The sequence below is a fragment of the Vicia villosa genome, unplaced genomic scaffold (genome assembly GCF_029867415.1).
Source record: "Vicia villosa cultivar HV-30 ecotype Madison, WI unplaced genomic scaffold, Vvil1.0 ctg.002646F_1_1, whole genome shotgun sequence".
In the NCBI taxonomy this organism is placed as follows: domain Eukaryota; kingdom Viridiplantae; phylum Streptophyta; class Magnoliopsida; order Fabales; family Fabaceae; genus Vicia; species Vicia villosa.
In genome coordinates, this window is record NW_026705993.1 from 136,299 (window position 1) to 208,387 (window position 72,089).

The following is a 72,089-nucleotide window of genomic DNA, read 5'->3' on the forward strand; positions in this document are numbered from 1 at the left end:
TTCTTAAACCCATGAAAACTCTTCATTATAATTATTCAATTTTTGAATGACGAAATAAACGTCATTATTAACTTATAGCTCAAATAAAGAGGGCAAATTTTGGGGTGCAACAGCTGCCCCTATTCAAACTTCTTGAACCTGACGAGTGAGAAACAGAGGTTTCGAACCGTTGAGGTGGAAGGAGATTGAATACTAGAATGAACTCGAAAATTTGCACTCTTGATCAATAGAAGATTCCAACTTGCCATAAGAAGGAATGTACCACCCCGCAAGCAGGGAGAAAAAACTTTGATTGATCTGGGCATCGAGAATAAGTAATCCCTTCATCTGATCTGACAACTTCAGGGAGAGGGAGACAAACTTCTTCTGATTTAAACATCAGGATGAGCGCCTGTAATGATTAGGCGAGTTGCTCTCTGGGAGGCATTTGTATCTTGATAACTTTCCTGCAGAAAGAAATAGATATGATATGATTTATGCATGATGCATGTATGAATGTTTATGGAATAACGTTCCTGAGAAGGAAGACGCTATAGGCTTTTGAGAATGCAATGCGAATGATGCATGATTCGGATGCTACTTAGGGAAACAGCGGAGGAGCACTGAATTGCTGAAGCAGTCCTGGAGAGAGTATAGAACTCTGCGGGGAGGATAAGATAAGTGACCGGAAGTCACAAACTGCGAGCTGGCAAAGATGGATCAGAAATCTGCTGGAAACGATCGAATCTGGATGCGAGCTCTGGCTGGGGAATAAACCCTGCTTGGGGATACCCTGGAAACTTCATAGGAGAAGCAAATTCTCGACACTCTGGGGATGTGGAGATGAGAGCAAGTCATGAAGACAACTCTGATGGGGTGTGACCAACTTGCTTGTGCAGGACGCATTCCGCTGGGGAAGTCCTAGATGAGAACAGATCCTGCTGAGGATGCAAATGAATCTTTGCTGAGGAAAGAAACCCAGTGGGGAAGATGAATACTTCTGCACAGCGATCTTCTAGGGATATGAGAGATCCGCTGGGGATAAGGAACTTAGCATAAGAACCTTGTTAAGACAACTCCACTGGGGAATAAGATGACTCTCCTGGGGAAACAGGCCAATCTGTTGGAGAGAAACACTCTACTGGGGAAAGAGAGGCATTCGGGCCAAGAATCTCATTAAGAGCTTGCTGGGGAATCATATATCATCCAATCATGACTCAACTGGGGAGAAGGCATTCTGTCGGGGAATAAGGCTTCTGGAGCACGGAGAATGCATCGAGATGTGCTTTGCTGAGGATATGAGAATCTTGGAACGAAGAAAATCTCATCTAGATATACTCAACTGGGGAATGAGAGTCTCCCATTAGGATGCACTCAGCTGGGGAATGAGAATATCTCGTTTGGATGCGCTCAGCTGGGGAGTGAGGATATCTCATTAGGCTAGATCCGCCACCGTGCTGATGTGATGCGCTCAAAATAATGTACCCACAACGGGAAAATGCAAGAGCAAACAGATTGTCAGACAACTGAGCTTTGAAACTTTCCAAACAAGCAATGGATTCAATGAGCTGATAGGCAAGCAATGATTAGAACACCAAACAAGTATCGGCCGGAGCATCAAACAAGCATTAGTTCTTCAAGGGAACACCACCAAGAAGTGGGATTAATGGGTCAAGCAAGTGTTGACTTCAAAGGGACCAAACAGGCATTGGCTTTCATAGTGTTCTGCATATTCGTATTGATTGTAAAGATGCCAATCAAGTAATGGGCTTATAGACACATTAGGGTGTATGCGACAACCATTCGCAACTGTTGGAAATCCAAGACACGAGGGTCGGAAACTCACGACTCGAGGGTCGGAAAGGAGATAAACTCACGACACGAGGGTCGGAAATGAGATAAACTCACGACACGAGGGTCGGAAAGGAGATAAACTCACGACTCGAGGGTCGGAAAGGAGATAAACTCACGACACGAGGGTCGGAAAGGAATCAAACTCACGACTCGAGGGTCGGAAAGGAGATAAACTCACGACTCGAGGGTCAGAAAGGAGATAAACTCACGACTCGAGGGTCGGAAAGGAGATAAACTCACGACACGAGGGTCGGAAAGGAGGTACACTCACGACGCGAGGGTCGGAAAGGAATCAAACTCACGACTCGAGGGTCGGAAAGGAGATAAAATCACGACATGAGGGTCGGAAAGGAATCAAACTCACGACTCGAGTGTCAGAAAGGAGACAAACTCACGACTCGAGGGTCGGAAAGGAGATAAACTCACGACTCGAGGGTCGAAAAGGAATCAAACTCACGATGCGAGGGTCGGAAAGGGATCAAACTCACGACTCGAGGGTCAGAAATGAGATAAACTCACGACGCGAGGGTCGGAAAGGAATCAAACTCACGACTCGAGGGTCGGAAATGAATCAAACTCACGAGTCGAGGGTCGGAAAGGAATCAAACTCACGACACGAGGGTCGGAAAGGAGATAAACTCACGACTCGAGGGTCGGAAAGGAATCAAACTCACGACTCGAGGGTCGGAAAGGAGGTAAACTCACGACTCAAGGGTCGGAAAGGAATCAAACTCACGACTCGAGGGTCGGAAAGGAGATAAACTTACGACTCGAGGGTCGGAAATGAATCAAACTCACGACTCGAGGGTCGGAAATGAATCAAACTCACGACTCGAGGGTCAGAAAGGAATCAAACTCACGACACGAGGGTCGGAAAGGAGATAAACTCACGACTCGAGGGTCGGAAAGGAATCAAACTCACGACTCGAGGGTCGGAAAGGAATCAAACTCACGACTCGAGGGTCGGAAAGGAGGTAAACTCACGACTCGAGGGTCAGAAAGGAATCAAACTCACGACACGAGGGTCGGAAAGGAATCAAACTCACGACACGAGGTTCAGAAAGGAATCAAACTCACGATTCGAGGGTCGGAAAGGAATCAAACTCACGACTCGAGGGTCGGAAAGCGAAGGGCTCACAACACGAGGGTTGGAAACTCACGACTCGAGGGTCGGAAAGCAAAGAACTCACAACACGAGGGTTGGAAACTCACGACTCGAGGGTCGGAAAGCAAAAGACTCACAACACGAGGGTTGGAAACTCACGACTCGAGGGTCGGAAAGGAATCAAACTCACGACACGAGGGTCGGAAAGGAATCAAACACAACACGAAGATTGGAAACTCACGACTCGAGGGTCGGAAAGCAATGGAATCACAACACGATGGTTGGAAACTCACGACTCGAGGGTCGGAAAAGCAAAGGACTCACAACACGAGGGTTGGAAACTCACGACTCGAGGGTCGGAAAGCAAAGGAATCGATGTCCACATAACAAGACTCTAGTTGAGGGATACCAATAAGAAACAATTGCAACCTATGGAAGGGTTTTGAAAATCGCACTGAAATGCAAAGAGATGCCACCAAAGACCGGACTTTCAGCTTCAAACCGTTGAGGATGACGACCCTGATGGTTCTCAAGTTCATAAGTTGTATATCTCACACCTGAACTTTAAACTGAACACCTCCTGATGAGGAAAGAATACCACTGCATATTGCTTTCCCCCAGCCTGTAAGGACTTTGAAGAGATTCGTCTCGTAAGGACTTCTTGATATTCATGCTATCATAGCCAACTTGCTCCAATATCATGAACTTTGAAATCATGCCCCTGCATGGCTTGTGTTGGAGGTAGCTTCAGCTACGCTGGGGTGAATGCCCATGATTGCTTAGTATTTTGAGAGTTTTGTTTTGAATTTTGACCTGATTGCCTCAGATTGTCTGGAAATTTTCTCGACAAAGTATTCAAACAATTTTGTGCCCCTGAGGGTGATCAGACTTTGAAATATTACTGCCTCTGCTCAACGGAGTTCGGAAGACAACTTGTCCTTCAGGAGGATAAAACTGTTCATCTGAAGTTCATGATGGAAGCTTTCTTGATGTTAAGCACTTGTTCATATGCAAAGAATGTTTATTATGAGAAATATAATTCTAATGCAAAGAGTATGTTTGTCTCTAAGTTTAAAGAAACTTTTTGAAAGGATGTCGTAACATCGATTTTTTATGAAAGAAAGATGGTGTGATACCAACCCAAGCATTTAGCGAATCTCCTAGGAGTCAGCTTACCGTATTCTCGTGTATAGTCTGCTTTCGAATTAACCCATGCTTCAATTAGGACTTTTAAGGGTTGTAACGTGGCCAGGTTCACGGTTTTTAAAAAAAAAAGATTTTTAGGCTCAAATTATTTGGTGTCCACCCCCTTCATGATGTTCTCCAGTCCTATGTTCAGTTAACTCGATGCGAGCATTCATCTTTCAAGAGGAGTCTGAGATGATTGAGGAATCAATGAGGTCTTCCGGACACGGCAATCACTTTACCTTTTGTTTTTGGTGTTTGATCAAACGGCTTTGTTCTTTGTTGAGGATTCTTATTTTGTAATCCTTGTTTTTCGCTTTTGCTTTTCTTTTTTTTTGTTTCCCTAACTTTTGCCTGGACAAATTCTTTTGAATTTTGATTTGGATGTCCAGCGGGATGCTCTAACTTTTGCCTAAGTCACTTGTTTTCAAGTTATTGACTTAGCGGGCTTTTCTTCTTTTTTTTCTTTTCTTTTTGATTCATTCTTTTATTTTGAACAAGTCGTGTGATCCTAAATCTCTGATTTGTTGGAAGTGCATAGTGACTGCCTGAGACATTGATTGATGAAGAATTACCATTGTGGTATCGTCATATTTTGACCTCCTGATGTGAGGGATAAACCACAGCGGCTTTGATGTTGGTCTCGACCTCCTGTTGTGAGGGATAAATCGTTGTCTCGACCTCCTGTGGTGAGGGATAATCGTTGTGGATTTGAATTTCCTCAATCTTTTGAAGGATAGCCATTATTGTATCCTTAGATGTGTGTTCCTGATGAATTTGAATGCTCGATCAGATTAACTGAACACTACCCGCCCCTGGGTTAAATGTGAGGGTTTTTTCCTGCATAGAAAAGAAACTCCTACTTCGAAGGCTCAGAGGGGTTAACGAAGGTTTCACTCCCTTATATCTCCAGTGTTTGGGAATTTGAAACAATGCCTGTACATCATCAACAGGGTTCTACTCAAAAGCATACCATTTGAGGTTCTTGGTATTATGTTCATCATTCTCCCTACGGAGTTATCATGCTTTGTTAACAAGAGTTGATTATCACAAAAAGCATATAAAAACATATAAGAACAAAAGCGAATGGATTTTTTCAAGACGAACATATCCAATGCATTATTATTATAGTTCAAAAACAAACAAGTTTTACATACGAACAGTATTGAACAAAGCAAGAAAGCTTAAACATGAACATGCATGATGATTTAAGAATTTCCAACGTTGAGGAGATCTTCTCCGTATGGACTTATTGCTTTAGAAGATCTATTGAGTCAAAGGAGAACTTCAATTATGGCCCTCAAGTGCGAATGTGATAGCCTTTGAATCAATCAGGTCTTGAACCTTGTCTTTTAATGGCTTACGATCTCCATTCAGATAACCAAATGCCCCCATAGTGGAAAACATCAAGCGTTACAGTAGAACACCTCAGATCACCTTCTGGAAGAAGATTTCGGTGAAGCCATACAGAAGTTGTAAGTGCTCAACTTTAGGGATTTGAGTTGTGCCAGTGCTGCACAAACTCAAGATACAAGGCGTCTTGCTTATCCCTCGGTCGGGAGCCCCAAACAACAGCAACGCGAGTTTGTGAATGCTTTAGGGATTTGAGTTGCCAATGATGCGAACTTAAGAACACAGAGTCTTGCTTATCCCTCGGTCGGGAGCCCTAAATATAACTGCTAGATAGAAAACACCATCATGAATGGAGGAAACTTGTATTACTATCAGCGAACAACAATAACCTTTGACGCTTGGCCATCAAAGTCATTACTTGGAACACACAATATTTGTTGAGAAGGAAGCCTCTAGCAGTACCAATTGCAAGTGATTCTCATGACTTACTTCCTCGAGGAAGAACAAACATTCTACTTGCAGTGGATGAAATGGGATTAACCAGTAGAAACCATTATGAATAAATTCAAACCCCTGCATCGAGCAAGTCCTAGACTCTTTGTATCTCAACCCTTTGCAAGGCTTGACATTAGGATCAGGTGCCCTCAGAATGGAAAACACCGAGTATTGTCATCGAAATCAAGAGAGCTATCTGTGGTAAGAAAGACCCAAAGCATGAATCTTAACCAACTGAAATTCCAACAAGCAGGGATGCAACTGATCATAAGGCATTAGGATTACATCAGCTTGCTTCTCATATTCTTTCCGTCTCTGTTGACAAGCAATGGTTGCTGAAAAGGAAACTCCATGAGAAGGAGGTGACTCTGGATATGAAACAGAACCTTGAGAATGAGAGGTGCCTTTGCAGATCACTCTTGATTACGGTCTGGCAGAAAATTCTGGTGAAGTCACACGGAATTTGTAAGTGCTTTAGGGATTCGAGCAATGCAAATGGTGCAATGCTCAAGATAGACAGTGTCTTGCTTATCCCTCGTGCGGGAGCCCCAAGCAACTTCAAAGACTTGAAGATCCAACATCACGACCAGGTGCCCCAGAATAGAACTCACACCTAGTGCCATCATCATCAAGCAGAGAACTTGCAAACATCAATACAGTACGGAGCTTAACCAGTTGCAAATAAAGCAAGCATAGAAGCTAGTGAGCATAAGACATGAAAATCATATAGAACTATCTTCCAAGCCTCTTTTGTTTTTGCTAAGAGCATACCCCTTGAATCCATGAGAGAAAAGAGATTAGCCACTGAAAAGGAGCTTTTGAAACCGTAAGGTTGTGGAAGAGATCCACAAAGTGCTCCTTGAGTTTTTCTTACTAAGAGTCCTTGAGCATGGGTAACAACTTGCATGTCCTCATAAACAACCCCAACTAAGTTTTCTTCTCGAAAACTCCCCACAAAGTTGTTTCATAACCCATCTTTGAGCACACAATAAGAACAAGTCAAGTCTCTGAGTCTGGTGAGAGTACAAAGTCTGAATAAGAGATCCTCAATCCTGAATACCTGTTATGTATGGAATGTATGAGATGTATGATATGCGTGCAATGCCATGTTCATTCAATTTCCAAGGAATCCTCGTGTTTTGGTTTTTTTAGCAAGCAAGAGATGGAAAAGCTCAACACAAGGCTTAAAGATATGATTCCTTGGAAATGGAAGGAACATGTATGCTAGATATTTTTTTATACATCATTTTTTAGAAAGTAAATATGCAATGATGCAAGGTGTTGGGAACCACAATACTGGATATATCTGGGATGCCGAGAAATCACACGGCACAAGTTCAAAGGTTCGGCACCAATTTGGAACTCCCCGTAGATCACGTGCCATAATCAATAAAATCAGAACCATAGTCACCATCATGGAAATGGAACCACTCAATCAAGAACCAAAGTCACCATCAATGTACCTGTTAAGCAATGATTGATTCCCGCCCCACTCACGGGTAAATCTAGGCCAGGGTAGGTCGAAAAGCCAACAGAGGATCGAATGTAGGCGTTATCATATGATATTGCCTCATTCCACCAAGCTCTACCCGTGGATACGTGATCAGATCAATCAGGCATACGCCTTCTGTCCGTCACGGCCACTCTAGTCCTAGTTCCTAAGGTATCACTCATGACCTGGGTATTGGGTCTTTTACCTCTTGAAACACCCACCCAACAGACAGAAATCCAGACAGTCCAGAATATGATGCAGAAAAGTAAAAGCGCACATAGAATGCAATGCAAACATGTAAATATGCAAAGCAGTAAAGCACCCAAAGATAAACGCACAAGCGCTAGGATCGACTCGCTAAGTCCGGACCCGCAATAGGTCGAGATTTCCCCAGCAGAGTCGCCAGCTGTCGCTACCGGGAAAATTAACAGAGTCGCCACTAACATATTTATCCTAAAAAGGAAGGGAATGCCAGCATACCACAAAACAAAACAACGGTCTCATGACCAGAGAAAAGGGTAAGGGAGTCGGTTACGCGAGGGGAAGGTATTAGCACCCCTCGCGCCCATCGTACTCGATGGTATCCACGCTTGTGTCTAAAAATATGGGTGTGTAACAAATTTACGCTAATCTGGCCTAAAATGAATGCAGAATGTAGGGAAAAGAAAGGATTGCGCTCGCACGGGCCCTACCCCGCTGCCTACGTATCTGTTTTGCAGAATCAGAGCTACCGTAGCTCGGCTAACTAATTTCTGTTTGTTTTGTGTTTTTTAGGTGAACGAGTTACATTCACACTCCGCTGCTCGACCTTTGGAGACTTATGCTGGGAATGGAGCGGAAATAACAAGTTCTTAAGAAAAGAAAATCAAAGAGTGTGGTTTGTGTTTTAAAAGATGCATGAGGAAGACCTAAGCTAAAGGGGGAAAGCTTGCTACCTAATGTTAGCATACAAAGGGTACCAGTCTAAACTAAACTATCAACCTACGAGGGGAAAGCGAAAGCAAACAAATAGCACACAAACGAGCTCCGCTCGTAAAGCAAACAAACCAACGGCACTGGCCGAATGGTAGAAAGGCGGTCCCGCCATAGCCAAGGGGAGCAGCTCAACCCAAGTCAACCAAGCATCAGACCTCGCGAAAATGATCGGGCCATAGACAAGAGGAGCGATTCCCTCTCAGCAACCAAGCCGTCACGGATCGTAAAGGAAAATGGTGCGTGCGTACACCGAGCATCAACGTCGAGCGACGCGAGCTATAGGAAAGGCGGGGGTCCGGCTGCATGAACCATTTTCCTGACATACTCGATAACAGGATCTTGTGCTGGTTCGGAAGCAAGCGACGCGTAGCGTGCGCATACCGAACGGACTCGATGAGACTAGGTGGGGGTTGATTGCTAACCCTTTCCGCATGCCTTCCATGAGGACTTAACGGAGTGCCATATAGGACTTATTACACCGTGACTCCCTGCCACAAAGCACAAATATAAACACACCAACAAAAACAGAGCCTCTTTCGAGGACTTGGCCAGATACATGTCTAAGTCCTACTTCTCATGTTAAAGGATGATGCGAGAAAGCGATAAAGTGCGAGAAAGAATAAAATGAAACGGAATCAATACCAAATGATGATGATCCGTAAACTAAAGCGAAGAGAGCAAGGAAACTAGGATCCCGCGAGCGAGCTAGCAAAGCAAAAGCAAATAGTCAGCACACCGATTAGCCATGAAAGCACACAAATGTCGACATGCGCGTCGAGCACAATCACAATACACTTGCAAGAGGAACAAGCAAACCAAACAAGCAGATATAAAGTAATAGGAACGTGTCTCCAAGACGAGAACACAACACGGGTTAATGGATCGTGTCCCGCAAATGAAGCGGAACACTCGAGTAATAAGCGTCGATCTGTGAGCATCCAACAAGCCTTGCACACTAGCACACAAGTTAGAGATAACAACATATCGCAATCGGAACTGCGTTATTTGAATGATAAACGAACAACAAGGGAAAAGCAAAGAAAACCGACAAAATATCAACCGAAACCAAATTTGAACATCACCAATGGCTCCAGAAACATCGTTACACTCGAAAAACACTATTCACATGCATAAAAACTCGAAATGATGCGAGGGATACAACAAAATGAAGTTGGAAAAAAAACTAAAAAAAAAGCATGTAACCGGTTACATGAATCAGGTAACCGGTTACATCACTGGCAGAAACTATCCTTTTTTCGGAAAACAGGGTCATGTAACCGGTTACATGAATCAGGTAACCGGTTACATCACTGGCAGTAGCTATTTTTTTGAGAAAAAGGGGGGCATGTAACCGGTTACATGAATGAGGCAACCGGTTACATCACTGGCAGTGACGTAACATGGTCAAAAACAAGTCATGTAACCGGTTACATGAATCAGGTAACCGGTTACATCAGCATCAGAAGTGAAAAATCAGCAAAATCAACATTCAAAAGCACTTCAATCATGCACCCAATAAGAGATGTAACCAAGCACGAATTTGCCTCAATTTGTACAGCATTATGAGCATCAAACAAACACAATTAGGCATCAATCCACATAGATTTCAAGTCATCATCAATGATCATCAAGCAACAAGTTCATGCAAGCATTATAACAAACACATAGTGCACCAAACTTGTATCAACATGCGATTGCAAGCAAAATTTCAATCTAACAACTTGAATCCAACACTTAATCATCATCAATCCTCAATTAAACATAAACAATACCTAGATCTAACATTCGAATCATGTTAACATCAACAATTAAGCATTCAATTCAAGGTTCAAAGGCTTACCGGATGAAGATCTAAACCGAAGTACGGACACGAACGCGAACACGACACGAACGACACGAATGCGAAAGCAAAATCCAAGAGGAGAGAGAGTGAGGCGCACGAGCTAGTGAGGAGAGGGAGAAGAGATTCAAACTTCGATCTTTGATTCTTCAATCCATGTTGTTCTTGACTCTTGAAGAAAATTGTGGTTTTGATTCAAGAGAATTGAGAGAGAATTGAGAGAAAGTGTTTTTGATCTTTTTTTGGTAAATTGAAATTATGAGAGTCCTCCTTTAATTTGTGAAGAGAAAAATGTTTATATATTATCAACGCGAAATGTCCAAATTGCCCTCGGTGCGTCTCATTTTGGCTCATTTTTAAGGAAACTCGATTCGGCTCTGAATTCCGAAATGAAACCAATGCCATTGTGAAGATGACCAAATTCTTGACTCGTCGCCGCGATAATCGTCTCAATCTGATAAGCGATGAAGAAATTACGCGCATTTGAATGACGAGAAGCGTCGATTCATCTGGCGCGACTGTGCAGAATTTTGTGAGTACCGCTCAAAGAACTCGATAAAACTCCACCTTTGGCTCAAAATCCGAACAAGCATGTGTGACGAAGAATCGAAGCTAACTAAATTTCCGAAAAAATTCCGCCAGATTGGACTTCATACGATAAAAATCGAAGGAGTTATGAATTTTCGAACTCGGCGCGACATACTCGAAAACACACTTTTTACCGAAAGAACGTGACGATCCTTAAAATTCTGGGAGTTTTCAGTGCATAATTGGCCTTCGGTCCGAACATATGAAATGTTGATAATGATGGTACGGAGCTCCGGTTAAATTTTCAAGCGAATCCGACAAGCGGATTGTGAGATATGAATTTTCCGAGGCCCGAAACCCTACATTCAACACCGTTTTTCACTGCGAAACCTCATGTAATTTGCAAATCTGGCAACCTTCCTCAAAGAATTGGCTTCCGAGCCAAACACGAAAGTTGTAGATGTCGTCGAAATAGTCGGGGCTACACGAGAATTCAGCTCATATCACCTTCCAGAAGGGACTTATGAATTTTCTCGTATTTCCACCGTATAAACCATTTTTCACCGTATTTTCTTAAACCCATGAAAACTCTTCATTATTTTTCTTCAATTTTTGAATGACGAAATAAACGTCATCATTAACTTATAGCTCAAATAAAGAGGGCGAATTTTGGGGTGCAACACATGTTCCAAACATTGTTGTGACATCATCCCAGGTGAAGACCCTGCCAACTAGGGCAAGTATAATTGCTAATCCTGATGCATTAGATATTGAATATGCTTGTGCTAATGCTAATGAAGAAGGAGAATGGTGTCAGATAATATGATCTGATCAGGATGTTTTGAGGAGGTGTTTTCCCTCTGCTGCAAGAAAAGATTAGATATGTCTGAGACTTATGAAGCAATCTATTTTTTTTTGTCAAAGCAAGTGGACATGGCAGCATCCAAAGTGTGTGGATTTGTAAGGCCATTTACCAGAAATGTCCTTGGTGTGTTGATGGGCTAAGGCATTTATCAGATATGTTTGATGAGTGGGTAGAGAAAGGTGCTTAGATTTGTTCTCAAGGAGTGAGAATATCTGTATCAATACTGATCTTATAATATGTGAAGATGTTTAGTAGGTATGTTCATCCAAGTGTGTGAAGTGGCTGCCCTTCAGTATGAAAGTATGGAGTCTCTCATGTGTGTTGTCATCTGGTGCTTAAGTGCTCATCTTCAGAAGGAGCATTGGTTATCCATGATAGGGGGAGTGATGTGCCTGTCTTTGGTTTGTTGCTGCAACGGTACAAATATTATAAAAGCTTGTGTGAGGTTCAGCCTGTGGAGATCGTGTACCTCTGATCAGTGCATTTTGATGCACATTCCTTTATGTTTGTACTTAGGCATTTCTATGGTTTAGTTTGTTTATTTTTCTATTTTATTATGTTTTTATATTTTAATTTATTTTTATTGTTATTTGATTTTCGTATTTATTTTTCAGCTTTAGCAGTCTGCACGGAAACGATCATAACTGGAGTTCTAGGAGTCCGATTGAGGCGTTCTAATAATCGACGGAAAGCTAAGAGAAAGAGCTACAATTCTTATGTTGGAGTCGAAGTCAGAATCGGACTGTAGAAGAGCCAGAAAATTCGTTGAAGTTGCAACACTAGTTATAGTTAAGTTTCGGGTCAATTAGTTTTGGGCCTGGGTCGTATGTTTGACCCAGTTGGATTGTAAAACGGGTTGTGCTATTGTCCCTTAGGTTAGCAGCCGCGGTACAGTAGCAACCATCTTCCATTCACGAAAAAATCAAGCTTGTACGAATTGATCCATGGCGAACTAATCCTTTTGAGTTAATCTACCGTGTTCAGGTTCTAATACTATGAGATTAATATAATTTTGCATTATAATTCTAATTCCTTCAATTCTACTTTGTGTTTATCATTTGCTTAATCTGATTATTCGTAGAGTAGATTGTTTGGTTCGATTGATTTATGGTTCCCAAATTTCTATGCGTTTTATCGTATGCTTAATCGTTAATTCGCCTTTTGCTTAACCGAATGCTTAATTCGGCAAACGGGAAATATAATTCTATAAAATTGTTGCGCTTGTCAATTGATTTTGTGATCGAACAGGAACGGAATCCGCTTAGGGTAGTGAAATTATAATAATCGATGATTAGTAGGAACCGAATCGGTAGATTGACTTATTTCATAATCACTTATTTCAAAACAGCTTATCTTCATAATCTCGTTTGATAATCATTTTTTCGACCAAACCAAACCCCCCCTAAATCGATTTAGCTTTTAGTTAATAAAAATTAAGAATCCTTGCGATACGACTCGAGCCATTGTCGCTGTACTACGTTTTACAAAATACTCGTTTTTGACCCGCGCGCGACAGCGGATCAAATTGGCGCCGTTGCCGGGGATTCTTGTTATTATTAACTGATTTTAGAGTCTTAGATTTAGTGCTCATGCGTTTAGGCAGTAGTTTCCTCACGGTTTTGGCCAATCCGCGTTTAGAGTCGAAAAATTCAGTTTTTGAAAAACTTGTGTTCGATTGTAAAAACATTTTGCCTACTGGAAGAAGAAAAATCGTGCGATCAATACTCCCTTACTCTAGAAGAGTAAGGGAATTCCACCCAAAATTGCCAAATTCATCGTTTTTCTATTTTTAATGAATTTTTTATTGTTTCCATAGAGTCGAAAAAATCCAAAAAAATTCTCAAAATTCGTATTTCATCTAATTAGATTAAATTTTGTGTTTTTATATTTTTCTGAACTTATTTTAATCGTGTTCCTTCATTCTATTTGTTTATGGCTGTTATAGTACATTGTTGGCATTTTCGCATTTGTTGCTTCATTGCTTAATTGATTTTGATTCTGAACTTGATTTTGATAATATGGTTGATCAAAGAACACTAAGGCAGCTAGCTGCGCTTGATGTTAATTATAATGGTTTATGTATTGAATATGCTGATGTTGTTGTTCCCTTTGAATCAAAATCTGGTTTAATACACTTGTTGCCAAGGTTTAGTGGTCTTACAGGTGAGGATCCACATAAGCATCTGAAAGAATTCCAGATTGTTTGTTCTACATTATTGAGACCTAAAGGAATAACAGAAGACCATATCAAGCTGAGAGTCTTCCCGTTCTCACTTCAAGGTGCTGCAAAAGATTGGTTATACTACCTTGAGCCGAATTCTGTTACAAGCTGGAATGATCTCAAAAAAGTGTTCTTAGAAAGATTCTTCCCTCCCCAAGTTACAACTTTTGCATCTTCCAGACCTTCACTAGAGAATATTGTCAAACAAATGGCTGCAAATAATCTTCAGTATCAACAACAAATAGATTCTACTCTTCAAACTTTGCAAACACAAATTGGACAGCTTGCCACTTTGATGAATGTCATGCAACAAGCTCAAGGATCAAACCAACTACTTTCCCAAAAAGTAGTGAATCCAAAAGGTCCTAATGTAAGTGCGATTTCCTTGAGTTTCGAAAAGAGTGTTGAATCGATTGAACCAGCACCAGAAAAAAATAAAGAGGTGGTTAAGTCCATTCCTAAACTTGATTCTGAAATTGTTGATGACACTTATAATGATTTGTTTGCAGCTGTCAATTTTCCATCTTTTTCTGGTTTTGATAATGTTTACTCGTGTTCTGATTGCACTGACACTAACGTGTGTGTTGTTTGTGCTGAGATTAATGATGCCTTGCAGGGTGACATTTTTCCTACAGGTGAAGTTGTCAATGAAGTTTTTTATGCCGTTGAACTTGAAATCTCGGCTGCCCAAAACACACCATCCGTTGAACAACCACCTTCTTTAGAGTCTGCACTACTTCCTGAAGATTTAAATTATTCATCAAAGATTGAATTTGAGAATGAAGAGAAATCATTGAAGAAACATAGAAATGGAATTGGATGGACTTTGATTGACATTCTTGATATTATTCCATCATGTAATGAGCATTAGATCTCACTTTCAGATGAAGAAAAATTAGTGAGGCAGCCCTTTCAACCATTGATCTTTGACGTTGTGATAAATGACATCACTTTCACGTGCGCATTCGACACTTTTACTTTTCGGAGATTGTTCTTTGATCCTGGAATAAAAGGCGAAGGCACTAAAATAAATTTCAAGGTCAATGTACACCGTATTAGGCTATTCCATGAGAGCCCTACTTTGGAAGGAGAGATTGTAAAAGAGGTTTCACTAGCAAAGGCTGTTTATGCGATCACATATCCTCCTTGAATACTCGGGTGTGTTCTTTCCTTTCTCTCACTCTTACTTTATATTTGAGTTCTTTTCATTGAGGACAATGCTTGTTTTAAGTGTGGGGGAGGGAATCATTTATTTTCTTTGCTTTTGTTCTTTGTTTTATTTTCTTTTGTTTTCTTGTTTTGTTTTCAGTTTAAAAAAATAAATAAATATGCATCGTTTTGAAAGTTTTAGGCTATAGACTGATTTGAGTCGAGTTTGCGGAGACTTGGAAAAATTCATAAGATCGGTATCGTTCTAACACCGTGAGTCTCCTGCATATGGAAATTGATTTAAATTTGTTATTATGTTTTAGCCTTAATTCTCATTCTCTGACAGCTCTTGAGTAGTTTATTTCAGCAGTCGGCACCATCTCTCACACACTTTACGCAGGGAAGCCGATGAATATAAGTGAATGTTCCGAAATAAAAAAAAAGGTAATACACCTTCTAAGTTTGATGACCCTCACCCGGTCACTTAACCCAACGGTTGTGTAATCTTCAAAAAAAAAAGATTTCAAAACTCTTTGTTAGTTGGTTCAGCGGTTTCTGGTGCTGAACTTGGTAGGGAGGATTACGATCCGATCCCCCGCAACTACATCTGAGTAAGCAAAAGGGTTATGCCACGTAAGTACCGGAACCCCATGCAAAAAAAGGGATCAGAGTCACTAACCGGTAGCCTTGCTATAAGTGTGTGGAGATAACGGGCTTAATGTGATTGCGCCTGAATGAAAAAGAGCAAAAAGGATGAGTAAGTTAGGTTATGGTATAATAATATGATTTGAATTGGTTTGTGTATTTAGGAGGCTTATGTCTGCATATATGTGGTTAGTGTTCTTACGATGCCCTTAGTGTGCAAGATTAGTACATGGCGATGCGAACTTACCCGAAGAAGATTTGTAGCCTAGGATGAGTAACTGTTGATGTATTTATGCTTTCGTTGTTTTGTTTTTCATTTTGCTCGGAGTGCAAAAGTTCAAGTGTGGGGGAATTTGATCAGTGCATTTTGATGCACATTCCTTTATGTTTGTACTTAGGCATTTCTATGGTTTAGTTTGTTTATTTTTCTATTTTATTATGTTTTTATATTTTAATTTATTTTTATTGTTATTTGATTTTCGTATTTATTTTTCAGCTTTAGCAGTCTGCACGGAAACGATCATAACTGGAGTTCTAGGAGTCCGATTGAGGCGTTCTAATAATCGACGGAAAGCTAAGAGAAAGAGCTACAATTCTTATGTTGGAGTCGAAGTCAGAATCGGACTGTAGAAGAGCCAGAAAATTCGTTGAAGTTGCAACACTAGTTATAGTTAAGTTTCGGGTCAATTAGTTTTGGGCCTGGGTCGTATGTTTGACCCAGTTGGATTGTAAAACGGGTTGTGCTATTGTCCCTTAGGTTAGCAGCCGCGGTACAGTAGCAACCATCTTCCATTCACGAAAAAATCAAGCTTGTACGAATTGATCCATGGCGAACTAATCCTTTTGAGTTAATCTACCGTGTTCAGGTTCTAATACTATGAGATTAATATAATTTTGCATTATAATTCTAATTCCTTCAATTCTACTTTGTGTTTATCATTTGCTTAATCTGATTATTCGTAGAGTAGATTGTTTGGTTCGATTGATTTATGGTTCCCAAATTTCTATGCGTTTTATCGTATGCTTAATCGTTAATTCGCCTTTTGCTTAACCGAATGCTTAATTCGGCAAACGGGAAATATAATTCTATAAAATTGTTGCGCTTGTCAATTGATTTTGTGATCGAACAGGAACGGAATCCGCTTAGGGTAGTGAAATTATAATAATCGATGATTAGTAGGAACCGAATCGGTAGATTGACTTATTTCATAATCACTTATTTCAAAACAGCTTATCTTCATAATCTCGTTTGATAATCATTTTTTCGACCAAACCAAACCCCCCCTAAATCGATTTAGCTTTTAGTTAATAAAAATTAAGAATCCTTGCGATACGACTCGAGCCATTGTCGCTGTACTACGTTTTACAAAATACTCGTTTTTGACCCGCGCGCGACAGCGGATCAACCTCTTTTGAGGTTGTAATGTCAGACAACATGTTGTGACATGTGACTACTTGATGTAGCTATCTGTGGTTGTGATCAGGTCATGCACGTCTCTAGCCATGGAAGGCTAATTAGTTGAATCTTATTTACACATGACCCTCTGAAGGACAGTGTTTGTGTCTGGGAGAATCTATTTTTCTATGCAGATTTTGGAGGGACTCTATGAGTTCTTTTATGGTGAAAGGAAGATGTCACCATCTAATATTATGATGTATTGGTATGTGTTACTCTTTCTGGCTGAAAGGAGTTTACCTTGACTATAGTGGAAAGAATTGCTATTATGCCTTGGAGCATGTGGTTATTCAAAACATCTCTGACTGGTTGCTAAAGATGTTTTCATCAAGGTTGAGAATGTATACAATGTCTAGTCGGATGTCAAGACATTGTTCAGGACATTGTACCGAGCTGGTTCAGTCTAGTATGTCAATAGTATCTCTTTGGACGGTGTGACTAAGTGGTTTAAAAGTATGCATGTTGGTACAGGAACTAGAATTTGCTAGGTTTCATAATTCTAAGACAAGTTGTCTCAGCGGTTATCAAGTTGATGGTGATGACGCTCCTGTTTAAATGTTGTTTTTGTTTTTGGTGGTGTAAGGGTTAAAATGCGCAGGAATTGTATAGAACTTGTATGAAATATAGACTCCTTTTACTTAGGTGCTAATGTGGTTTGTTTTCTTGGTTAGTTACTACCTTTGTCACATTTATGGCTAAAAAGGGGGAGTAATAGTATGTACTAACCACAGTAAGTGCTGATTTTGAGGGGGAGAATATTTTTTCTCTCTAATGTGTGCTAGCAGGTTTTGAGGGGGGGCTAATGCTATGTTGATCAAAAGAGATGTTAGACAGGATGTCTTAACGTCATGTTGAGAACTTAGGTTCTCTATTGAGTTGCAGGCTGATGTGTCGAAATGGTAATGTTTTGAAAATGTCAAAAAAGATGTTGTGACATATAAATCAGACTTGACTGTTCCTCCTGATGTTTCCTTTGCCATATTATGGCTAAAAGGGGGAGAGAACTTGTATGAAGACAATGAAGATTAAAGAAGAATCATCTGTCAAAGATTTGAAGACTGTCGAAGATGAAGACTAAAAACTATCGCTTCTTATATTTTTAGTTTATGTCTTGATGCTATTTAGGTTTGAATGTATTTATATGTGTATATATAGTTTTAGCCAAAATAAGCCAAAGGGGGAGATTGTTAATTCTCTGAATTATGTAATTGGCATTTATGTTTGGCTAAACTATAGTAGCAGCAATATGTATCATAGGATGTAAAACTTGCTAATAGAAGATGTCCTATGGAATGTTGGAACATGTTCTGGAACAACATGTCGAATAAGATGTCCTATGAGGGAGCATTCGTCATCGTACCTGCTGAGCTGGATTAATGAGATTCAGATCAAAATTAACATAAGTAGAATATTCAAAGAATATTATGTAATCCTATGTGGCACACATTTAAAGGTCAGAAGAATCAAGTCAGAATATTTGAAGATTATACAGTTTCTAAAATATGGAAATTATTTAGGAAACTAAAGATTGAAGACCTTGTTTGTAGCAGAAGTTACTGCTGATTTGTAACAGCGAATTAGCTGTGATTGAAGGCCCAAATCCAGTTAGGAATAGGTTATAAACAGAAGCTTTGTAACCTAGGTTTTGGGTCATCCAAATTCATTAAGATGTAATCATTAGGGCTAAGTCTTAGGGCCACTCTCTAGGAGAGTGGTAGAGGAACAATTCGAGTGAATGATTATTCTATGCTCACACTCAGAAACCTGTAGGTAATGAGTTGTGTTGTATGAACCACACGGGCTGTGGGATGGTCACAGTTCTTCTTGAAGCCTTTAGGTAAGAGAAGTATTGTTCTTGGAGGAAGCTAATGACACAACACCAAGTTGTGTTCCTTACTGAGTTACAAGCTAACAAACGGTTGAGTTTGGTTTGAAATTTAGCTAGGTATTGTTCTTATCATGTTGGGATAAGTATAGTCATGGAAGTGTGCCTTCTTGTTGGTGTTCTTTTTGTGTGATCAGAATTATTATGGAGTGGGATCTTCATGAGGTGAACAAGCTGTTGAAACACTGACTAAGTGTTAACTGCTAGACACTATTGCGATGGTTGGAAGTGGGATGGAGATATTCCATATCTAGATAAGATCTAGGTAGGAGGGTCATTGGGAAGTGATTAAGTGAGTAGATCGTCAACGAGTGTGTTGGTTGTAGGATCTATAAATTAATGCTGCTGATAGTGGACTTCATTCTTGGCTTGGTATGCCCCCAGAGTAGGTAGTTACATCGAACTGGGTAAACAATTCTGGTGTTATTTATTTTTTCAGTATGTTATACCTTTCCTGTATTATTAATGTCAGATCAGATGTCACGACATCCTTATAGGACATTTGAGTCGGACTGTACTAGAATTTTAATTGGTATCAGAGCAGACATCCTGTTCTATCTCTGGATGAGATCCTAGGAAGATACTTTGTGGTCATGTACAAGGAAGAAAATTTGTACTGAAAAGCTGTTTGAATGGTCCCTAGAAGTGAGGGGTGGACTGTTCATGATAGGTGTGATTTTCCCTGTCTGTGTTGCTCAAGTATGTAGCTTTAGAGATGGGCTGCCAAGGGTTTGATTTATTTTCAGACCTTTACAAATGCTTGAGGGTTGTCAAGGAGTTTTCTGGTTTTATTCCGCTGCATATCTAATGAAAAACTCCTGACGACTATGTGTTGAGGCTGCAACCCTCTATTCTCTTCTGAAGGTGTATCCCACGGTGTAGTGGTGGTGATACTTGAAGAGTTGTTCAACTAACTTGTCAGAGATGCCAACGATACATGAGGGTGATCTCAAGTCCACTCATAAAGGCGCTCATATATGAGTTTGCTGTAAAGAGATCTGGAAAAAGTTAGGAACAATTTATTTTTGCTTCCAACTCTGAAAAAGCCAATCTCCAGGCTTTGATAGTGGATCTCTTATTGCGTTCCTTGGACAAGGAACTAATGTTCTATCAGATGTTGGAACATCTGAGCAGTAGGTTATGCAAAATTGTGTTGGGTGAGAGTAGGGCATAGCAGAAACTTTGGGTGCTAAACAAATGTGTATTAATCATATATGTTTAGAACCTACTCCTGATCTGGAAGAAGAGGCGTCTAGTTTGTGTGTATAAGAAGTTTCTATCCAAGGAACATGTCTTAGATATGTGTGTTGGTCAATATGTGATCAATGTTTGTTTTTCCCCTTGAGTTAGTTTATTTCTGATCAAAGGGAGTAGGAGTGCAGAAGCTGAATTCTAGTTTCTAGTGGATAGTTGTTGAAGACATCTCAATCAGATTCTGCATGGATGGATGTCAAGCTCAAATGTCAAGGAATTCCTCTCTAACATCTAGAGGATTTCGCTGTTCGAAAGAATCCAAAGTTGAGTGTGCTTGCTTGTAACTATTCTAATGGAATAGGTTATGCCTAAGCTGGAGAAGGTAAATTGAAGCAGCATCAGATCATGATGGCTGGCTGGTGTTTTTTTTAGGATGGAGGTTGTTATCAGCCTCATATTCAATTCCTTCTGATCAAACAAATATTTCAAACTCTTATGGTGGCTGAATATTTCAAATCTATAACCATAAAGATAATGTCTCCAAATTTTCAACACGAATACCACTGCAGCTAGTTCCAAATCATGCATAGGATAATTCCTTTCATGAATCCTCAATTGTCTCTATGCGTAAGCTACCATGTTATCATTCTGCATAAGCACACCACCTAAGCCCAATTTAGAAGCATCACAATACACAACAAAATATTCTTCAGGGTTAGGTAATATCAAAATCTGAGCCATTTTCAATCTCTTCTTTAGCTCAGTAAAACTTTCTTCACATTAAATATCCCACACAAACGCTTTACCTTTACAATTCAGTCGCGTTAACGGAAGTACTAACTTAGAAAAGCCTTCGATAAACCTCCTATAATAACCAGCCAAGCCCAAAAAGCTTATAATCTCCGTGACCGATTTTGGAGCTTCCCATTGCAACATTACATCTACTTTGGATGGATCCACAATAATGCCACTACCTGAAATGACATGACCAAGAAAACTAACCTTTTCCAACCAAAATTCACATTTGGACAGCTTTGCACATAACTTCTTCTCTTTCAAAACCTACAATACCACTCTCAAATGTTCGACATGTTCTTCTTCCGACTTAGAGTAAATCAGAATATCGTCAATGAATACTACCACAAACCGATCTAAGTAAGTATGAAAGATGTTGTTCATATATTCCATAAATACTCCCGGCGCATTAGAAACACTAAACGACATCACCGAACACTCATAATGCCCGTATCGGGTTCTGAAAGCTGTTTTCTGAATATCTTCATCTTTACTCTAATCAAATGATAACCCGATCTCAAGTCAAACTTTCTAAACACACGAGAACCCACCAACTGATCCATCAAGTCATCTATTCTCGGAAGTGGATACTTATTCTTGATTGTTACTTTATTTAACTGCCTATAATCAACACACAGCCTCATACTTCCGTCTTTCTTCTTCATTAGCAACACTGGAGCTCCCTAAGGCGATACACTTGGTCTGACGAACTTCTCCTCAAGTAAATCCTCCAATTACTTCTTCAACTCTCCCAACTCAGATGCTAACATCCTGTATGGTGCCATGGAAATAGGTCTAGTACCAGGGACAAGATCAGATAATTCAACTTCTCTTTCTGGCGGTACATCGGGAGTCTCATCGGGAAAAACTTCAGGAAATTCATGTACCGCTTGTAATTCATCAATTGTAGCCTGATTCTCAATAGATAACGACGCCATCAACGAAAATACATGCGCTTCATCTTGCACCAATTCCTGCAATTGTCTAGCAGATAATAAACCTATTTCCACCTCTTCTACATGAGTATAATACCGCACATATTTAACCATTAATATAACATAGTTATATGCCAACCATTTCATACCCAAGATCAAATCCAATCCACTCAACGACAGACAAACCAAATCAACAACAAAGTCTCTGCCAAAGATAGATAAAGGACACTTCCAACACACTAGATAAGTAGTCACTGACCCCTTAGCTGGAATATGGATGACCATATCTCCATTCATAGAAGACAACACAAGACCCAACTTTTTCACACAATCAACAACAATAAAACAATGCGTAGCACTAGTACCAATAATAGTAATTAAGGGAGTAATATTAATGAAACATGTACCTTTGATTAGTCTGTCTTCACTGAATGTCTGAGTTCCTGCTAACGCAAACACCTTCCCACCAGATTGTGCTTTCTTAGGCTTTTGAAATTGAGTACTAATATGTCCTTCTTCACAACAGTTGAAGCAAATTGTTGAAAGTATTTTTGGGTAAATATTTTCTATATATCGTATCCATAGGGATTGGTTTAATATCACCGCCGTTCTATAGTCTGATTATTTTGAGTGAGTAAAAATAGGTGGTTTGTTGTATTATCCTAAATTGACTTTTAAACATAAATAATTATTAAAACAATAATGCTAAAAATTAGTTAACAATAAATGAGGTATGTTGAGCTTTAGGGTTCATCAACCTATTCATATGCAATTTATTAATTAAATCGTAAGTGAACCATCGTTTGAATTATTATATTCACTTATCCTCAAAATTGATCCCATGTCTGCAGATCAAGTTAGATAACCTTTTACCGTTATGAGATTCGATCTCTCAGAATATCAATATCGATAAGAGTAATAAAGCACGATAATTATGAAAACTCATTCACAATTCCATCTCTGCAAATTATGACTGAATCAATATAGTAACCTAGGGAAAAAGTTTGAACATTTTCTTTCGATCAAAGATTCAACAATAATTTAATATAAAACAAGGTTTCTTATTGATAATAAACTCAAACAATTCTTCACAAGAATTAATCAATGGTATTGTATATTCATAGGTTAACTACTACCTTAAACTCAACACAAGAGTATTAGCTCTCCATGGATATGAAGAACACACAAGGTTTGATTGAGGTATTCATCATGATCAAGAGAATCTCTTCAATTGATGTAGAATCCACCTTCAATTATTGCCCTTTGTTTCAGAATCAAATTTCTCTCCCAATTTCGTTCACCAAAAATTGCACACCCATAATGACGGCAAGGGTTTCTTTTTATAATAAAAAATCCTGATTCGTCGGGCTCGCGGCGCGACAAGAATTCCTGCGGCGCGACCCAAAACAGTGAGTTTTGCGCGGCACAGCCTCTTACTCCCGCAGCGCGGCCTTGCTTTATCTTGCCTCTTTGCTTTGCTTCCAATTCTTTCAGCTTTCTTTCCTCTTCATGCTCTTGTAAGGCTATTTTTCAGCTCTAAACCTGCATCAATAATACCCAAAGTGATTCGATTTGCTTCACAACTTGAACTAAACTTATAAAGTTCAATTCTTACCGAAAAACCAATGAAACTACCATAATTTTCTTAAGTTTAGAACAGAAAAATAGTTATACTAACACACGAAAAATACCATAAATTTACTCCTAACAAACTCTCCCCAACTTAGACTTTTGTTTGTCCTAAAACAAAAAGTACTCACCTTAGTGAAGTCAATGATATTTCTCAACAATCATGCAACAAGTTTTCTTTTAAACATATTCGAATGGTTCACATCAAAGGTCAATCCAAGCACAATTCATCACACCATAAACTCAGGATACGCATATGAAACAAACTTCACAGATAAATTACCATAGGAAGGTTCAAAACATTACATAATAATAATTAGACCAGCATTAACACTCTCATCAAAAGATATGATGAATATACGAGGGGTTGAACACTCATCCAAACAATCAAGTCAACAATTACTCATGTCATACGTTTACCAAAAGTAGCATAGAATCTTGTGAAATTTGAAAATCGAAAGGTCTTTCTAGGGTTGTAATATGGTTTAGATTCAAAAACTAAGAAGATATTCAAAGGGTATCCTATCTAGGGAAGCATTCTAATCATCTTTTTTGTCTTCTTGATTCTGTTTACCTTTGCAGTTCATTTTTCTAACCACTTTCACCCGCTTTCACAGTTTGATTTTTGAAATTATTTTTCTTTTTCTTTTTCCTTGGAACTTCTTCTTGTTTCATTTTATTTAAACTGTAAGTCTTTCTCTTTTCTTGCCCTTTTTCAACTTGTTCTTTTTTGGCTTTCCTCTCCCCAACTTGGATGTCAACCTCTTATCTGATTTATGAATGCTCCCCTACTTTCTAAGAAGGTAAAAAAGAAAACACATCACCAAAGATTGTGGTTGATGTTTTAGCAACAAAAATTTCATTGAGATCAAGATTCAATTCTTTCTTTTTTTTTGTTTGAATTTTATCTCTTTTTTCTTGATCTTAGGCTCAAAGAACGGTTGGCAAAGGATCGCACTCTCACAAAAGAAATTTAAGAACAGATTGAGCTAAGCAAACTCTCAATTTGAAACAATTTCCTTAGTCCCTTTAACAGATTTTCACAAGATAATGCACACTGTGGTTTAGCATGATACAAAAACGTCGAAAAGATTGTTGGTCTCCTGCATTTTGTAAAAAGTGGAAGGCTTTCCTCACAATGGTTCAAGGCTAAAATGATCTAACAATTACTATGTACCATAAAGAAACTTCCAATGAAATTTACTAGCAACTTAAGTTTCATATTCATATCAAGAGTTTGGGAATGACAGAATTTTCCTGTTTTGTCACTTTTTAAAAAAATCTATCATTACCATTGAAACGCATGTTGCTCCATTATTGAATATTTTCATTGCTCTCCACTTGAGCTTTTCTTTATGTTTTAGGACTACTCATTCTAAACTGGGGACAAATAAAAATTGCGAAATTAGATAAAAAATAAAAATTGCGAAATTGAAATGCGAAAATAAAAAAATAGTTACTGTGTTGGGTTGCCTCCCAACAAGCGCTTTGTTTAACGTCGTTCAAGCTCGACGGTCGGCACTTTCAAGGGCTCAAAAGTGAGAGACCAATTTCTGGAAAACTAACAAATGAGTGAAACAACAAAATTAAAATAAAGTAACAACACTCAAAATTAAAAGACTATTGCAATGCGTGCAATATTGACACCAATACCCGGCAACGACGCCAATTTGTTGATAGTATTTTTGGGTAAATATTTTCTATATATCGTATCCACAGGGATTGGTTTAATATCACCGCCGTTCTATAGTCTGATTATTTTGAGTAAGTAAAAATAGGTGGTTTTGTTGTATTATCCTAAATTGACTTTTAAATATAAATAATTAAAACAATAATGCTAAAAATTAGTTAACAATAAAGGAGGTATGTTGAGCTTTAGGGTTCATCAACCTATTCCTATGCAATTTATTAATTAAATCATAAGTGAACCATCGTTTGAATTATTATCTTCACTTATCCTCAAAATTGATCCCATGTCTTCAGATCAAGTTAGATAACCTTTTACCGTTATGAGATTCGATCTCTCAGAATATCAATATCGATAAGAGTAATAAAGCACAATAATTATGAAAACTCATTCACAATTCCATCTCTGCAAATTATGACTGAATCAATATAGTAACCTAGGGCAAAAGTTTGAACCTTTTCTTTCGATCAAAGATTCAACAATAATTTAATATAAAAACAAGGTTTCTTATTGATAATAAACTCAAACAATTGTGCACAAGAATTAATCAATGGTATTGCATAATCATAGGTTAACTACTACCTTAAACTCAACACAAGAGGATTAGCTCTCCATGAATATGAAGAACACACAAGGTTTGATTGAGGTATTCATCATGATCAAGAGAATCTCTTCAATTGATGTAGAATCCACCTTCAATTGTTGCCCTTTGCTTCAGAATCAAATTTCTCTCCCAATTTCGTTCACCAAAAATTGCACACCCATAATGACGGCAAGGGTTTCTTTTTATAATAAAAAATCCTGATTCGTCGGGCTCGCGGCGCGACAAGGATTCCCGCGGCGCGGCCCAAAACTGTGAGTTTTGCGCGGCGCAGCCTCTTACTCCCGCGGCGCGGCCTTGATTTATCTTGCCTCTTTTCTTTGCTTCCAATTCTTTCAGCTTTCTTTCCTCTTCATGCTCTTGTATGGCTATTTTTCAGCTCCAAACCTGCATCAATAATACCCAAAGTGATTCGATTTGCTTCACAACTTGAACTAAACTTATAAAGTTCAATTCTTACCGAAAAACCAATGAAACTACCATAATTTTCTTAAGTTTAGAACAGAAAAATAGTTATACTAGCACACGAAAATACCATAAATTTACTCCTAACACAAATCACCTCTTTGTGCTTACAATCAGCTATTTCATGCCCGGTTTTACCACAACGCAAACACCTCTTTACATCTCCTGTACATGCATTACTTTTATGACCTGGCTTCCCACATTTGAAACATACAATACCAGCAGGGGTATCTCCCCCACTAGTCCTCTTACCCTCAGCAACTTTTTGCTTGCCCTTACCAGCTGGAGTATCATAAGGCTTCCCACGGTTATGTTGGTGTTTACCTCTATTCTCATTTATGATCTTATAGTGAGCATATCTGTCCTCCTCATAAATTCTGCATCTATCTACCAAATCCAGAAAAATACGAATATTTTGGTATCTAATTGCCTTCTTGATCTCTGGGCGTAACATGTTCTCAAATTTGATACACTTGGAGAATTCAGTAGTTGCCTCGTTATAGTGAGGATATAATTTTTCCAGTTCCACGAACTTAGCAGAATACTCCGTAATCAATCAATTTCCATGCTTCAGTTCGAGAAATTTAATTTCCTTCTTCCCGCAGACATCCTCAGGGTAGTACCTCCCCAGAAATTCCCTATTGAATACAGCTCAAGTGATAATTCCACTTGCAGTCTCAAACCTCTGATGAGTCTCTAGCCACCAATCATCAGCTTCTCCCGCCACCATATGGGTAGCATATCGTACCTTATGCGCTACAGAGCAGTCCACCACTCAGAAAATCCTTTCTCATCTCCTTGAACCATGCTAGTTCCCCATCGTAATCATAATTACCCTTGAAGGTAGAAGGATTCTCCCTCTGGAAGGTTGCCAAGCTGCATGATTCATCATTCGCACTAGCGTTAGGCTGATTCAGCATAGCCTTAGCCATCGCTTCAAAGGCAATAGCAATCGCAACATCATTCCTTCCAGCCATCTTCTGTTCCACACCAACCACAAACAAAGGTTAGAAAACTAAGTTGGCAATACTTGATTGTCAAACAACACTACTGACTCGACAATTTGGCCAGACGGACCGACCTGCTCTGATACCACTAATGTAACACCCTAATTTACCCCGGCGAATAATAATAAAATCAGAGTAAAATTTTCATTTAAATTTTCCATCACTAGACTAGGATGTCACATTCTTCAAAACATAAACATTTGTTCATAATTATTAATGGATACATAACACATTCAATGTCGGATGAACCGATCAAAATAACATAGTCTTTAAAGAAACTTTTATTACGCAGCGGAAAATATTCATAATTCAGTTAAAACCAACATAACAACTTAATTCTACAAATGCCAACTTCAATATTCAAGAAGGCTCCAACAATTATTTAAAATCCAACAAAAGAACAAAGAAACGTTCATCCCCCCTAGTGTTATGTATCAGAGCAACGACGCCGACTCGAACTAACTGAAGGTAACTATCTTTCACTCATGCTCACCTGCGTGTTACCAACATAGGGGTAACATTAAAACATAAGGGATGAGATATCATAACCATAAAAAAGAAACGTATGATAACAAGAATATGAGAATAAAGTTATACACATTTCACCAACTTCACAAAATTATCATCATCCATCAACATGTAAAAAGCAATTATTCAACACAAACAACTTATTATCACATCATTAGTTATAAAATGCAATGAGACCAACACTGACTCGAATGCATGTGGTACCAACAGAGCATAAGCCCTCAACGTAATGCCAATAAATAGAGGCAGCAACAAGGCATAAGCTTTCCACGATTCGCCAATCCCAACCAACAACAGAGCATAAGCCCTCGACAATGCAATGTATGCGACACCGACATGCAACAACATAATTATGCAACCACGAGGCATAAGCCTTCTACAAACACCAATATATGCCATCACCTCATAGTCATCGCAAAGCCACGACAAACACTCATAAACAACAGTTAGAAAATAAGATAAAAATGTCTTTCTCAAACAATCATCCATTACAATGCATAACTTAGAAAAAGTTCAAGTATTCGGTTTTCATCAAAACAAGGTTCAAAGACCATTCAAACGATTCCAGTCAATTATGGAAAATTCACTAAAACTCACGATAAATCACTATTTTCCAAGACCCAATTCAGTTTTGAAAAATATAAAACTTTTTATTTTAGGGCTCATTAAGCGCTCTTAGCTCGCTAAGCAGACTAGCGATGTAGAAAAATTTGGCTACGGGTTCGCTATTATCCCAGCCAGTTTTCCTTCCAAAAACTCATCCTAGATAGTCCTGTTTTACGAAAGAATAATATACTCATGTTCCTCTATTCATACAACATCTATTGGGATCATAAAAACGCAATTCTACAACGTCACTTTTGACACCAAATTTACGGTCAAAACATGAAATTTTTCAAAAACCAACAACAAGACCAAATTTCATGAATTGGAAGCAATACAACACATATACAACACATGGTAACAAGAAATTGTCATAAAAAATGCATCAATCATCAGTTCTATGAAATTCCCATTCCAAAACCTAAGAATATCAACATAGGACCAAAACCCCATTTCGATCTACTAATCATCATACCCAACCTTATAGAGTTAGAACTCCACACTTACCTTGGATTGGTGATTTCCTACTCTTACAATGGATTCCTTGATCTAACCTCTTTGTGCCTATTCTCCTCTTCTACGATAACTCCTCTTTTTTACATTCTGTCTAATTTTCTTTTCCCCAATTCTCTTTACTCTTTTAGTTAACTCCTTATTAACTTCTACTCACTAATGGAATTAACAAAAACACCCATACTATTCCTTATGCTAGCACAACATAGAAACAATTACTTATTTATTCACTTATTCTATTATTATTATTATTATTCAACTTCTAATAAAATAGCATAAACACTAATGTTTAGCCACACCCTCATGTTTCCTACACTTTTAGGCATACACTCCTCCAACCACACCAATTCACAAATAAATCACAATTTCACCAAATAATTCACAATCGAATAATTAAATAATCGAATAAAATTAAACGGGCATTACACTTATGGCAAAAAAATTCCTTGTGGAACGCTAGTGCATGCTTCGTTATGTGTACGGTGACGTTATATCGTTTCAATTTTCCTTTTTGAAGTAAGATCTTTCTTTTACCTATTTTATTGTAAAGTATGTGAGTTACAAAATGCTTCCTATGTTCTTAAATGATGAAAACCATGAATGTTCATTTCCAAAAATTTAATTGACAACCATTGTGTGTTTTCAATTTATATACTTATAGTGACCTCATGTATTAACTCTTTATCATTTGAAATGTGTGCTCTTGGTATGCATGCATGCTTCTTTTTATTTTATGGTTATTTCCTGTATTATCTCATGAATTGATTGTATGTATGTTTTCTTGCAAATGCATTTCTTGATTACGTCTTGTTACATTTTATGTAAGCATTTCTGTTTTGGATTTAATGGTGATATTTATGTTGCCATGCTTAGGTACATGCGTGCGTAGCATCGGTAGTTCCATTATGATGTGTTACATAATTGTGACGCTAGAGAAGAAACTCAAGAAGTTTGATCTTGCATAGCATTCATTATCTTTCATGCATTGCACTACTTGTTTGGTAATGTGTTAAGCTGGTTGTTTATCAATTTTGCGTTATTCCATATATATGGGTATATTTGAGTGCACTTCTTATTTTGCATAAAAGCCTCAGTATGATATATTGATTATTGTGTTGAATTATGATACTTATAATGATGTGCTTTATCTCTTTTAAATGTTAACAAAGGGGGAGAAATATATGTAAGATGAAGTTGGGATGCACATGTTCAGGGGGGGTCCTTCAATGATGACATGAAATGCATTGTCTCAAGTTTTTCCATCTTAAAAAATGGGTAGTATGTGAGTGCAACTTTCACCTTAGATGTTTTGTATGAAGTCAAAACTAGGAAAACTTAGCATTTTTGTATATTGGATGGTATCTCAATGTCACTTGGTTCCCCTTGCATTAGAGGTAAGCATTAGAAACCACTTTGAAATTGACCAAAAACATGAAAATTCAATTTCTGTACATTCTGTCTATGTGATGGCACATGTTGTAACTTTGTAGTTTTAGGCCCGCACATACGACTTTCAGGTCGGCACATGTACATCATTTTTAAAGCCTATAGACTCTGTTTTCCATGTGTTGTAACATACAATCTATGTGCCGGCACATCCAGTCTATGTGCTGGTACATTGTGTTTATGTGATGGCACATGCTATAACTTTGCAATTTCAGGTTGACACATACAATTTTTCAGTTTGGCGCATGTGAATCAATATTAAAGCTTGTAGCTACTGACTTGCATAGATCGGCACATGTATCTACATAGGCCAACACATGCTGTTAAAAATAGGTTAATGTGTCGGCACATCTGTGTTTCAGGCCGGCACATACTGTTACTTTTGTGTCAATTTTCAAACCTTCTTGTCTCCGAAAATTCCCTCTTTTTTCCGCCCTTTTACACAACTATAAATACATTATTTATGCATCATTTCAACTTGATGAAAACATAACTGATTTCTCGATTGCTCTTCATCTTCAACCTTGAACCTATGCATACACACTGACAAAGCACACATAATCATCTTTTGTTGGGGTGTCATCTAGACTCGGTTGATAACACTCAATTTAGGTTTATGGGAATCTAAGATTGAGGTTGAGAATCAAGGAGGATTCATATGGAAAAACGCGGGTTTGTCCTCCAATATCTTTGGTAGATTTGGGGATTTTCATGCAAGACAGTCCAAGAAGGAATCACAGCCTAGTGAAAGCTTTGGAGATAAATAACACAAAGGAGTAGTGCGAGAACGGCGGATTAAATTGGCAGTATTGTGTTGTAACATGTACAATTGATCGTACATGAAATCTTTGGAGATAAAGAGCTCAAGGAGTAGAAATAGTTGAATAATCAATTGGTAGCTATTATGTCTTGGTCTTATTGAAGATCAAAAGAAGAGAAGGAGTTAAATCAACATAAGGCAGTTAAGGTTTGTAATGGTTACTCTTGGAACACTTCCCTCGTAGTTACTTTTTGCAAAGTAAGAAATCACTTTTCAATTTCATTTGAAATTGAGAGCAAATGTATCCACACGCGAGGACTATATCGGGAACTACCTTACCAAATCCTTGTGTCTCTCTCTATCTCTTTCTCTCTTACTCTCATTTAATTTCTATATATAATTTGTTGAATGTGTTGTTTGATAGATCAATTCTTATAAATACCTTCCTTGATTATTAGAGTTGAAAATACCTTTGTTGATTATCTTACAATAACTGTGATTGTAAGTGATTTTTCATATTAACAAAGCTTAAAGGAAAAATTTGAAAAATTGATCGCACACCAAGTGTTCGGTAAAATGCTAGTTTTTGTAATTTTATCAATAATTTCATTGGAAATAGGTAACCACTGTGATTTGTGGTAAAAGGTTTATTGAGATATACTTATGTTGATTGCTCTTATAATTGTTTTAATTCCATACGACTTGCGCATTTTGGAGTTCCAGTAACTAGGTTTTTTTTAGACTATTATTTTAACCTAGACTTTAAACCTTCCGTTCAGATTGTTTTCAAATAAATTCTATTTGCCCTAAATGTTTTTAAAAGGACTATTTTGGCTTGGGGATCCATTCACCCCCTCTAGATATGTTGCCACAGTCTAACAGTGATAACAACAAAAGGAGAATAATTGATGTTAGTATTGTTGGTAAGTTTCCCAATCCAACGATTGGGGAGGTTTTTTAGTTGCTGGCTTAAAATATAATTTGGTAAGTGTTAGGTAATTATGCGACAAAGGTAACAATGTAACTTTTGAGTCTTCTAGATGCAGGGTTTGTGGAACCTTATTTTTCTGGTTACTTCTAGGTGATATGCCTTTAATAAAGATAACAACTTTTAATGATGACAACTAATGTTTAATGATGAAAATAAAATGTATAATGATGACATAAGTCAAGCATAAGCGGTTAAAGATGCAAACTAAATTAGTAGAGTTTGATGATAGAGTTGACTATTTGATTATGACAATAGAAAGGAATTGAAATTCTATTCTGCAAAAGAAAAAATGTCAAACACAATGTCTGGCACAATGTGTATGACAAGATAATTATGTAGCATACAAAATTCTAGCAAAATATAAACAACACGGGAATTGGTAACCCAGTTCACTGTAATTTATGACATCCAATTTATGAGTTAAGTTTAATGCCTCTACTAGCCAACTTTCTATGAGAATGTCTCTGATCAGCCTTCCCATAGGAATCCATCATTTAATAATTTTATTACCATCCCTGTTCTTCTTGATGATGTCTATCAGGTATTTGAACAAGATTGTTGGCAGGTTGAGCTTCTCTCTAGTAGTTGTGAAATACAATTCACACTTCTTATCAATCTCAAGCAAAATCTATAGAGTATGTGGCTCCCCTGTGTTGTATACATCCTCGAAGAATTGTGAACCAGATTTTTAGATTCTTGGGAAGATAAAAAGATGAGAGGAATGATCTCAAGCATCTTTTCCGCATAATAAATCCCACTCATATTCTCAATGGCACATGCATAGCCAAAACACAAAACGCCAACTCCATCTTGTTGAAGAAGTTTTGAAATGTCATTTTTAGAAATGCATATGTCATTTCCCAAGACCTTTAAACAAATGTTACCACCTGGAAAAATAAACGCATGCATCCAGAAATATTTGATCAGTTCAGGGTAAATTGGGCCTTTCAAGCGATCGAAAAAGGTTTCCCATTCTAAAGTCTTCAAGACATCAGTGAAATCATACCCATTTTCTTTTCATATTTTCAAAATCCACTCGTAACTCACAGAGAATGGTTAGATTTTCAACAGGAATGGAAAGATGAATGTCTGAGCCTCGTTGAGGTTGTTATTGTTGAGACGATGAACTCTGATTAGACGGTTGAGCAGTTGCAGTTTGTTGTTATAGAGCGTCTGATTGTTGTTGTTGTTGTTGTTGATCCATTGTTTAATATAAATAAGAACGCGAACACGAACTAGGGTTTTGGTTTTGAGAGAGTTTTAGGGCTGAAAAAAGAGAGAAAGTGTAGGATAATGTAGTGAAAGTGTGTGACATGGAGTGGGTGGGTTTTAAATACAGTTTTTGCAATGATGACAAAACCTTGAATAGTGCAAAAAATTTCTGACAAGGAATAAAGTGAAAATATTTGAACCTAATCCCAAAAAGAAAATCTCTTCTCCCAAAATGTCACATCAAGTGTAAGTGTACTTTACGATAAGACAATTGTCTTTCGTTAAATCACTAAGGTTTACTATCCTGGAAGCTCATTAATGAAGTAAAATCTTATGTTTCCTGAGGATATAAGTTTTTCAAATAAAAAGGTTCTGACCTTAAGGCGTTTATGATACATAAGACATTCACTATTCAAAATCCTCATATTTCATAAGCGAACAACTTAAGAAGGTGCGTACCTCAAATTCTCTCAGAGAGTTGATTTAGTTCTTCTCGCAATCTCATAATCCACTATGTGCCCATAAGCGCTACATCTATAGATGTTGGTTCTGAAAGGGACACCAAACCCAGAAGAGTCTCTTCATAAGGTTTGAAGGAGGATCTGGTTCTGAGTGGTTCAGTCTTTTCATCCAGAATTAATTCTTTAGAATATGATGATCTAGGTATGTGCTTCCTTAGAGGAGTCTGGGCTTTAACACCTTCTGGTTGAACTTCTCCATAGTCCTTTACCTCTTGTTCTTCTACAACAGCTTCATTACCTTCAAAGCTTGAATGTGTAATCTCCATATCTGCAAACTTTTCAACTAGCTTTGACTTTTTAGAGTCGAGCTTATCATCGAATCTAATATGAATTGATTCTTCAACAATATGTGTTTCCGTGTTGTATACTCTATAGCCTTTTGAGCGTTCAGAGTATCCTAACATGATACATTTCTTTGCTTTAGAATCAATCTAGTTAAGATTCTCATTAGTATTCAGAATAAAACAATTACATCCAAACGGGTGGAAATATGAAATATTGGGTTTCTTATTCTTCCACAATTCATAAGATGTCCTACCCATAATAGATTTGATAGAGATTCTATTATGAATATAACAAGTTATGTTGACAACTTCTTCCCAGGCCATGTTAGTCTCGTTGATCATGATTCTAGCCATTTCTTGCAAAGTCATATTCTTCCTCTCTACAACCCCATTTTGATGTGGAGTTCTAGCGCAAGAGAAATCATGGTGTCATACCCCAAAATTTTCCCATCATATTTTTCCTATTAAGCTCATTTGAAAATTAAAGGTCCAAGACTTGATTGAATACACACCTTCCTAATCAAAGGCTTTTGAACTATGGTTTTGAATTTCTTGGTGAAAAAGGATAAATCAAGGTCTCCAATGGATTGCATATGACTCCTTATGTTTCAAACTATCCCTATGACAAAGCTCAAGCTCTAATTCATAAGATTGCTCAGTCAATTGCTCAGATAGTCAACATTCGACTAGTTTGACCTAAAAGTCAACTATGGTCAAAGTACAGTCAATTGCTCAGATAGTCAACAATTGACTAATTCATAAGATTGCTCAGTCAAGCATTAACCCTTAAGGTTTAAGATTTATCACCGTAAAAACCTCTAACCCTTATTTTCTTTCAACGCGATTCTCTCCTCATCTCCTACTCCAGTGTATGTCGCATGCCTTTAATTTATTTAATTATTCATTTATTTAAAATTCTAGAAATTATGTATAGGTCACAATAAGTTTTCTTGTAATAGTAATTAGGGTTTATATTCCTGCCTTTAATTTCTGCATTTTATTTTCGCACTTTATTTTCTGCATTCCACGGGTTTTTGGCTATGTAATCCCCCACCCGAAGCCTTGTAATAGTTAGGAATTTTATTATTATTATACTGCATGGTTAGTAACTCTAGGGAGTGATAAGACTGCTGATTAACATAGGTCACTAATTACAAGATAAATATCTGAATTGAAGCACATGATTGTGGCACACACACACCTTTAAGGTAATCCTCTCTTATGCTGCCTTTCGATAAAAATATTCAAGTCCCTCGAATACGAGGATGCCTTAGCAAATGTTGCCCTCAGTTCATTATCTTCATAGAAAGATCATAGTCCCTTCGAGTTGTCTACGATTCAAAATGATCTCATCCCTCGATGTTGCGTCGATAAATGATGATCGTCTATTCGAATGCTAAGCTATCCTCACTGGTTGCCTAAAATGACTATTATATCCTTCCCTAAAGACTACCTGCCCTCTTTATGGTAGGGATAGTTTTATGGCGAACAATAAGCCTCGATGACCCTTTTCAATTCCAATGAAAGGACTACCTGCCCTCTTTATGGTATGGATAGCCCTTTCAAACAAAAATTCTTAAAGAATAGAAAAATTTAACTTAAGGGTAATTGCTTTTAATTGCTTTCTCTATTCAAATCAAAAATACTTTTCCCACTCTTTTTTCAAATCAATTCAAAAAGGCTACGCTTATTTACAAGCTAAAGTCCTTATTCAAATCTTTTCAATACACACACGACACTTTTCAAACAATTCATACAAACAAGTGAGCTAAGAAATTAAGAGCCCATGGATAACCATGGATACAAAGGGTGCTTACACCTTCCCTTTGTATAACCTACCCCCCGAACTCAAAGTCTTTTCAAAGGTCTTTCCTATTCTTTTTGCCTTTCCAGTTGGATAAAATAAAAGTCGGTGGCGACTCTTGCTATCCGCACATTTTCAAAAGAGTCAGTTCTCCCACCGTGTTACACATGGGAAATGCCATTCTCATCAAACATCTTTTCAAACTGTTTATTTTCAAACTCGCCGCCATGATCACTTCTGAATCTAACAATTTTAGAGTTCTTCTAATTTTGCACTTGAGTACAGAAGGTAGTGTACACAGAATGTGACTCATGTTTTTTTTTTTTTGGAAATCATGTGACTTATCTTTGTGTTTTAGAAATTTAACCCAGGTCCATCGACTGTAGTCATCAACAATGTCTAATCCATACTTCTTACCGTTGATAGAAGCAGTTTTCTCTGGTCCAAACAAGTCAATATGCAGAAGCTCCCAAGATCTAGAGGTAGAAACAACATTCTTAGACTTAAACGAGGTTTTAGAAAACTTTCCTTTATGCATGCTTCAAAAAGATCCTCTGAAGAGAACTTCATATTAGAAGGCATCTGACTAAATTAAGCTTGTTCAGCTGAGAGATCCTTCTCATGCTGAAATGACCCAATCGTCTATGCCACGTCCATTACTCTTCGTTAACAGACGTAAGACATTTTACGTTTTGCTATTTAAGATCAGAACGTCTAATCTTATATATGTTGTTTTTCCTCTTGCAATGGAATATGATAGAGCCCACCTTCTGACTAACAGCTTTACAGGAGTTTTGATTAAAGATAATATCATAACCATTGTCACTTAATTGACTTATGGATAATAATTTATGCATTAATCCATCAACAAGCAAAACATTAGTAATAGAAGGGAGAGAACTGTTACCAATTGTTCCAGAGCCTATGATCTTCCCTTTGTGATCACCTCAGAAACCTACGACACCACCGGGCTTAAGTTCCAAGCATTGGAATATATATCTTCCTCCCGTCATGTGTCACGAGCAGTCAGAGTCCAGGTACCATGACCGAGGTCTTAACTTTGCTGCTAAGGATATTTGTAATAACGCTGAAATACATTATATATTTAGTTCGATTTGCACATGTTTTTATCATTATTTTATTATTATTCCTATTATTATGCCAGTGTTTTGTTTTTTTTTCTTCATGTTTTGACCTTATTGGGAGCTTACACGAAGAAATGAAGCGAATGGGACGAAAAATGAAGGAAATTGATCAATTCACACTAAAGGCGTTTGTAATGGCGTTCGCTATAGAGAAAGCCAATAGGCGAGCGACCTGGTCCATCCATCAACGTTCAGGAAGACCAAGTCTTAACATTTTTTGAAGATGTCATTCGCCATGTAGCGGGGGCGTTTTCCACCTTTGGATTTTCTAGGAAGTTACAAAAGTGGACTTGTGCTCATTCTCCACTTCTTCCACTCGTTCCTAAATTTAATTACACATTTCCAGCAATCGCCATGGCATGATTTAGGGTTTCTATGCATTATAAATAGGACTTCCTTTTCACTCCTTCTCTCATCCAAACTTAGTATAACTTAGTCATATATTCAGATTCAAAAGGATTTAATTCTCCATACCAGAGGATTATCGTATTGTTGTTGTTGTCGGGTTTGGAGCACTTTTATTTTGAAGCAATTTATCTTCCCATATTTGCATTCCGCATAAGTTTATTTCCCACATTTAAATTTAAATTCAATAGAAGTTTATTTCCATTGTACCAGATTCCAACCTCCGTTTGTAGCAAGTTCTTATTTAATTCAGCTTTATTTATATTCTGTCTATTAACTTTATTCACACATTTATTTTATCGCACTCCTTTATTAATCATCATGTTTAGTTCCATCTTCCAAACAAAACCTTCTTCATTTACCGTAATCATGTCCAACTAAATTATAAGTGTTGAAATGTGAGGACCGTTGATTAGACAGTACTTTGTTCGTTATTTCTTAAGATTGATACCATGGGTTGTTTTGGTTTTTATACAATTTTTCTGAATTTAATTTGGCCGACTATTACAAAACTAAAGTCGTGAATAAATTAGATAAGATCTAAAGCCTTCTGACACTTAAGATTAAAATTGATTTGTTTTTTATTACCAAATACCGCGAAAGCCCTTTGAAACTATTAGTGGACGCTTTTCTAGGATTAGGATCCAGTTGTCCGAGCATATACCGAAAACCCTTTTAATTTAAACATTCCAATCAAAACTACTTTTTAACTAAGTCAAAAGTCTAATTTCTTAAAAAAGGATTTACTACTTTAACGCAGTATGCAACTGGGGATTGTGACAACCTCGGTAAAGATTAGAGAGTAAAACTTGATTCTGAATATGCGAGAGCGACAATTCCTGTTCATTAAGTAGAAAATATTGTCCAGTAAGTAATCCTATCTAGAAATAATAAGAGTACTGTTTGGTCAACGAGAATCACATTCTAGCATTATCATTCTTTATTATTTAAAAGTTTATTACTTTATTTTCTTCTGCTCATTGCAAACCTTCTAACGATATCCTTAGATAAACACCGTAACAATAGTAACGATAGATTGACCATTAGGTCTTTGTGGGTTCGACAATCTTATATACTACTCTGATACACTCTGTATATTTGCATATACACGCGATCAAGTTTTTGGCGTCGTTCCTAGGGACCAATTGCGTCAAATATTGTAACCCTATTGTTACACCATCTAGATTATGGCACCCTTTTACGGAAAATGTGAAGGTCTCATAGTACCGGAGCTTTATTAGACGCACTAGCTGAAATAGAGAGATATGCACGAGCACGACTTTTGCTCCGACAAATTAAGAAAGCAATGACAGAAGAACAAGACCGTAAGCCACTTAATGATTTTGCCTTGCCTTCCAATGAAGAAATTCATACAAGTATTGTGAACCCTGCAATAGTAGCTCACAATTTTGAACTAAAACCTGCTCTGTTGCAAATTGTGCAACAAAACCAGTTTTTTGGTATGGCAACAGAGAACCCTAACCAAGACTTGAAAGTGTTCATCCAACTAGCCGACACATTGAAATCCAATGGTGACCCTCCCGAGGCTATACGATGATGATTATTCCCTTTTTACCCCAGGGATAGAGCGAGGATATGGATAGATTCCCTCCTAACATATTCAATTACCACATGGAATAACCTGAAGAAAGTCTTCCTTGCTAGATACTTTCCTACGAGTAAGACTGATGTCATGCGAAACCAAATAAACATATTTACCCAACAAGATAGTGAATCTCGTTTTGACGCTTTGGAAAGATATAAAAACCTATTAAGAGCGAGAAGAAACGAGAGGGGGTATGTACGAAGTTAATAGCCTAGACCATATGAATGGCAAAATGGACGCCCTAGCACAAATAGTCGAAAGCCTAGTCATTAACCCTACCACTACCGTAGTTGTTGTACAACTCGAATGCAAAGTTTGTGGAACCCCGGGACACATCATTGCCGAATGTAGTCTTCTAGCTGAATCTAGCCTATACCAGGTTAATTATGCCTAAGGAAACTCTTATTAAAGCACCTATAACCCTTGGTGGAGGAATCATCCAAAATTCTCTTATAAGAACAATAATTCTCCCTTTCCTCAAAATAGTGCACCCCAAAGACCAACAGGTTTCCAGGCTCAAAGACCGATACAGCCTATTCAAGCCACCCCACCGAAGTTAAATCTAGAAAATATTATGGAAAATTTCATTACAGCTCAAACTCTGCAAAACAAAGAATTCATGAATCAAAATGTTCACATGAATGAGTTGATCACCTTTTGAGACTCGAATACTTGAAACCGGGCCATATCCCCATAAATGATGACTTCATAGATGAAAAATTAATATCGTCAGTCAATAATAGGACAAACCCTGAATACGGCTCTGATAAATTATAGTTGAATATTGAAATTGCCATAATAGTAAAAGTCAGGTACTTGGTTATTGATGCTCCCTCATCCTACAATATGATTAGAGGGCGACCAGGTTTTAACCAGTTAGACACCAGCTTGTCCACCCTGTATTTATACATGAAGTACATGCTCTCTATGCATGAAATCTAAGAAAATGGGCTCTAGAATAAAGCCTCCAGGAGAAACCTGCAAGGGCGAGAAGGCCCCCCTCCAACCAGTGAGGAAATTGAAAAATTGAAGGCCTAGAAGGAATGCCCTCTGGAGCTACCTGCATTATTGTCGTTTATTTGTTTTCTTTACCACTGTTTAGCTATTTTGTTGTTGGTTTTTATAGGAAAATATCACATTTCCATCGAATGTAAATATAATTATTTTGTTGGGTGAACTCTTTTCCCTCTGCGCTTTTAATAGGGCGAATTTTTTTAATGAGACCCATCATTTTATTATCTTATAGAATCTGTAATTCCCAAGTAGGATTCTTGCCACCCTTAGAGGAGGTCAAAGTGTGGAGTCCCCAACATGAATCCTTTTAGTTCTCAAAGTAATCAATTTATTGCGAAGGGAGTGATGATAACAACGCCTCCAACAAAGGACTAAGAGAATAAGCCTCCAAAATAACCTTGTCCTCATCTTATGAAGAGGAAACCTTCACTTCTGATATTAAATGGAGGGTATGTTTGTCTGAAGTGTAATAAGGTCTAATATCTTCGACATCCTTGGACACGAAGGAAGGGATAACCATTATCTTTTTTTTAGGGGAAAACAATAAGAAAAAAAAATCACCACCACCGTCACAATCGTCAAAGGGGGAAACTATTACCCTCAAAACCTACGGCCTTACGCTAACCTAAGCTTTATTTCAAAAGTTTCTATATAAATCCTACTCACTATATAAAAAGTAAGAGAAAGAGAAATTCATACATGGGAAAAGGTTGTGAACGGAGAATCTTGGGTGATAAGAAGCTGTGTAGATCAGATGGGCTTGCAAAAATGGGAGAAAAATAGTGCAAATAAGGTAGAAGGAAAAACATTTTATACGAGATTTGGAACCATAAGGGACCTTTTAGACTCCCCCATAATTTTGAAAAACTCAGCACGTTTCGGTCACATGCCACTAGTATTTAAGATCTTGAAAAATACGCCATCATTACTTACGTAAAATAGAAGTAAATATGACTATCTGAATGATTATTTGACATTACCAGCTGAAATTTTTAGCTAATCAAGAGATATCTGGAAGGGGAGATGACTCATCCCTTAGTTAGGGGCGCATGCAAGTGGTTGATTGATCGTTGCGTGAACTGCATCAACGATGGCAGCTACTCGAGCAGCAGAACAAGTAACTTTAGATCCAACCATCATGTAGAATCGTAGGAACTAGAAATCTAGAAAATTGAGGAATCAAAGTTGAAAAAATGCTCAATTGGATCGAACGCGATGGATCTTCGTGTTCGATTTTGATGGCTATTGATTTGGTGATATAAGAAGCTGACGAACTGACGAATCGGAGAGTGAACGTGAAATCATGGAAAACACATAAATTAGAAGTCAGTTCCCACACGCCATTGTTCCGTTCTAGAACTAGAAATGAAGTGAGCATCAAAAGTGATGGTAGATATGAGCTCACAACACGGTGGATAGGGAGGATCTGCAAGTTTAACACTTCAACGCTCAAGTCAGTATGTGAGGAAGAATAGTGAATTGAAATTGTGTTTGAAACTCGCTATTTATTAGTAATAGATTACGGAGAACCGTCGGATGTGAAATCTTTTGTGATCATCAGAAGAAGAATTCTCGTGTAATGAAAAAAAATTTAATGGATTATGGTTCCTTCATTATAGTCCGCCGAGGCCAATCTAATTGGCCAGAACAATGGTAGTAAAATACTAAATGTTAAATATTATAGTCACTTATAAAAAGAAAAAATCAATTAACAAGGATCTTTGTAAAAGAAAAGGAAGAAGAATACGATACAAAATAAAATATAATAAAATTTGTTTTATTTTTTTTTTGTACCTTTCACACATTATTCATACATCATTTATTATTTATTTTGAATAGTGAACTTTTAATATAATATATTTTAAAATTTTAAATCTATAAAAATAATTTAATATTTCACTTATCACTCCTAAATTTTTAGTTAATACCATTCAAAATTATTTTAGTTAAGGAATTTTTAATTATCAAATATAACTTATATCAATTAAAGATATAAAATTAGGTCGCTTTTATTACGTCAAATAACTTATAATATAAGATTTCAATGGTATTAAACTATTTGTCAGCTTTTTCACTTGCCACATCTTGTGACAAATGTTGTGTCCGATACCTTGCTTACACAAAGAGTCCTAGTATTTTCTTTTGCAAATCTAATCTAATAGTATCATCCAATATAAAAGAAAAATGAACCCTTTAAGCTTCCAATGCCACACATTATGTTTTTTTAGGTATAAAACCATATCACCTAACGAAAATGACATAACATCACCACCAACAACCAACATGGATGAAATAGCAATGATTAGAAAAAGATTTGGAGATGAACAAAGCACTCTCTTAGACCAATTCGAGAGGCTATCTTTTGAGACACAACTCAACAAAGCAATGTTACAAAGAAGTTTATCAGAACCAAGATTTGTAAGGTCAGTGTCTCAACAACCAAGACTTGTTAGTGTTGCTCCAACAACAATACCTCTTGTGAATCAGGTGAAGCAAGGACGGCGGTGTCGCGGTTCCGGTTTACGGAAGGTGGTTAGGAAATTGTTGAAGCCTTTTCTTGGAAGGAAAAATGGAGCAAGAAAAGAAGATGTGGAGTTTCAGAATCCAATGTCTTGGAAGGCGTTTAGTAGATCTTTAAGGTTCTGAGTTATGTTTTGGTTTTAGAAAAAGTTTAATGTAGATTGTAAAATCTAAATTGTTTGATCTCAATTCAAGTGTCACTGAAATAATAATTGTGTAAATGCATGGATTAGTACACAAAATTTGAATATGTTTTAAACAAACACTACTTATTGAAGCATTGAAGAATTAATAGCATGCTACCAATAATATGTAGTGTGATACTATGAGCTACATTGAATCAATGTAGGTATTTAGTTTTCTTTAGGGTGTGTATGGATCATAAACCAAACCAAACCAAATTATATATATGGTTTGGTTTGGATCTTAAAACTGTTTCTATAAAATCGGTTTATTTTTTAAAACCGGTTTACATACAGTTCAATCTAGTTTTAAACCGGTTTTTAAAATAAAAGCCAATTTTTAAAAAACCGATTTTAAACCAGTTTTTCTCAAAACCGGTTTTTACTTACTTAAAAAAAACAGTTTTAAAACCAATTTTATAAAAAAACCAGTTTTATAAAAAAACCAATTTTACAAAAAAAATAATTTTAAAACTAACTATTTAAATACAAAATATCACAAATAAATTAAAAAAGAGAATTTATAATTTACACAAACTAAGATAGACCACAAGTCTATCATTATCATTAATACATATAACGTATGAATTATGAAATTTGGTAACATAAATAAAATTGAACACACAGGGACTATTTCAAGAACATACAAGTTGTTGTCAAACAATATAGATTATAATTTGTTAACATAGTTGTCTTAGTTTAATAAGCTAAAAGTTGTTTCTACTTCACAAATAGAGATAAACATTACACATTGGATTAACCAATTAGAATTCACATTGAAATAAGCAAGTGGGGGTTATCTTAGTTTATGTAGATTAAAGTTGCTACTTAATAATGGGTTTTGGAGTATACCCATACTTAAACCGGTTTGTAACCGGTTTTTTTTAATGGGCCACCAGTTTGTAAACATAAGTTTGGGTTGGACTTTTAAATGTGGTTTTATTTGGATAGTAATTTGGTTCTTGGTTACCGGTTATTTTGCACACCCCTAGTTTTCTTCTACAATTATATGTTTCTTACTATAGGAAATAAGGCCAGACACCAAGTCGATTTGGGTTGGACTCGGACATAATATGTCAAACCGAACAAAACCATAGGTGAATTTGTTAGGTTCAATTTCGATTGAATTTTTAATTGGTTTGATCGAGTTCGGTTTAATCGTGTTCGGTTTAATAGGTTAAAATGAATTGATTTTTTCGGTTAATTGATCTTTGAATATAACAAATTAATTAAAAACTTTGGGCATCCAAATATAATAAATGGCCTAATTTAACACTTTCACATCCAACAAATAAATTCAGGCCTTCAAATATTACAAACAACATGCAGATAACAACACAGCCTGTCTATATTACAATCATCCATATTTAAAGCTTCACATATTTTACAATAAACTCATCAATGAAAATTTTATTTAAATTTTTTCATATTTGTAGTTCAAACTATTTCCTACACAGACTTGCAATAGTGAAAATAACTCCTAAGAGTCCTTCAACTGCCAAAGTTATGATATGTGCTCCATTGCCAACTAATACTGCAAGACTGTAGAATTGGATGCATCATTATCTAAACTCCATTCAATGCCTAGAGAAGGAATAATGAATATATTTTGTTATCACAGATCATTTACATATCTCAATGTCAAATGGTACTACTAAAATTAAATAAGTCTCATGCTAAAAAAATTAACTAAAAAAATTTCTTTCTTGTTTGATGCACTCTGTTTGATGTTACAATGATATCACAAAACTAACTAAACTGCTTCTCATAGAATTTTCAAACAGAATTTGCTACACAAAACTAGCTAATTTAAATAGATTTTCAAACAGATTTTTCTAGCCTATAGGCATGACCACAAAACTAACTAAATCAAAGCAAGTATATCCCCAATAAGAGCCAACAAGTATATCCCTAATAAGAACCTGATTCGATAAGTCATAAACAAACTTAGAGATTTCAAACAGAATTTTTAAGTTGTGAATAAGTTATAAACTAAATTTCAAACAGAATTACTAGCATGTAGGTCTGGCCATCAATCAAACTTGTAAGATGCTAATAAGTTGCTTTTTCAGTCCACATATCATCTTCATGGTACATGTGTGACATCAACTATCTTGGTTATAATTGTCGATCATATTTTCGTCAATCAATTTCATTTTTTAAAGTACTGGATAAGCATACTAGTAAAATAAACAGCATGAGGTTTATGACGATAATGGTATACAACAGAAGGTTGTCCAAAATATATGCATGTGTTGTTGAGTCCAAAAATATCCAAAAATGACTCCAAAATATAGCCTTTTGTTGTTGAGTCCCAAAGTGACTCCAAAATATCCAAAAAAAAATCATATCTGTAGATAAATTCATAAAATCAAATTAGTATAGTAAAAACCATGTAAGATAACCAAAAAACATAATTATATCTTTCATATCTAAGAGTGGATTAAACAGGTCCAACCTGCTCAAGAGCAGATGCTCCACTAGTAGTAACATGAAACTCTGTAATTTATTTTAAAAAATATATAAAGAGGCATAACTTTAACAAAAAAATATATAAAGAGGCGTAACAAGAAAAATTTGATTCATAAAGTACCTGCCACAATTGAATTGGTTATCTCAATATCTTCATTCATATTAAGGACTTTTTGATCGTTGTCAGAAGGCTTCAACCAATTTTGAGTACAAATAAGTGTCTCGACCATTTTTGAACTCAAAAAGCTCCTACATGTCTAAATCCCCCCACACGTGCTAAAAGTACTATTTGAAGCTACACTAGAAATAGGTGTTGCCAGCACATCCCAAACCATTGTTGCTAATATAGGATAACGGGTGCGATTCTCCTTCCACCAGTTATGAATTAAGAATTTTCACATCTCCACAACAAGTATCACCTAAGTATTTCTCTAGTTCACTTTGATTTTCGATTATGTCTTTCTCCTTCAAGTTTTTCTTAAAATCATCAGCTCTTATAAAAAATGATGGGTTTTTAGGTTGGGAAGATGTTTTTCAAAGGGAAGTGCTCCCCAATGATGCATTTATAAGACCGGCACCGATATTTTTATCATGATCGAATTTATACCAATTGTACAGCCACAACGTAATACACCTACCAAACCTCTAAATTATGAAGAAAATATTCAAGGAAACCTTAAACACAATAAGATACTCTCCTCAACAATCACAAATCTCCAAAGATGAGATTTAGGTCCACACAAAAATTGAATTAGAATGAGATAGAGGATTAAAGAAATTGTTTGCAAGCACTCACGGAAGATTTAAAAAATCCTTTTGAAAATGAGAGAACAAGTGGGTTATGAGTTTTAAAATTAATAGTGGAAGTTTATGTTTTCCAACATTGTGAAAGGTTTTAAGAAAAAAAGCTTATATATGTATTGGAGATCTAGCACAAAAATGAGTGAAAATGGTGCATGATTCGAGTCATAAGCAATCGCTATGATTCGAGTAAAAAAAAAACTAAGTGATTTGAATCAAGAACATTGAACAATATGAGAACAAATTTGTGTGATTCTAGTCACAAAATATATAATTTGAATCACATGATTCGAGTCATGAAAATTGTTTATTCGAATCAGAGTTCCATAAGCAAAATAGGAGAACTTCAATTTAGTGTGATTCAAATGAACCAGTCTTGTGAATCAAAATTAAGTTCTATGATTCAAATCATGAAGTCTGTGATTCAAATCATGAAAATATGAAAAACTTTCTGGAGCTCTATGTAATTCTGATTCGAGTCATGTGAATAATGTGATTCGAATCACACTACCAGAATATCATTTTTGCAAATTTTCAAGAAATATTTAAGATTATAATATTGTCATGACTTGAAGCATTTTTAAATGTATTTATTGATCCAAAAACATAATTTATTGAACTGAAGCATATTGCTTAAACTATAACCATACACTTTGATTTGTGCATGCTTAAAATAGATTTAAAAATCAACCCAGAGATGCGCAATCAAAGAGACGACTTGATATCTAAATAAATAAAACCAAAAGCTTAAAATACAAGTAATCAACACATTTAACCCGTGTGGCAGAGACATGCAACATGCAACTTCAGTCTCCCCTTTTTTATACTTTGTAAGCTTGCAATTGGAATTGTGTCGACTTTAAGCAGAAACAAAGTATGATTAAAGCTTTCCTCCATTTTCTTAGGCTCCCACTGAAACATTGCACAAAGAAATAACAAATATAGACTCACATTACAACCACTCCCCCTTTGACAAAATCAAAAAGAGATAGATGTCAATGTGCCTGAATGCAAAAAATAACCAGCAACACAAATGATAATCTAAAGAAGTAAATGAGCTACACATAGCTAAGAAGAATATACAATACAAAAGGATATATGTCAAATATACGAAAGTAGACATGCCAATTGCAACATTATGTGCAAATAGACATGAAATTACATAGCAACACAATTACGTGATCAAAACATACATGAATGAAAAATTAAATAATTCATGAAGAAAACAAAAGAATTCATATAATTAACATGATCTAAAAACTCAATAGATTAACTTGAAGCATATTGCTTAAACTATAACCAAACACTTAGATTAGTGCATGCTTAAAACAGATTTAAAAATTAACCCAGAGTTACAAAACAAAAGAATATTTATTAGTAAAAGAATACTTTGTGAATACTTTGTCTGAGTATTTATTATTCTTCTCCTACTCAAATAAATCCATAATTTTTTTCCTTCATATTTATTAGGAATTTTAACGCCAGGTGTTACTAAGTGCTAGTCTATTTCATTATAGATTTTTTTTTCTTATATCTCAATAAAAAAACTTAAATTAATTATCACTTTCTTATCTTTTAATCTCATTTTTCAACCAAAACTTTAACTATAAATAAAATGAAATAATTTGTTTTTAATCAACACAAATGAAAACACTCCTTTAGAATTAACTTTTTTCTTCTAACCACTTCAACCTTTTTTGCATAAACTTTATTTTTGTATAAATTTAATTTGTATGTACTAACCATATAATTAATATTTATAATATTGTCAATCAATCGTGAACTCTAAATCATCATTAATTATTAGATTTTAATTATAACCACACACACTTATCAAACTAGTTTTGTCCTTACCGGTGGTCACTGCAAGTGTTGAGCAAGTATTCTCGGGGATGAAATGTGTTAAGAATGAGTTGAGAAGTAGAATGGCTAATCCATGACTAAATGATTGCTTAGTGATATTTGTGGAGAAAGAGGTGTTTAATACAATTGATGATATGGATATCATCAAGTGTTTTCAAGGAATGAAGACGAGAAGAATGCATTTACGATTAGACTAGAATGTTTATTATTTTTTAGTTGTAATTGAAATGCTAGTACATTTCTATTAAGTAATATTATCATATTTTTTGTCATTAATTTTTTCGTACTTTTTTTTATATATTTTACTTTCATTTTCGGAAAACCCTAGATTTTGATCCTGGCTCCGCCCCTGGGAACAAGAGGAAAACATTATATCATTAATCATGTCCATTCATAAGTATTAGGTCAGGGAAAGCTTTGTTTTCCGTTGTGTTTTATATCACAATTCCCTTCAAACAACTCCATAAGTAAAATGGATTTTGAATGTTGATAGTTATTTGTAACATAGGTATTTGATTTCAAATTTCAAGTAAAGCTTTCTGAATTTCAAATGATGGCACTTGATCAAGAAGATGTCTCCAGCCTCATCAATTGAAGTGTTAATCAAGTAGTTGAATCAATCAAAGGATCTTGAAGTCTGAAAGGGAGAAAGTGTGAAAGCTCACTTGACCATATATTAATCATATTAGAGTGGTCAATTAAATTTTAAAATGTCAAGAGTGAGTCTTGAAGTACTTAGGCAATCACACACACACTTTAAAACCTTTTTCTTATTTCATAAAACTTCTTGAAAACTACCAAAGCTTGTATAGAGTTGATTAAGATGTATTTATAATCAATTGAGAAAGTTTTTATATGGCCTAATTAACTAAATGCTTGGTCCAATCAATTAGATTAAGGTAAATGACCTCTTAATCAATTAAAAAGGTTTTAATCGATTAAACTATGTAGTCATTTTAGAGTTTCCTTTTAATTGATTACCAATTAGGATTAGTCGATTAATTCAATTAATTGGTTCATGGATCATTTCCTTTTTTGATCTAAAACTTTTCCTACATAAATGAGGCTTCTACTCATTTCATTTAACATCGTATTTCTGAATAGAAATCCTTCTATCTTGGTTCTACTCTCTTTGATTTTGAATTTGATTTTTCACGAGAATTTCTATAGTGCTAAAAGGCATACAATCCCTTGTGAGATTTTTTTTTGGAATCTGTGATGTGCTTTAATTTGTTGTATCCATGAGTTTGATCCTCTTGTGAAATTATTTCTTAAAGGACTTAAAAGCTTGCAAGCTAAATTTAATAAAATATTTGTTGTAGGTTATTGAGCTTGACTTGTATAAAAGCTCTGATTGTAGGTTCTTGAGCTTGACATGTGTAAAAGCTCTGGTTATAGGTTCTTGAGCTTGACATGTGTAAAAGCTCTGGTTGTAGGTTCTTGAGCTTGACTTGTGTAAATTTTATGTTTGAAGGTTTCTAAGCTAAGCTTGTGTAAACATTATGCATGTTGGTATGTAAAAGCTCTATATGTTTATTGTTAAAGGCTTATGGGTTAATCCTGTTAAAAGCTTAAGTGTGTTTTTAGTGAAACTCTCAAGAGAAAACTCTTAGGGATGAGAGTAGACCAAGTGGTTAGGATGAACTTTATATAAATCTCTCGTGCACACTCTATCTCTTATCTATTTAATTTATGTTGTTTATGTTAATTTTGTTGTGTATCTCTCTTTAGCTTCAATTTCTTTATTTATTTTTGTTGCAACATCTCGGGGTGTTAGTTGAATTAAATAAAATGTTTCTAAAGAACAATTATTTTATAAATTGGTCTCAATTATTTACCAACATAATTCACCCCCTTTCTCCTTTTGTGTTTGGAGTTGCTTGGTTAACAAATGATGCCATAAAACTTGCTACGGAATCTATAAGATGAAGTGAAGAAATGATGAAAATAAGAAGTGGTTAGGTCTATTTATAGAATTTGAGTGGCAGACAAAATAGCAGCTGCATTTTAGACTACCTTTTTATTGAGAACACGATTATAGATGATGGGGGTACCATGATCCGGAATTTAGAACAATCAAGCTTGATTTCTTATCAACATCAAAAGGTCATATCAATCGTAAGCAATCACATTAAATTGCCTCTGATGAACTTTCGTGTAAGAAAGGTTAGAGTTGTTATATATGAAGAATAGCACAAGAGGAACAATTATCCATAATTGACAAGAGAATTTGACAACGATTTTATTGACATTCATTATTAGTTATCATTGATGTGCTTCGATGAGTACATGTACTAATATGAAAAGTGTATGTGTCGTTTCCAATTGTGGTGCTCTTTTTGGCCTGGTTTCAATCAACTTGTGTTGCATTTAGCAGGGTCAATTGCTTCGAGTTATGGGATTTCCATTTTGGCAGCAATTTTGATCGGCATCAGTTTATGGTTTCAGTCTGGTGGAGCTGCAAGCCTTTTGGAATTTATAGTTTGGCTAGTTCAGTAATTGCAGCTGATGTTTTTGTTAATTTCAGGGGTGTGGAATAGAGTTTGGTGTGTGGATTAAGTATGTATTGGCTGCAATCTTTATATCAGTGTATGCAAGTTTTATTAGTGTATGAAAGATATATAATTGATATCCCTTGTTGTACTTCTACTACTGAATGGCATCTCTTAGGCCTAAATAGTAATGCTTATAATTTTTGTTGTTCCAAAAAAAAATCTGAAAAGTGTAGAAACATGTGATTAACACTTGTTGACTTATAAATCTTCATCAATTCGTATTTCTAATGCCTTCTTGAATTCTATTCATGTGAAGAGATGAGATAATACACAAGCGGACCTTCGTACACTTGAGGGGATGCAAATGCACCCCTGAATTTTAAAAAATTTCACTAATAATCCTGTTATTTTAATTCTTGCACCCCTTGACTTTTTATAGTTTACACCACAATGTTATATTTGCTTTGAATATAAAAGTTGCTGCAACTATACTATAGGTTTTTTAACACAAAATTTTTATACGTGACTAGACATAGACATAAATGCTAAATCAATTGACAAGATAGAGAGAAAAAAAATTTATGTGTTTGCTGCCACTATAGTATTTGTTGTGTAAAAAAATCTACAACCTCTCATAAATAATGAATTATTTATATATAATTCAAATATTATATTATTAAAATTAAAAAAGTTTGCGTTAAGAATGAAATTCATATTACCTAGGATATATTATCACCCAACAACAACATTGCAGCACATGCGTTAATAAAAGAAAACAATTCAATCTATATTACCTAAAATAATTTACCTTGTATAGTTTATTTATTTATCATTCTTTAAAATCATATAATACTCTTATATAATAATTATTAATTAATAAAAACAAAAATATATAAAAATCAAACATAAATCATATATTTTAAAAATATTAAATTTTATATATATATATATATATATATATATATATATATATATATATATATATATATATATATATATATATATATATATATATATATATATATATATATATATATATATATATATATATATAAGATTTTCTAATGTAAACCCACTTATTTTTATGAAGGTCTATTTTAGCAAGCATTGACTAAAAAATGGTTAAATGCACCTTAAGGTGAATTTTATTAAAACACACATCCATAAAAATAAATGGGTGTACTTTAGCAAACCTCACAGAATTTACTAAAATACATCCACTTATTTTTATGAAGGTGTGTTTTAACAAGCTTTAACTAAAAAAAATAGTTAAATGCACCCTAAAATGCATGTCTAAAATACACTTTCATAAAATCAGGTGGGCATATTGAAAATCATAGTCTATATAACGCTTCATTAAAACTTCTATTATTTTAAAATTGATCATTTTAACATTTACTCTATTTGAGTTTTTATAAAACATATTAATTAATTAATTTTTATATAAAAATTTAATTAATTTTTTAATGTTATTTTATCGTTTAATTGATGAATATTTTTGATAAATAACTAATATAATTAATATAAATAAATATATTTATATAATAATCATTGAAATATAATAATTAAATAATATTTAAATATAAAATACTTCAACTATTTTAAAAAACTAAATATATTTGTATAACTTTAATATATTAAAATATTATACTAAGAACACCTTACCTATTTAAAAACTAAAATAAATATCTGTTTCTTTTATAAATTCTACAATCTTAAATAAAATCCCAGTCATTTTAAAAGTTAAATGAGAAATTAGTTTCAAAGATAAAGTAAGCAAAATTGGTAAATGTTAAAGTAGTATTTTCAAATGCGAAATAATAATTTTATGATATGTGGATCCAATTCAATGTTTTGTATCCGTATAAGCCGATATCTTTTCATGCGTACTAATGTGCTACTGTAGTTTATTTTCTCTTCCAACGTCATCATCTCCTCACAGTGACGTCACAACTCACATGGCTTTTTTATTTATTTTTTTTTTTGACAGAAACAAACTCAACACCTTTCATTTATCAAACATTGTTCAATACAAGGAGGTATCATATTAAAGATCCTACGCCTAGTCCAAGAATTGGCCGCCTTAGCTAACGTATGGGCAACCGAATTCGCTTGGCGCTTAATGAACTTAACCTCAAAGTTCGGAAAAGAACATAACAAATTACGAATAAATTTAATGATAAAACTAAATTCCGAGGAACCGACATGCTTAGTATGGATAGCATTAACAATTACTTGACAATCACTTTCAAAGGTCACATGAGAAATTTGGGAAGAGATAGCATGTTGGATGGCTTCCTTTAACGCAATAGCTTCAGCTTCAAAGACGGATAAGAAACCCACATCCCATGATGCACCTGCACTGATGAATCTTCCCAAATGATCCCTGAAGCACCAACCTCTATTAGTAGATCCAAGAGCATGATTAAAACCTGCATCAACATTGCATTTCACCCGATTAACCATAGGTGGATTCCAAACTACCGAATTATTATGATTTTCACACACCAACTCCTCTTTGGCTTGAAACCAATCATACCAAACATGATAGGCTTGTAACCCAATTCTTATTGCATCTTCACGAGTATCTTGCCACACCACATTATTTCGGCTTCTCCAAAGAGCCTCCAGTAAGACAGCAAATCTACCCGCATCCCTACGGTCCTCACGACAACAGACGTCAAAAATAATTGACTTAACATCATGAAAAGAATGTAAACGGGTGTCAATTAAAGAAGACAAACCTGCTGCCCGCCAACTTTGAACCGTAGAACTACAACCAAAAAAGATATGCCACTCATCCTCGTCCTCTACTTCACACCAAGGACAAAGAGAAGGACAAGATACATGGTGTTGTTGCAGTTTTGTACGAGTAGGAAGGCAACCTCTACAAATACGCCATAAAAGATGTTTCGCTCTAGAAGGAGCAGATATGCTCCACAAGTTCTTCCAATTACCCTCCACCCCAAGATACCGAGAAATACTTTGTTTCTCCCTCCAAATTCTATAACCCGATTTCACACTGTATTCACCATTCTGCTCCTCTTGCCAAACCAACCTATCCTCCGTAACCTCCTCCACCAAAGGTACTTTAAGAATAGATTCAGCCCCCTCATGATCAAAAAGATTATTCACCATCCCCACATCCCATTGCTTTACGTTAGGTAGAAGAAGATCCTTAACATAGAGTTCATACACTTCTTGGTTTTGTGGCCCTCTAACCCACCGACTTCCTTTCTCTCTAAGCCAAGGATCATGCATAACCTTTATACTATTACCATCCCCTATACTCCACCTGCTGCCCACCTTTAACACCTCCCTAGCTTTCCACAAACTACGCCAAACAAAGCTCGGGTTGTTGCCAACCTTTGAATCTAGGTAAGATGAGTGAGGAAAATACCTTGCTTTGAAGAGTCTAGATACCAGAGAATTGGGCTTCGTCAAAAAAATCCAGCCTTGTTTTGCCACCATAGCCAAATTGAAAGCTTTGAAATCCCGAAACCCCAAACCTCCTTCTTTCTTCATCATAGTCATTCTCTCCCAAGCCAACCACCTTATACCTTTGTTATTACGACCTCCCCCCCACCAAAATGAATTGAGCATCTTTTCAATATCATTCACCACACCATCTGGAATTAAGTAGATACTCATAATATAAGCTGGAATCGACTGAAGCACTGATTTAATCATAACCTCCTTTCCCGCTTTAGATAAAGACCTACCACTCCAAGAATTGATTCTTCTCCATATTCGGTCCTTAATAAAAGAGAAAACCGCCTTCTTACTTCTACCAATCATTGACGGTAGACCCAAATATGTCCCTGTTCCTATAACACTTCGCACCCCCATCATTTTGGCTAAATCATCTTGAGCTGGCCTGCTCAGGTTACGGCTGAAAAAGACTTCAGATTTAGAGAGATTAATCACTTGCCCCGTCGCCTCCGCGTAAATTTTGAGAACCTCCATAAGGTGAGATACCTCCATAATACTTGCCCTGCAAAATAGAAAACAATCGTCAGCAAAAAGCAAGTGAGACACACTAGGTGCCCCCCTGCATATCTGGGCTCCGTGGAGATCTCCGCGCGAAACGGCTCTTTTCATGAGAGCAGAAAGGCCTTCGGAGACAAGAATAAACAGATAAGGTGATAAAGGGTCGCCTTGTCTCAATCCCCTTCCAGGAAAAATGGGTCCGACTCTATCCGAATTAACGAGCACCGAATAATGCACTGACGTTACACACATCAATAACCAGTGAATCCACCTCTCATCAAACCCCATGCGCACCATAATTTCTCGCAGAAAACCCCAGTCGACTCTATCGTAAGCTTTGCTAATATCAATCTTTAGTGCCAGGTTAGCCATTCTTCCCCTCGTCTTTCTTTTCAACGCATGAATAATTTCTGTAGCAACCATAGCGTTGTCAAGAATGGACCTCCCTTCAATGAACGCAGACTGCTCCTCCGAAACACACTTATCTAAAACCACCTTCAACCGATTTGCAAGTAATTTGGAAATTAACTTATACACAACATTACAAAGAGAGATGGGCCTGAGATCCTTCATATCCTTAGGATTTGCACATTTCGGTATAAGGCATATGTTAGTCTCATTAAGTTCAGGTGGGAAGAAACCCCTTGCCAACCATGTAGTCGCTGCATGAAAGATATCATCACCACACAAATACCAAAAGTGCTGATAGAATGCCGGGTTGAACCCGTCGGGACCCGGAGAAAAAAGCATTGAGTTCAATAGAAAAGTTGATTATAAAAAATTACATTAAATCAATATAATTGGTAAGTTTAAAAGTGTCACTCTCACTTTCATTCAAAATAAATTTAATTTATCTTGTAAAGAACATCTCAACTAAATTATATACACGTGTCATAATTGACTTCTATATATTTTTCTGGTAATTAGTGGTGTTTATTGGTTTTTATAAATCCGAACCAAATCACAATTCAATCTAAACCACAATGTTTGGATTGAACATTTTTTCAGTTTGAACAAAAACCAAATCAAATCAATAAAATCTAATGACAGTTGGTTCGAGCATCGGATTAAACATAGAATTATGAATTAAGTGACTAATTATAAATTCAAAAGTTTCTGTGTTAGATATTTTTGAATTTGTTAAGAAAAAATTGCTAGTCTAATATTTACAATTGAACACTATTAATATTAATTTTTTATATTATTATAAAAAATTAATTTCTATAAATAAGGTATTTTTTTAAAATATTTTTTCATTTTTATCTATCCGATTAATCTAACCCAAACTAATCTGTTGTTTCTCGGTTCGGTTTGATTTGGACTTTATTGCAAAATTTTGTAAATTCAATCCAAACCAAACCAAACTATTTAAATTTAATCGGTTTAGATATCGAATTTTCTCAAAACCAAAGCGGTCCGCGAACACCCCTTAGTAATCATGGGGTAATCATAAATTTTAAACAAAAAATTTGAAAAAAAATCAAAGTACCATTGTCATAGTATTTTGTATAAGTGGACTCTCGAATATTTCTTTTAAATGTTTAGAGTGACTTCTCACCTTAAATTTCGATGAACATGTTGTATTAATATGGACATTTCTTTATTAGTATCTTTTTCTATAGTAATAAAAGTCTTTAGAATAAGAATGAAGATCTATTTTACACCTTCATAAAATTTAGAGTTTAAATTAATTTTTAAGAAAACAAATCTCTTTGTAAAATTTAAATTAATTTAGTAATCAAAGAAAGCTGAAAAAAAAAAATCAAAACTTTACAATTAACAAGAGTTAAACCTAGTGCCTCTTAGACAAGCTTCTCTAACAGTAAACCAATGTATTTTTCATGTTTTAATTTATAAATAACATTTATATCAATATGTTTTTTTTTTTAAATTATTATCAATACTTAAAACATTTTGATAATAAATTTTTAAATAAAGTTCACACTCATTAAAATCACATTCAAATAATTTTTAAAAACATTTTATACAAGTTAAAATTAATTTTTAATAACATCCAAAATAAAATTCATATGTTTAAATAATTTATAAAACACATCCAAATATATTCAAATACTAATGAAACGTGTTTGAACTCAAGCAATGTGAATTATTTATGATTTAGATATGATTTTTTATATCATCCAAACATATTTAGTAGTTAACATAATATATATAATATAAAACCCATATTTTGTACATTTTAATATATTAATATTATTAATAATATTAATATAATTCTTTTTTTTTTGAGTGAATGTCCAAAAAAAATCACAATCCCTAAAATTAAATTTATATATTATTTAAAAACATTTAATATATAGTTAACATAATATATATATATATATATATATATATATATATATATATATATATATATATATATATATATATATATATATATATATATATATATATATATAACCCATATTTTGATATATTAATATTAGTATTAATATAAATCTTATTTTTTTAGTGAATTAATGTAAAAAAAAATCCACACTCCCTAAAATCAAATTTATATATATTATTTAAAAACATTTAATAATAAACTAAAATGTGGAAGCTACACTGATTTAGTGGTAGAGCATGTCGTCCAACGACTAAGGGATCTTTGGTTCGACAAGAAACATTTACCTAATTTTAGATAAAGTTTGGTAGAAATCTGTCATTTCATATACAATTCACAACCTTAAATCTTCATGTAATACATATCGCATATGATGTTTTTTTACTATTTTGGATGGAACACATCTAAGAGTGAAAGATGCAGTTATTAGAAAATGTCAAAAAAATTTTTTGGGAAGATCTGCATGACTCATCATCAACTGGATCATGTCTGACGAGGTTTGTCTCCTCATTTCATAAACACCAGTTCACGATAATGTTCTAGAAGGGGTGAGTTGGGAGAGGATCCCACACTTTATGAGATGGTCATCAAATTCTATACTTAAATATTCATAACCTCAATCTGATCAAAATGTCTTAATATTCTTACCTAATTAGTTTTTATTTACTTTATGTTTGAATTCTTTGAACTTTTCAAAAGATTCATATTTGTGTTTCATTAGATACACATATCCATATATATTTTTAATCATAATTAAATGTTATGAAGTACTGGAAAAGGGTTATCTAAACTTCAAACCCCTCATGCCTAACTTGCTCTTGATAAAGTCTTATGAGGTGTTCAATCATATCGTACATCTTCACTTTCTCATGTATCTTATAAAGCTTAGATTTCATAGTATCCAACATGACGCAGAAAAGTTTGACAATGACATCAAGATGCTTATTATAAGCATCATTTTGAGACTTGGTATAATTACCAGGTGGTTCCTCTTTAGGAATGGGTCCTTTAAAAACATACAATTTTTTTCGTGCTTGCGAATAATCCTCAAATTTTGGTACAAGTCAATAAATTTTGATCCAAATAATATCTTTATCAATGATTGGTCATATAACATTGTTTGAAGTGTTTAACATAGTTATCTACATCAAAGAAGATCTATGTAAATAAATACCATGTGATTAAAAATATTTAATTGGGTGCTTGGTTAAATATGTTCCCACCATTCTAGTCCAATCAAATGAGCCTTAACATTCAGTGGCGAAGCCAGCAAAATTATAAAGCCTGGGCAAAAGTTTAAAGACCACAAAGAAGCTGTAATTTGGTACGATATGTAACACCCCATAATTTCCATTATTTAATTTAATTGGAATTTAAATTCTTAATTGGGTTATTTGGAGTTTTTGGTGATTTATTAGAATATTATGAAAAATAAAATAATTGGGCCTAGTGTGATAGTTGGTAAAGAGGATGTGTAAACAAGTGGGCCTTTACTAAGTTAATTTTATTTTTCATATAATAAGGGATTTTGGAAAGAAAAGAAAATAGAAAACAAAGAGGAAGAAGGAGAAGAACTCAGCATACGTGAAAAGTAGAGGAAGAGGAGCTCTCAAGATTTTTGGCTAAGGTAAGGAGAGACTAATTCCTTTTAGCCTATATTATCAATTTATGAATGATAGAATGGATTAGGTGTGTTGTTTATCCCAATTGTATGTATTAGAGATTTTGGGGTTTTGGATTCTATAGGGTAAATTGGATGATTTTGATGAAATTAAGTGATTATAGGTTATACTTGATGTTAGATAACCCCAAAGTATGATAAAAATGTGTTAGAGTATTGAATTTGGCACTGTTTTGATGTTGTAAACGTTTTGGTGCATTTTGGGTTGAATTGGATAAGCTAAAGTGCTGTCAAAAAGAGGATTTTTGGGTTCTGGTTCAGCGGGAACCGGGTTCCCAAATTGGGGAACCGGTTTCCCAAACTCGCTGGAACATAGAAATTGGATTTTGAAATAGGGAACCCGGGTTCCCAAATTGGGGAACCGGTTCCCACTGAGTAAAAATGTTTTTTTTTTCTTTTTTTAAAATTCGTATCTTGCAAACCGCAAGTTTGTTTTAGTCGTCGTTTTGAGCATTGGAAAGGTAATTGAGTATTCTATCTAATAAAATGGTTTAACGGGCAGTGGTACGATTTTATTTTGAAAATCTCGATTAATCCATTTATGACGCGTTTGTATATTGTGTGCATAATTGATGAATGCGACAATATGGTGATATTGTGACAACATAATTGTAATGTTGATGTGGTGTTTGATGTGAATTATGTATGATGTGATTGTTGATTATTCTAAAGCATGAATACATTATACTCGGAGTTGTTTCAGTGAGTTATTTTGTGATTATATTGTTTATCTTAATTGGTGTTGATGATTAGTATGCTAGTTGTGGTGTATACATTCATAATCATAATTGTGGTTGTATCTCGGTGGTGTTTGGATCAGTAGAAGCTAATTCCTATTGTGTGGAATTAGTGAGTTGGCGGTGGCCGTATCCCGGTGGTGTTTGGATCGCTGAGATGGGTTAATCCCATGATTTTGATACCACATGCATAGTGTCTCATTGCATTAGTATGTATGTTCATTATAACATGAGTGGAGGAATTCCAGTGTTATGATGTGGTGAAGTGATTGTGTTTGATTGTATTTGTGAACTATTGGGTGAATAATTCTAAAATCTAAAATATGTCGCAATAGGGTGAACACTTTATTTATGATTTTTTGTTGTTTATGAACTTATAATATATGTTAATTGTAAATATGTCTTACTCTTACTGTTGACCATTTTCAAATTAAGGAGTAACAACTTTTGTGCTTGGTGAGGATAGCTAGTAAAGCTAATCCATTTAGTTTTGGTTGAGTTGAGTGTCATGCTCTGGTCTTGTAACACTGGGGAACGTTTCTTTTATTTTAGAGTTATTTAATGAACTCTTAATTTAGTTATTTGGATGATTTTGGTTGGATTATGAGTCAACGACTCTTTGGTGTTGGTAACTGATGTTTAACATTATTCAATTTTATGAAATTCTATTCCGTTTGCTTAAACATGTTTTTGGTGAATAATGTTGATTTATGTTCCTCGGAAAAGCATGACGATGGTTTTTAAAATTGTTATTAAGGAGTTGTAGCATCCTTTTTACATGTTTTACTCTGAAAATTATTTTGTATTCCGCGGGGGTTTAGAAGGTTGTTACACGATAAATGTCTACCCCGTTATTCCTATCACTCTCTCAATTCAGATATTGATACAACCGCGCCCAAATTTCACCAATTCAATATGGTCAACACTTCTCACCTCAACCTGTTGCAATACTTAATTGGAAACTAGCAGATATTTTATCTGAAGTGCCAAATTGGCAGAAGAAGATAGTACTGTAAAGAATTATGAAACAATATCGGTAAAATTGAATGATCGTCGAACCATTCACACTCTTGGTCAATGTACACCATATCTGTCTGATGGGGATTGTGGCTCTTAATTGCAAAACATTTTCCAACACGAAATTCCTTGGAACAGTTTTGCAAGTCCATAGGGGAAATTTTATATCCAAGCCGCTATATGATGTTTGGATTCTCCCAATTCTACAAGAATGTTAATGAACTGGGGGAGTTAGGGCATGTTAATCCTCCTGTAACAACTAAAGGTGAAGTTTAATTCAATTAATATTTCTTGCATGACTTAACTCAATAGTAAACATTTAATAGAATTCAAGTGGTTAATAGTTAGGATTGTACTTAAGTTCAATTCTTTCATGAAACAAATTTTTATGACTGGTGTAGTAAGGAATTTTTATGAGTGTCATTTATTAACAATTTTTTTTGGTATGTGTGAAACACATGTTCATCATTTATGCAGAAAATAAAATAGAACGTTGTGAATGATCATAGTTGTTGTCTCGACTATTCTTTCAACAATACTGTTAATTTTTCCCACTATTTGCTATGGAAAAGAGCAAGAAAGAATAGTTATAAAACCTTAATTCTAAAAAAAATTGTAAGTATTATGATTGAAATTTTGTTAAAGCTAGAAAAAATGTCAATTAATTCATATGTTAAATAACTTCCATTAAGATTCTCTAATTCGTTCAACAATTCAAATATATTTGTCTAGTTGGTCATGAAAGAAAGTACCACTTTAGAGGGTTTACAATTTGAAATGGCAGTAATTAAAACACTAACAAACAACTTTTCACATGAAAACAAGATTGGTGAAGGGGGATTTGGACAAGTTTACAAGGTGCGTAAACATGATTCGTAAGAAACAGAAGCGAAAAAGGAAAAGAAACTTGGTTGAGGAAATTTACCGAACACTTAGTGTGCAAGTTACAAAATGGTGATAACGACAACAGTTTGACACCGATTCATAAACCACAACCTGCATCAACAGTAATCATCAACAACAACAATTCAACATCATGAAATGAAAGAATTGAAGCAAAAAGAGGAGAGAAATTGGCTAAAGCATTCAATCGAACACCTTGTGGGCAAGATTAAAAGCTGTATTTTTCTGCTTTCTAACAGGTAAACATAAATCCACTTAGCTTCATAATGTTGTATACTAGTATTTAGAATCAATACCAAAATCGTAAAACCAAAACTGACTCGAAATTGTGTTGAAAAATTAACTCGAAACTATGAAAACAAAATCGTAAAAGTAGTTTACCATAAAAAAGAAGGCAAAACTCTAGAACATCAAAGAAATAAATCGCAGATTCAGGTTCCGGAGTTGCGGTCTTGCTTCATCATAGTGGTGTTTATTTTGCTCCGTTCTTCCCATTTCTTGACCTTTATGTTATTTTTTTTTTCCTTTTTTACCTATTATTTTCCCTTTCTTTTTTTTAAGCTTAGATCAAAAAAAAAATTTAGGTCAAAGCCTAGGCATGTGCCCAGCCTGGTCGGGCCTTAAAATCGCCCATGTTAGCATTTGATTTGAAAATTTGTGTCAAAAGATTTTCAAGTAGTCTAAGATCTATATTTCACTTTGTTATAAGAAAGCATTAACTGATCATCCAAAACTTTATGTGGAAACTTCTTCAAATTATATCTTATATAAATCTCAAAATAGTTGGGGGGACATAACTCTTTATTCTATTCCATCATATGAATTGAGGAAGTTGAGGATAATTATGTCCCCATTTCTACCACATGAGAAAGTTGAGGAAATACCAACCTATTTACTCTTCTTAAAGTTGGTTAGAATGCGTCATTCATCCCCACATAAAAAATTAAGTTGGTTAGATGCAGTTATACATTGTGAACCAAATAAAAATTTGAATGTGAGGCAACCGTGCCAATTTTAGAGTATGTTCCAGTCATTCTTAATAGTCTACATTAACATATTACTTATATTAGACTAAACTTGTTGGATCCAAATCCAATTAAACCCACATAAACAAATTAGGGTTGCTCATTACACCTTATGTGTTTCTCCTAAACTCTATGAATTTCCAAAATTATCTCTTTTTCCATATTCAATTAGTAAATTTTGAACACATCTTGTACGTTTGTTTGAATAGTACTATCCAAACAAATATTTGACTCAATTAATAACTGTTTTTAGATTGAGAAGCACCATTTTTTAGATTTGTGACGGCTTAACTCGCCAAAATTTATCTTTTTTAGGCTTTGTATTTGTACAAATCATGTTTAGACATCATATTTTGCATCTATATGTTTTTTTGATAATATTATCCAAACAAATCTCTGACTCAATTAATAATCATTTTTAAATATCATATTTTATATTAATATATTTTTCCGGATAATATTATCCTAATGAGACAATATTAATAGTTTTAAAAATTTATAAGATTATGAAGAAATACGAATATATTGAACAACCCTAAACAAAGATATGAAAAAAATATGACAACAACAATGATGATAGTGATGTAAAAAATATTAATTAAAGTTTAAAAAAAAATAGTACACATAATTAAATTAGAAAGTTATTGTTGTTTTTAACATGAGATTTGACCATTAATTATTTTCAATCTAATGGTTAAAAATAATAAGGAATATTTTTCTCTCTCCACATTTAATGACTTATTATTTTTAACCATTAGATTGAAAATAATTAATGGTCAAGATGTGGAGTAAGTTATTATAACTTACTCTTAGAGTCAATATAATCCTCCTCTCTCTATATATATATATATATATATATATATATATATATATATATATATATATATATATATATATATATATATATATATATATATATATATATATATATATACACACACAGAGTAAGGTCCATAATTAAGGTGCTTTGAAATTTAACATTTTTTTGGGACTAACAATGTTAAAAAGGAAATGCACTTAGGACCTATAATTTAGGTTCTTCAAAATTTGAGGCTTTTTTTTAACTATGTGAAGAAATGTGTGAAATACTTTTCCAAGAAAGACAATTATGATCCATAAATGACACAAAAAGGGGGGAACACAAGGCGGGAAACACCTTGATTTTGAGTTGGTTTCTTGTAGGAAAACAATTCTCATAAGCAAACTAGAGAAATATCTTAACAACTTGTGTCCACTACTTGAGTAAATACTATCTATACATTGCTTTCACAAATAAGAATTTGCAATATCGAGACACCAAAGTTTCCTATCTTGTAGGATATCCATTACTAATGACCTACATATATAATTTGTTTAACACGAATTGAACTATATCCACGCTCTGAATTGATGGTTAAGTTGTTATTAATAAAAAAACAGTATACTTAATCACATTGTGTCACGTGGTATCATCTCCAACACCTGTTTTAAAATTATATGGGGGGAACTCTTATACCTGCATATTTCCTTGCATCCATTTGATGTACATATCTCATCAGCTATGTAAAATTTAAATATTAATCCAAAACAAACAAATGTAAGATATGATATATAAATGACACATATAAGCTAATCACATTTTCATAAATCAATGTAAATAAATAGTATATGATATAACCTATTTAAAATTTAGACTTCATTTTAGAAATTTGACTCATGATATCCTAACTTAGAATCCCACAAAATATGATGCAATCATCGAAACACCCCTCAAACTGACATATGCACACGTATGTGACTATAAAACTATACTTATTACCAATAAAAATATGCAATAAATGGTAAATATATGAATTGACCATCGTCGCCAATTACCATGTTTCCAAATTTATTTGTCAGGAGAGAAGAATCCTTATGCAGATGTGGGATGTTTCCAAGAGCACGAAATTCAAATCAGGCCCGCCTTGTCAAATCGGGATGATCATGAGGTAAATCATCAATCCAATTGCCATAAATATGGTTGATCTTGTTTAATTTAGACCAAAGTAATTCCTTATTGGCCTTCTTATCCTTTTCCTTAGCCACAGGTACACTTGCTGATAATGTAGTAGGTGCATCATTGGCAGCCGAACATGTTGTTCGTAAAGTTAGAATGACAACTTTTGTTGAATTTGCTATGGGAACTGCAACTTTAGCTTCAATGCCTCCACAAGAACTTGTACTTATGAATTGAAAAACAACCAATACTTTATGAGTCAAAAGAAGATACATGGAAACGAAACAATCTAAATTGTTAAAATCATCTTTTAATTTTTGTTCACAATATGCATGTCCATCTTATGACACGAAAACAAACAAGATATTAAAAAATATCTATGGTCACGATTGTGACTAAGACATTATGGTTTTTGATGTCTCCGCCATCACAATTGCAACTACATTAACCATACTTAACTATAATATTTAGGATTGCAAAAAATTAAAAATGAGCAATGTACTACCTTCAAATTGTTGATGAGTCAAACATCAAATTTATAGGCAACTATCAACAGAGACCAAAAGGAGAAACAAGATAGGAAAAATAAATATAATACAATTGTCAAATATTCATATAAGAATCACATGCAAAATTCATTTCTTAATCATGTAACTCCTTGTACCCGTATAACGTTGTACTTGTACTAGCTAATTATAGTTACACAAGTATGTACATGGTTTACTTTTCAAATAATATTTTTGGATACCTCACGTTGGTACATTTGTATACTTTTAGTATGTAATTGTGGTCCAATAATTAAAAATATATTTGTTGTTGTATATATAGTTAATAATTTTTAAATAAAGTTGTTCTCGTTCCTTTTCTTATGTTGATATTTTTCTTATTATATTGTACATTCCCATTCTTTTTACATTAATATTCTATTCTTATCCTACTAATCACGCTTTCTTAGATTTATTTTATGATTCAATTTTGATACGTGAATATGTGATGTAGTAAATTAGGAAAGACGCCTCCTTGTATATTTTTGTCTTTCAATAATATCATAAATTATTGAGACACGACTTTTTCATGCAATTTTGATATGAATAATTGACAGTTATATTATCTTCATTTTTTCAAGCCTATTTCTCCTTTTGGTTCCGGCTCAAGTTGCCTATAAATTTGATGTCCGACTCAGCAATAATTTGGATGCAGCTCATTGCTCATTTGCAAGTTTTTTCAATCCTAAATATTATAGTTAAATATGGTTAATGTAGCTGCCATTGTGATTAAGGAGCCATCAAAAACCATAATGTCTTAGCCACAATTATGGACGTAGATGTTTTATTATATCTTGTTTGTTTTCATGTCATAACTTGTACATGTATACTGTGAACAAAAATTAAAATATGATTATAACAATTGAGACAACTTAGTTTCCATTATCTTCTTTTGACTTATGAAGTATTGGTTGTTTTTCTATTCAGAGGTACAAATTTCTGGTGGAGGCATTGAAGCTAAAGTTGCAGTTGCCATAACAAATTCAACAAAAGTTACCATTCCAACTTTACCAACAAAAGGTTCTGTTGCCAATGATGCACCTACTACACTTCTAGTAAATGAACCTGTGGTAAAGAATAGGAGAAGAAGACCAAGAAGGAATTACTTGGTTGAAATTAAATAACATCAGCCATATTTATGGCGATTGGATTGAGGATTTACCTCTTGATCGTACTAAGTTGCTAAGGGGGCCCTAAGTTGAATTTTACACTCTTGGAAACATCCCATATCTGCATAAGGATTATTCTCTCCTGACAAATAATTTTAGAAACATGGCCATTGACGATGATGGTCAATTCATATAATTACCTTTTGTTGCTTCTTTTTATTGGTAATTGGTACAGTTTATGGTCAAGACGCGTGCATTTGTCAATTTGAGGGGTGTTTCGATGAATTCATCTACTTTTTATGGATTCTAGGTTAGGAGAACATGGGTCAAATTTATGAACTGAAGTCAATATTTTATAGGGTTAAATAAGTTTTTGGTCCCACTAAATATAGCGGTTTTCAACTTTAGTCCCTCTAAACATTTTCTTCAAAGAATGATCCTCCTAAAAATTTTAATTTTAACTTTTGGTCCCTTTTGCAATTTAGCGACGGTTTTTACAAATCAGTGACGATTTTAGCGACTGTTTTAGCGATGGTTTTTTATTTAGCGACGGAATTAGATACTGTTTTAGCTACGATTTTGCCACGAGGGACCAAAAGTTAAAATTAAAATTTTTAAGAGGACCATTCTTTGAAGAAAATATTTAGAGGGACTAAAGTTGAAAATCGCTATATTTAGGGAGATCAAAAACATATTTAACCCTATTTTATATAGGTTATGTCATATATATTGTTTAGTGACATTGATATATGAAAATGTGATTAACTTATATGTGTCGTTTATATATCATATATTACATTGGTTTTTTTTGGATTATCATTTAAATTTTACTTAGCTGGAGAAATATGTACTTCACTTGGATGCAAGGAAACATGCAGGTATGAGAGTTTCCTCCATATAATATAAAACTAGGTGCTGGAGATGTTAGTGTGTGTGACACAATGTGGATAAGTAAATTATGTTTTATTAATAACAACTCTACCAACCAATTTAGAGCATGAATGAAGTTCAATTCTTGTAAAACAAATTATATTAGTAGGTCATTAGTAATGAATATCCTATAAGGAAAGTTTGATATCTCAATGTTGTTGATTCTTATTTATGAAAGCAACGTATAAATAATGTTTATTCAACTAGTGGACACAAGTTGTTAAGATATTTCTCTAGTGTGCTTATCATAGTTGTCTTCCTACAAGAAATCAACTTAAAATCAAGGTGTTTGCTCCTTGTGTTTTCCCCTTTTTGTGTCCTTTGTGGATTATAACTGTCTTCTTTAAAGAAGTATTTCATATAGTAAGTTAAAAAAAAAAACCTCAAATTTTAGAGAATCTTAATTATGAGTAGTAAGTGTATCTCCTTTTTAACATTGTTTTGATAACTTTATTTTTAACATTGTTAGTCACAAAAAAATTAAGTTGGTTTAAATGTGCTTATATATTGCCAACCAAATAAAAACTCAAAAGTGATGCAACCATGCCAATTTCAGAGGATGCTCTAGTCATTCTCAAACAGCCTCCCTTAATAATTCTTTATATTATACTAAACTTGTTGGATCCAAATTCAATTAAACCCACGTAAACTAGTTAGGGTCACTCACTACACCTTATGTGTTTCTCTTAAACTCTATGATTTTCCAAAATTAACTTTTTCGCCTCGTTCAAATAGTAAAAATTAAACACATCCTATATGTTTGTTCAGATATTACTATCCAAACAAACCTCGGACTCAATTAATAACCCTGTTTAGATTGATAATCACTGTTTTTGAGATTTGTGATGGCTTAAACCGCCAAAATTTAACTTTGTTTGGTCTTTGTATTTGGACAAATCATGTTTAGACATTAAATTTTACATCTATATGTTTGCCTTGATAATATCATCCAAATAAATCTCCGACTCAATTAATAATTATATTTAAACATCATATTTTATTGTTATGTTATTTTTCAAATAATATTATCCTACCGAGACAATGTTAATAGTTTTAAAATTTTATAAGATTTTGAAGAAATACGAATATACTGAACAACCCTAAATAAACACATGAAAAAAATATGACAACAACAATGATGACAATGATGTTAAAAATATTAACTAAAGTTTCAAAAAATAATAAAAAATAATACTCATAATTTAATTAATAAATTATTTTTGTTTTTAAAATTGGATGTAATGAGTAATATAAAAAAAATACACATTCAATTGGGTCCATAATTAAGGTGCTTTGAAATTTGAGGCTTTATGTTTACTAACAATGTTAAAAAGGAGATACACTTATGATCCATAATTGAGGTTCTTTGAAATTTGAAGTTTCTTTAACTAACTATGTGAAATAATTCACCAAGGAAGACAATTATCATCCACAAAGGACACAAAAATGAGAAAACACAAGGAGACAAACACCTTGATTTTGAGTTGGTTTTTTTGTAGAATACAATTATGATAAGCACACTAGAGAAATATCTAAGCAACTTGTGTCCGGTAGCTATTAAACACTATTTATATACTGCTTTTACAAATAAAATTTTGCAACATTGAGATACCAAAGCTTCCTATCTTGTAGGATATCCATTACTAATGACCTGCAAATATAAATTCTTTAACATGAATTGAACTTCATTCATGCTCTGAATTGATGGTAGAGTTGCTATTAATTAAAAATAGTTTACTTAACTGCATTGTGTCACATAGTAGCATCTTAAACACCTATTTTATATTATATCTCAGACATGCATGTTTCCTTGCACCCATGTGAAGTACATATCTCATCGACTAAGTAAAATTTAAATGTTAATTCAAAATAAACCAATGTAAGATATGATACACACACACACACAACACATATATGTTAATCACATTTTCATATATCAATGTAATTAAACACTATATATGATATAACCTATTTAAAATATGGACTTCGGTTTAGAAATTTAACTCATATTCTTCTAACCTAGAATTCCATAAAAAAAATTGATGAATTCATCGAAACACCCATTCAAACTGACAAATGCATGTTTCTTTGACCATAAAATTGTAGTAATTATCTATAAAAAGAAACAATAAAAAGTATGTACATGGATACTTTTCAAATAATATTTTTGGATACTCCACATTGGTATATTTAGTATGTAACTGTGGTCCAATAAATACAAATATATTTGTTATCGTATATATAGTAAAAAAAATTAATATAAAGTTTTTCTCATTCCTTTTTTTATGTTGATATTTTTTCTATTATATTGTACATTCCCATTCTTTTTATGTTAATATGTTAGTCTTATCCAACTAATCTTGCTTTCTTTGATTTTTTTAAAATTCGGTTTTGATATGTGAATATGTGATGTAGTAAATTAGGAAAGACGTCTCCTTGTATATTTTTATCTTCCAATAATATCGTAAATGATTGAGACACGACTTTTGAATACGATCCTGATCTGAATAATTGACAATTATATTATATTTATTTTTGCAAGCTTTTTTCTTCTTTTGGTTTCGGCTTATAGTTGCCTATAAATTTGATAATCGAGTCATCTGTAATTTAGAGGCAGTACATTGCTCATTTGCAAGTTTTTGCAATCCTAAATATTGCAGTTAAATATGGTTAATGTAGCTGCAATTGTGATGGAAGAGACATCAAAAACTATAATGCCTTATCCATAATTGTGGTCGTAGATGTTTTTTTACATCTTGTTTGTTTTCATGTCATAACTTGTATATGCATACTATGAACAATAATTAAAAGATAATTATAACAATTGATACTGTTTGACTTCAATGTAACTTTTTCCGACTCATGAAGTATTGGTTGTTTTTCTATTCATAAGTACAAGTTTTTTTAGGCATTGAAGTTGAAGTTGCAGTTGTCATAACAAGTTCAACAAAAGTAGTCATTTCAACTTTACCAACAACATATTCTGTTGCCAATGATGCACTACTACATTGCCAACAAGTTTTGTTGCCAATGCTGCGTAGGAAGAGGAGAAAAGACCAAGAAGGAATTGCTTTGGTTAAAGTTAAACAAGATCAATCATATTTAAGGCCATTAGATTGATGATTTACCTGTCGATCATCCCGATATGGCAAGGAGGCCTTGAGTTGAATTTCATGCTCTTGGAAACATCCCACACATGCATAAAGATTCTTCTCCAATGACAAATAATTTTGGAAACATAGTCATTGGCGATGATGGTTAATTTATATAATTGCCTTTTATTGCTTATTTTACTGGTAATTAATATAATTTTATAGTCAAGATGCGTGCAATTGTATGTTTGAGGGGTGTTTCAATGAATTCATTAACTTTTTGTGGGATTCTAAGTTGGGAGAACATGGGTCAAATTTTTGGACTGAAGTCCATATTTTAAATAGGTTTTATCATATATACTATTTAATTACATTGATATATGAAAACGTGATTAGTTTATACGTGTTATTTATATATCATACATTTCATTGGTTTGTTTTAGATTAACATTTAAATTTTACTTAGTTGATTAAATATGTACTTCACATAAGGGCAAAGAAACGTGCAAATATTAGAGTTTCCCTCATATAATATAAAAATAGGTGTTGAAGATACCACCATGTGACACAATGTGGCTAAGTAAACCATGTTTTATTAATAAGAACTCTACCATAGAATTCAATTCATGTTAAACAAATTATATATCCTTGTTATTAGCAATGGATATCCTACAAGATAGAAAATTTTGGTATCACGATGTTGTAGATTCTTAGTTGTAAAAGTGACACATATATAATGTTTACTCAACTAGTAGACACAAATTGTTAAGACATTTCTCTATTTTTCTATTGTACTTATTGATCGTAACTGATCAGAAGAGTCGTCAAGGCCTGCTCGGATGATGGTCTTCGTGAAGTGGAGGGGGGTGTACCTGCAAGGTACTCCGATGCCAAAGTGAGTAGAGGAGCAAAGGAGAGCAAGTACAAGCTAAGGTTAGAAGTGAATTGAATACCTGACCCTCTAGTGAGAGAGGGTATTTATAGCCCCCAGCGCTGGGCCATGATCTCGCTACTGGGTTGGATTTCCAAGCCCAATTAGGAGACTGCCAGGTTTCCTGAGCGGAAATATCGGAGGTGCGTGAATGCCCTCTGTCCTGGTTAACCGCTCCGAAGTTTAGGGGAGACGCGGTCTTTTAGGGGCCACGTTGGCTCCGTAATATTCGGAGGGTCGGATGTGAAGGAGCCTTGCGAGGGGCAAGGTCCTCGGCGGGGAGGGTGCTCGTAGGAATCCCTTATGCCGAGCATCAGTCAACTCGTGGAGAGCGTGAGGCCGAGCATGAAGGGGACGAGCATGAAGCGCCGTTAATCAGCGGCTTAGGGTGGATTGGGCCTCCAAGGCTGAATGGGCCGAAAGTGGATTGGGCCAAGCCTTGGCTCAGTCCAGAACAGGAGCCCCCCAAGTCGAAGTTCCGAGGAAGGAGCTTCGAGTTCTATCGTGGGTATTCGGCGCGGTGGCGGTCCTCGTCCGCCGTTGATTGTTCGAGCGTTATCATCCCGAGGAGGGGGTCGAGAGGTCGCGCGTGGGTGACAATCGCTGACGTGGCAGGGTAATGATTGCCTAGGGGTAGGAGGCGGCGCCTAGGGAATCTGTGTCAGCCGACGTGACGTTTCGTATTCCGGGCAAAACCCCTTATAAAAAGGAGCAAAATATCCCATTTAGGAACTTTTCTGCTCCCCGTTGTGTGCTCGGCATCTAGGTCAATCTTCAAACCCAGCTTTTGCCAGCGTTTGTCCAGCAATTGAGCTTCCTCGAGATCATGTCTCAATCAGGTGCGTTTGACGTTTCTTTAAGATTTTGAATGTCTTTCTTTTTGCTTTACTGGGGGTCTACGCATCGACTCTACTGTTTTTGCCGTCTAAATCGGCAAACAGATGCAAGAACCGGACCATTTCTTCGAGTTATTCATGCGATGCCCGGGGAAGGTCAACGTAGACGCTACATTTTTACTGATTCTATTTGGCCTCCTTACGCCCTAGCTCGTCAAATTCATAGAATGGCCGGCAACGTCGAGTTGTCGGCCGGCTTATTCATAATTATGCTCGATGTATTCTAGGGTTCCTCATGCCTTGCCGGGCTGGATCCGAGCATTCGTGTTTCATTCGTTAAGTTAGTCTTTTCTCGGGCGAAGACCTTGGCCGAGGATCAACGAATTCTTCGAGGGGGTTTGGTCGGTGGCTTTATTGCTCGCCGTTTCACCCTTTCACTTGCAACACGGTGGAAGGGTGGATTTGA

The 72,089-nt window shown here is 35.1% G+C and overlaps 1 protein-coding gene across 1 annotated transcript; it reads right to left on the reverse strand.

Annotated features, from left to right (window-relative positions):
• Positions 1 to 21,750: 21,750 nt before the first annotated feature.
• Positions 21,751 to 27,310, reverse strand: LOC131639461 (uncharacterized). The gene is made up of 3 exons (XM_058909956.1): positions 27,094 to 27,310; positions 26,431 to 26,720; positions 21,751 to 22,437 (listed from the first exon to the last, which is right to left on the reverse strand). The coding sequence occupies exons 1-3, from the start codon at positions 27,308 to 27,310 to the stop codon at positions 21,751 to 21,753; spliced, it is 1,194 nt and encodes a 397-aa protein (XP_058765939.1).
• Between the last annotated feature and the right edge of the window lie 44,779 nt (positions 27,311 to 72,089).

Excerpts from the sequence above, each read along its gene's own strand:
- LOC131639461 (XM_058909956.1), bottom strand. The coding sequence starts at position 27,310 with ATGGCTGGAAGGAATGATGTTGCGATTGCTATTGCCTTTGAAGCGATG. Across the intron at positions 26,721-27,093 it reads TCTGAGTGGTGGACTGCTCT|ATAGATGCAGAATTTATGAG; the intron begins GTAGCGCATAAG and ends TGGATTTGGTAG. Across the intron at positions 22,438-26,430 it reads CTGATTGTAAGCACAAAGAG|CCTAAGAAAGCACAATCTGG; the intron begins GTGATTTGTGTT and ends CAATTTCAAAAG.